General features: G+C 37.4%; 1 protein-coding gene across 1 annotated transcript; it reads right to left on the bottom strand.

The window, feature by feature from the left end:
• Positions 1–42,541: 42,541 nt before the first annotated feature.
• slc25a22a (solute carrier family 25 member 22a) lies at positions 42,542–69,774 on the bottom strand. Its single transcript, XM_056451761.1, has 10 exons — positions 69,607–69,774; positions 67,106–67,231; positions 66,963–67,018; positions 63,811–63,901; positions 62,062–62,119; positions 56,912–56,972; positions 54,167–54,314; positions 52,380–52,534; positions 49,801–49,876; positions 42,542–47,995 (listed from the first exon to the last, which is right to left on the bottom strand). The coding sequence occupies exons 1-10, from the start codon at positions 69,624–69,626 to the stop codon at positions 47,842–47,844; spliced, it is 945 nt and encodes a 314-aa protein (XP_056307736.1). The 5' UTR covers positions 69,627–69,774; the 3' UTR covers positions 42,542–47,841.
• Positions 69,775–72,089: the final 2,315 nt, after the last annotated feature.

The raw sequence follows: 72,089 nt of genomic DNA, 5'->3' as shown, positions 1-72,089 counted from the left end.
CGCTTCAAAAACTTCAAATTGTCCTAAAGTCTGAGGAGATTTCTGAGGAATGGGATGAGAAAAGGCATAAAGAGGACCGACTTGAGGTGAAGACATGAAATGAGGAGAAAGGGTTTGACAAAATTTGGCAAAAAGAAAAGTAACAGTAAAGAGGAGGTAAAAAAATGTGAGAATGTAAAAAACAACACTCAAAACGAGAAGATCAGAGAATACGTGTGTGAAATTTACATATATTCATTTAGCAGACGCTTTTATCCACAGCGACTTACAAATGCTGATAAAAGCAGCACTTTAAGAGATCAGAGAGCAGCTATAAATAGATATCATGACAAGCCCAAGTTATTTTTATTGTTAGTATCATTATTATTAAGTCCTTTGAATGAAGTGTAGATAGATAGATAGATAGATAGATAGATAGATAGATAGATAGATAGATAGATAGATAGATAGATAGATAGATAGATAGATAGATAGATAGATAGATAGATAGATAGATAGATAGATAGATAGATAGATAGATAGAGAGGAAAGGGTGTGTCTACTACAGGTGGTTTGTCAAGCCCACTCACCTGTGTGACACTCAGAAATGCTTAATGTTTTCCAAGAAATATGATACTGTTAATGGCAGCACGGTGGCTCAGTGGTTAGCACTGTTGCCTTACAGCAAGAAGGTCACTGGTTTGAGTCCGGGCTGGGCCAGTTGACATTTCAGTGTGGAATTTGCATGATCTCCCCGTGTTGGAGTGTGTTTCCTCCACAGTCCAAAGACATGTGCTATAGGTGAACTTAAACTAATTTGGCAATTGTGAGTGTGAGAATGTGAGTGTGTATGGGTGTTTCCCAGTACTGAGTTGCAGCTGGAAAGGCATCCGCTGAGTAAAACATATGCCGGAATGGTTGGTGGTTCATTTCACTTTGGCGACCCCTGAAATAGAGACTTAAGGCCGGCTCACACTGTGCGATTTTTTTTTTTTTTTTTAGAATCCTGAACGATTGTAGCATGGGAGCCCTGTTGGTGCAGTCTGACATGTCACACTGTAAGATCTCAGCTGTCATAATTTCAGACTGAACGACACTGGAGACGTGCCAAACATGGAAGAAAACGCCCCCAGAGTTTGACGCCATCCACCCGTGACACTTTCATTATGCCGCATTCTGATTCCTCACAGCAAATGTAAACCATATGTAGCGGCAATTTTGCACACAGCGTCTCAATAATAAAACCTGGAAGAAAAAAAAATGTTTTGGCATTTCCCCACGGTCATTTGAATTGTCGCATGGATTGTGTCATCAGATTCGGTGCTCCAATAAGTTCTTGGATGGACCCTCGTTGCAGCTGTTGTCACACTGCAGGACAGTGTCTGAAATCTTCCAACACTGCCAGAACTTCATCAGAGGAAAGATCTGATTGCAACGGGCATTAAGAGGCTGTGAACATGTCTGTGATTTAAGTGACTTCGAACGTGGAATGGTTGTTGGTGCCAGACGGGCTGGTCTGGGTATTTCAGAAACTGCTGACCTTCTGGGATTTTCACGCACAACTATCTCTAGGGTTTACAGAGAATGGTCAGAAAGAGAGAAAATATCCAGTGAGCGACAGTTCTGTGGGTGCAAATGCCTTGTTGATCCCAGAGGTCAGGGGAGAATGGCCAGACTGGTTCCAGCTGATAGAAAGGCAACAGTAACTCAAATAACCACTTGCCTGCAGAAGAGCATCTCTGAACACACAACATGTCCAACCTTCAGGCGGATGGGGTACAGCTGCAGAAGACCACACCGGGTGCCACTCCTGTCAGCTAAGAACAGGAAACTGAGGCTACAATTCACACAGGCTCACCAAAATTGAATATTGGAAAAACGTTGCCTGGTCTAATGAGTCTTGATTTCTGCTCTGACATTCGGAAGGTAGGGTCAGAATTTGGCATCAACAACATGAAAGCATGGATCCATCCTGCCTTGTGTATCAACCTTGTGTGGTTCCTTGAGCGGTTCAGGCTGGTGGTGGTGGTGTACTGGTGTGGGGGATATTTTCTTGGCACACTTTGGGCTCATTAGAACCAATTGAGCATCGTGTCAACGCCACAGCCTACCTGAGTATTGTTGCTGATAATGTCCATCCCAGTATGACCACAGTTTACCCATCTTCTGATGGCTACTAATAACGCGCCGTGTCAAAGCGTGAATCATCTCAGATTGGTTTCTTGAACATGACAATGAGTTCACTGCACTCAAATGGCCTTCACAGTCACCAGATTTTAATTCAATAGAGCACCTTTGGGTGGAACAGGAGACAGGAGATTCGCATCATGGATGTTCAGCCGTCTAATCTGCAGCATCTGCGTGATCTCTGAGGAATACTTCCAGTATCTTGTTGAATCTATGCCATGAAGGATTGAGGTAGTTCTGAAGGCAAAAGGAGGTCCAGACCGGCACTATTAAGGTGTACCTATTAAAGTGGCCTGTGAGTGTACCTTAGATGGATGGACTTGTTGCTACCTACTGGTGGTTTTGGTATCATTTACTTATCCATGACATGCTTAAACCAACCAAGAAAACAATCAGCAAAAAAAAAAACATTACACAAGCAGCAAAGAACAGCACAGAAAAGCACAAATGATAAAAGAAATGGTTATGAGGCAAAATGAGAATGAACTAAAGAAACAATAAAATACTAGTTTAAAATGAAATGATAAAATAAAAGAGACTTAAAAGGAAACCTCAAGCTGAGTCAAGAACAGAACAGAACAAACAACGCTGGCTAAAGCTTCTTTTGTCCCTCGTTCAATGACAAGTGAGTCTGGACCCAACTCAAGTCCACTCTGCCGGAGTGCCGCGATCCCTCTTTTAGACTGAATTACTACACACTCGCTCTTGTCAGATGGAGGACTGCAGCCAAAGCCATGCTTTTAGAGCTGGAATAATATCAAGAGGCTTTATCTCCATAACTCTGGCCAGAAAACTACACCTACACCACATCAGGACCTAAAGACAGACCATAGAGTGCCGCATGCATTCATTCGTCTACAGATTTCTGATTTGCTGTGAATGCTTCAGTTCAGACCGCCGACAAGAATATGACCTAAAATCTGCTCCGCCGTTTCCTTCTGATGCCACTGAGCCGAACGCGAGGCTATTTGGGGAGCACGACGACTCTATTTCAGGTGTCCTCACACAATGGATGTAATTAGCTCCTGTTGTAGTAGTGTGTGCGAGTGTGTGTGATCTCACCACCAGCACTTTACACTGTACAATGCCAGTCATGTAAACAACACAAAACACACAATCACTTTCATGTCCCATAATGCCCATTCTTCATGTCAGTTTACTGGGTTGTTTTTTTTCCCCTCGCTAATGAAAATGGAGTATGATCACACGCTCATTTCCCTCTTTCTCCTGGCTATCCTTTTAAATTCCACCCATCTAAACAGACTTCAGCATTAGTGTGGACTCGCAGGAGTCATTCTGTCTCCATCCTGCCAACTGCATCTCATCTAAACGCGAGCGGGACACACCCAAAGATGGCAAGACGGGGCACAAGCTGGCTGCAAGACTTAAAGTTACAGTCAAATATTGTGGAGAAATCCCACTAAAGCTTTGTAGAGGAGCATGACGCTGGAAGTTGCAAGATCGTGGGTTAAATTCCAAGGGTTTCCCATAAAAAAAAAAGAGGGTCGGAAAATACAAACATCTGAAAACGTTTTTGAAAATGACGCCATCTCAGAAACCTGATTTTTTGAAAACAATGACATCATCCTAGGCATGGGATGATAACCATTTAAGGTATACCCATAGACTGTAAAATATATGGACGGAGTATCCGTGACGTCACCCATAGGTTTCTGAACACTGCAAAAGAAGCTACAAGTAGGCGCGGCCAACCGTCGCCATTTTGTTCGCGCGTCATCGCACCCACGGCGGGATACCAAACAAGGGCAAAGAGGCGGAGAGTGAGCGGAGCTACAGACACCTGCTGGTACTTTGCTTAGACCTGGCAGACAGACTTTACTTTGGGAGAAACGCTTGATACTCTATTACCTGCGACTCGTTTGTGTTCTGACCACATGTGCTTGGCTGTACACTATATCAATAAAGTGTTTAGACTTTCAAAAACATTGTTGTAATACATTGAGCCACTAAACATTGCTCTTATGACGTTTTTCTACAGGAGGAAAACGCGAATTACTTCCAAACACTTCAATTATAGTGTGTGTTAGTAAATGCAGGACTATTGATGAACTCCAGCATAACACTGTATGACAACGCTTCAGATGACTGTTCTAGAGCCTACAGCTAATCAATCTGTCAGATTCTGGAGTGCTTTACGGGTCTAAAGAAAAATATTAATGATAAATGACCTTAAATAAAAAAAATGCATTTATAGAGATGCTGTATAAGTATATAACTTTACTCACATGGGAAACGGAGGCCACGTGAATGGTTTGTAAGCACAATTAAGTGCACACAGCATGCCATATCATCTGATAATTGTAAGAAATAAGTCCAAAAGGCAGCTGACTGTGTAAGGCCACATAAAACAACACAAAAATACGATGAATATGCCGAGATCAGTGGCTAATCTGCCGGATTCAGCTGAGGTGAAGTGACGGCGACCAGCGAGAACTAGCTGTCACTCAAGTGGCCACGCCCTTAATTATGGAAACTTAATATAACCTAATATAAAGGAAATTGATGAGTTATAAAAAAATTCACCCCCCTCACAGTTGTCATGAAGGGTAATAATAGCTATATGAACCAAAATCGTTCTTTGTACCAGGTGGTAAACACCTTTTTTTCTGCTGTAAAGTTGGCCATTCTAACAGTGGGCTCAATTGCAACTTGCTGAATTGCAGTTTCAGTTACTTCCGTATTGGCTTCCCGAGGGAGAGCGGGAGGAAAAGGCTTTAAAACTGCCAAAATTTCCTAAGGTTCACAAGTATATGTGTGATATTTTTTATTTTCTTTTTTTTTTAGGACAACAGTATCTCCAGCAGAAAAAAAAAATCCCCAAAGATGCCATTTTAAATTGTAAAGAAATCTGTGTTTTTGTAACAAATGAAGAAATATATAGTGTTCAAAAGGGGGAAAAAGTTTTATTTATGGAGAAAATCATAAAAAAAAAAAAAAAAAAAAAGCATCGGATGTTTGGGTGTCCTGTGTTTGTCTGAGGTAATTAATCTTCCGTGTATATTCCATACAAAGTATGAAGCTGATTGGTCAGTTCTTGTTAAGTCACTCGCGGTGCGACATTCTAAAAACTTGAGATCTGTTTAACAAGTTGCACCTGGAATACGCGCACGCAAGCCACACATCTCCCTTGGAAATACTGAACTTGATGAGAGATGCAATATCTGAAACTTTATTCACCTTATTCTCCGCGTACGAGCGGGCGCAGCCATTTGAATCATTTTGGCTCAAAACTTCCCGTCTCATTCACTTCCATTCATTTTTAAACGTTAAAAACAGCTCGTTTTGCTGCTTGGTGTTGCAAACTGATATTTTCTTATTATATTATTCTACTCTGTCTGTATTGTAATGCAAACACTTGTTTGTAGAGTAAGTAGTTTGACCGTTTTTTGCCGTTTATTATTCCTAGTCATTACTCCCATAGGCAACTGAATCGAAAGTTCTAAAACAAAAATCGCAAAAACGTGCGCACTTCCGCATTGAAGAATAAGGTCAATACTTGAGTTTGATGATGATGCGCACACACACACACACACAGTAGCCTGTTTATTTGTGCATCCTTTTGTTTTGTCATGGTTACTGTAAGAGCGCGTTTTAGTGGATCCATGTGACTGGAAATTATTTTAACAATGTCGTTGTCTCCATATAAAACTATTTCAAAACAGTGAGAGAAGTAGTAGAGGATAGGGCTTCACGATCAATTGAAATAAAAATCACAATCGTAATTAATCAAAATCTGCAATTATCATGCACATCTTGTCAGGGAAGAATGGTTGTATAAATCAATAATAAACGTTGTCCAAAGGCCAGAGGTTGCTCTGGCGAACAGAAATTCCAAAAAGCCATGAATAAAGCCAGGTTATCCCCATAGCGGATGTTTAATAAACTGAAGATTTCCCGCTTTAATTGATTCAGCATGACTAATAATTAAGCCCACATGGAATCTGCGCGCGCAGAATTATGCAGATTTTTAGCTAGTCACTGATTCTGTTTATTTACTTGCATTAATGTGTGAAAATTTATATTGTTTTTAAATTAATGTAATATTATTGACTAATATAAAAATATTCATATGAATTATTTACAGTACAGTTTGTAATGTAATATTTGTCTTTGGTCTTGTCTTTTAGTAGATGTATTATATGAGAGACTTGCTTTGTTTACCAAATAAAGTGGATCTAATTGGATTTGCATTGTAAACATCAAAAGTTAAAAAGGTATTTCTTCTTATTTAATAGATTTAGGTTTTAGTTATGATACTCCCAAAATAATTCCGCATAAATCCGCAGATTTTTAACACTATTCTGTGCAGAAACAGCAAAAAATGTCCGCAGATTCAGTCTGGGCCTACTAATAATCAAAGGACTACTTGATTGAACTTATGAAGTGAGTTTGGACTTAAAACATGTTATCAAATGAGGTATTTTCACATACTTTCAGATGTAGAAGCAACACAGAGCCTTACAGTTGTTCAATGGGGGAAAATGGTACTACTTTGTTATTGTATAAGCTCCACTAAATGGGATTGATGAATAAAACTCTGTAAAGAGAATGTGTTCTGATTCATAGTTCTCAGGTTAATCACAAACAAAATGTTTATAAAATAGGTTTTCTACCATTATAAAATTCATTCATGCTTATTTTTTGTGTGCATTTGCTCAATTTATATCATTTAAATTCATACGCAATTCATTTCCCTATGAGATTGAGTTTATTTATGCACCATATGGTAGCTTATATAGTACTGAAGTACTAAAACTAAAGGCCGTTTCTCATCTATGCAAAACAAAAGAAGCCAGTGTTTTCAATCGAAGTTTAGATTATTTACAACCAACCAAACGGCATTTAGCTTTCACAATGTTCCAGACTTTCATTTACCTCGCCAAGCACAGCTTTTAGTGCCCATCTATCGACAGCACTTGTGGTTTTATGTTGATTACTACAGAAAATAACTTCAATCTGTTTCTCAATTAAAAGCACAAGTCCCGATTAAAATTAAGCAATTAAAAACTCAAGTACACAGACTTTGATGGGCTAAACGTAGACCTGAGATGCTCATCATTTTTTTTAAGTCCTTGTATATTATTGTCTAAATCGTGCTTTCAGATGTCGTTCAAGGATGAATTTCTAGTAATCTAATTTGTTGGTTCATTACATAATATTGCATATAACTTTTAGACAACCTTAGAAAGATATACTCTCGTATTAGTCTCATGTTTACATGTATAATGCAAGTCTTATTGATCATTTCCATTGTGAGTGCTTTATTGTATAAAATCAAACCGAAGAACGATTATCAATCATAATCTGTGGTAAGCAACTGCAAATAGTTTGCAAAGTCAACAGTGCATACAAGAATCGTTGTTCGTATATAAAAATCTGACTGTATTATTACAATTAACAGCAAAAATAATCCAAACAGCGTTTGTTGTAAGTGAAAATACTAGTGGTCTGAGACTTTTTGCACACTGCTATCATACAACAATGATCTCAGTGTCTTGTTTTCTCTCTCGAGGACTCTTTTCCATTTCTAGATAATCACTTTGACGACTCTTACATCATAATCCGAATGCAAATTACATTTATGGGCACTAGTGTCACTGATTTCTGAAACGATAAATACTGCCTTAAGAGATAGGATTTCGCAGTTGTCCTGGAAAATATTTGTCATCGTGCACTTGGGGCGTTCGTTCGGGCCACTGTTTTGATTCAGTTCAACCTCGGGGTCGAAATTAGCATTAATCAATAAGACAGATGGACCTTTAATCGCTCATCAGAGAGCCAGATCTGATAGCGACGCTTTCCGGCATTTTAAAGGAGACAAATTATGAACAATTACTCTATTAAACCTGCACCTAAACGTCTCCGATTGAGAACTTTGGTGTCCTTCAACAGATTTGTGATGGTAAATGTTGTTTCCATCCCAAAAAAAAAAAGTTTGAAAGCTTAATCATTTGTTTTGTTAATCATTTTGTTTACTTCGTGTCGAGCATTTGTGCCAATAATTAAACTTTACAATTTAAGGATCACCCAAAAATGAAAATTACCTAACTTGCACTGCCTCAAGTGATTTTCAATGTTCTTTTTTATGTTGTACACTACCTGACAAAAGTCTTGTCGCCTATCCAAGTTTTAGGAGCAACAAATAATAACTGGACTTCTAGTTGATCATTTGGTATCAGAAGTGGTTTATATGAAAGGCAAAAGGCCTCTAGATTACACTTATTTACCACAATAAAATATGATCATGCCTTGATTTTTAATTATTTAATTAGGAAAGTAAGGTCTGACTTCGCTAAGACGAAAGTCTTGTCACTAACAGAAATAACATCCAGTATTGAATATAAAGTCATGGTGCAGTTGAAACAGAATGAATATTGTGTCTGACTCCATCATGAGCTTGGAGGACTGCATCCATACATCTCTGTAATGACTCAAATCACTGATTAATAAAGTCATCTGGAATGGCAAAGAAAGCGTTCTTGCAGGACTCCCAGAGTTCATCAAGATTCATCTTCAATGCCTCCTCCATCTTACCCCAGACATGCTCAATAATGTTCATATATGGTGACTGGGCTGGCCAACCCTGGAAAACCTTGACCTTCTTTGCTTTCGGGAACTTTGATAAGGAGGCTGAAGTGAAGGCTGCAGATAAACCATGCACGACGTATTGCACACCGCAACAACTTTCCGATATGCGCGCCACTGACGTCACCGTCAGTGCTTTCAGGTCAGAGAGCAACTGTCCATCAAAAGCTCATTAGCCAATCAGTGTAGATCGCTGTTAAGCCCGCCCCCACGAGAAGTTTGTGCCAAAACAGCAAACGAAAATTTACGAAACGCAAGCGAAAACTGTGGCAACGCATTTAAAATCCATGATTCGCGAAAACGATTCTTTGAAAATCATTAACAAAGAATGAAGCATATTTGAAGAGCATGTTAAATTAGTGCGACTGAGTTCATTTTTTTGTTTTCATTGTGTTTTTCTTCTTTTGCAGTGGCATATTTTTGATCGTTTCTTGGAAAGTTACGTTCAGTTTTATAAAGTTACGTTCATTCTTATTGGCACAAAAATTATTCCATAGCTTTTCAGAATATCTTGTATGTTCAACAGTAGAAAGAAAGTCAAATAGGTTTTGAAGAAGTGAAGAATGAGCTTTAATTTTTGGATGAACGATCCCTTTAAGCAGCATGAAAATTAACCAGGGGTCCTTCGCACTTCATTCAAGGTCACGTCCGCACTCCCGCACACACATTTGCCAATAAAATCAATCGCGTGACTGGCATGTGATAGAGAACACAACATCATATTCCAAAGAATCGTGAGCGGGCCACATTTAACTTTGATGCGCGCGGACATATTCATTAGCTGACAATTTTGGCATCTAATATTCATTATGATGAAGAGGCTCAAAATTCACAATCAATTTCCTGTTTCTCATAAGAGCAGAGTAAGATCCAACAGGGCTTAAAATCAATGCTCTTCCCTCTCACTTATCCTCTGTATAATAGCCTGATACTGGTTTCCAATTACTCTCCCTTGTCGTCCGAGCTCAGGTACTGTGAGTAATATTATAAGGAACGACAGGTCAGAGGAGCGACTCACAAAGGGTTTGGCGGCCATCTTTGACCTGGCTTCTCAAAGGTTTTTAAAAACTCTTGAAAGTGGAAGATATATTTCTAAAAGGGAACAATGACCGTGTAGCTTTCTGGACAGTGCTGAGATATAATTATGACCATCTAGTATAGACCCAGATCTATACTAAAAGATCTCCAGTCTCCAAAATAACACATTTACAAAATAAAATTCATACATGCACAGCACAATTCACATTTACAAAAAACCAAGGTTGAAGAATTCACAAGTAATAATCATAAATATTTTCACCAAATGAATTGGATTTATCTCTATTATGAATCGTGTTTTGAGTTTCCGAACTGGATTTGTGTATTTTTGAATTGTGTTTTGAATTTTTCCGAATTGGATTTGTGCATTTTTTAATCGTGTTTTGAATTTACAAATTGGATGTGCATTTTTGAATCGTGTTTGAATTTCCGAACTGGATTTGTGTATTTTTGAATCGTGTTTTGAATTTCCGAACTGGATTTGTGTATTTTTGAATTGTGTTTTGAATTTTTCCGAATTGGATTTGTGCATTTTTTAATCGTGTTTTGAATTTACAAATTGGATGTGCATTTTTGAATCGTGTTTTGAATTTCCGAACTGGATTTGTGTATTTTTGAATCGTGTTTTGAATTTCCGAACTGGATTTGTGTATTTTTGAATCGTGTTTTGAATTTCCGAACTGGATTTGTGTATTTTTGAATCGTGTTTTTAATTTCCGAACTGGATTTGTGTATTTTTGAATCGTTTTTTGAATTTCCGAACTGGATTTGTGTATTTTTGAATTGTGTTTTGAATTTCCGAACTGGATTTGTGTATTTTTGAATTGTGTTTTGAATTTCCAAACTGGATTTATGTATTTTTGAACTGTGTTTTGAATTTTTCCGAACTGGATTTGTGTATTTTTTAATCGTGTTTTGAATTTACAAATTGGATGTGTATTTATGAATTGTGTTTTATATTCACAAACTGGATTTGTGTATTTTTTTTATTGTGTTTTGAATTTACGAATTGGATTTTTGTATTTTTAAATCGTGTTTTGAATTTCTGAACTGGATTTGTCCATTTTTGAATCGTGTTTTGAATTTATAAATTGGATTCGTGTATTTACGAATTGTGTTTTGAATTTCCGAACTGGATTTGTGTATTTTTGAATTGTGTTTTGAATTTTTCCGAATTGGATTTGTGCATTTTTTAATCGTGTTTTGAATTTCCGAACTGGATTTGTGTATTTTTGAATCGTGTTTTGAATTTCCGAACTGGATTTGTGTTTTTTTGAATCGTGTTTTGAATTTCCGAACTGGATTTGTGTATTTTTGAATCGTGTTTTTAATTTCCGAACTGGATTTGTGTATTTTTGAATCGTTTTTTGAATTTCCGAACTGGATTTGTGTATTTTTGAATTGTGTTTTGAATTTCCAAACTGGATTTATGTATTTTTGAACTGTGTTTTGAATTTTTCCGAACTGGATTTGTGTATTTTTTAATCGTGTTTTGAATTTACAAATTGGATGTGTATTTATGAATTGTGTTTTATATTCACAAACTGGATTTGTGTATTTTTTTTATTGTGTTTTGAATTTACGAATTGGATTTTTGTATTTTTAAATCGTGTTTTGAATTTCTGAACTGGATTTGTCCATTTTTGAATCGTGTTTTGAATTTATAAATTGGATTCGTGTATTTACGAATTGTGTTTTGAATTTAGGAACTGGATTTGTGCATTTTTGAATCGTTTTTTGAATTTCCGAAATGGATTTGTGTATTTTTTAATCATGTTTTAAATTTACAAAATGGATTTGTGTATTTACGAATTGTGTTTTGAATTTAGGAACTAGATTTGTGCATTTTTGAATCGATAAATCAAAACTGAATAAATATGTATTTTGTTTGTGCACAAACTGAACACAACAAACAAAACTTTGCTGACAGAACTGAAGAGGGCGTCATTCATTCGGTCCACTGCACACGTTTCCTTGTGGTTCAAACTATTTATTAAAATGAGCTGAAACACAATTCTTGGTTATTTTTTTGGGACAACTTAATTGTTTTATATTCAGTCTACATAAATTAGTACAAATGAATAAGTTCATTTAATTCCTTCATATTGTCCCAACACAAATCAATTGTGTGGAACCCAGCTTTTTTTACAGTTTAACACCAAAGCTATTTCAACAGGTACAAGGAAAAGCAACTTCTGAATAAAACTGACTGACGAGCACACACACACACACACACACACACACACACACACACACACACACACACAATTAAAATGATGCTAATTGCCAGTAACCCATCGGGAATCTATTGCTTTTGTGCACAACGGTTGCCCAACAATGTTAAAGAACATTATAATACAATTATCATACAACTCATAATTCATTTAAGCTGTCCATTGTTGTCTTTTCTCAACACCTAGATAAAAGGCCAAGCTCAGCAGTCCTGAAGTGATTAAAACAATAATGAACTGACACTATTGGTCTTTGTAGACATGACAGTTTTGCTCACTTATATTATAATACGATGCTTCCTTTGGGAACAATTAGCTGTGCTTGAAGGTAGATGCTAGAACCATTAACCATCAGTCAAAAAGCATGTTTCTTCATTGGCAGCCATTCAACATTTGCAATGCACAAGTAATGTATACACCAGAAAAGATGTTTCATCAGTGATAGATCTTTTTGATTGGTTTCTTAACAGAATAAAATAGATTTTTCCATTTCTCTTCCATGACTTTTACAGCCTAGAATGATAGGCTTGAATTATATGTTCATTCATGAAGCATGGATGGCGGCATTCAAGTAAATCTGCGACTGAACTGAATGGGAACGCAAACTCATACATGAACAACTGGAATAAACAAAAAACACCAATGACTTAATCACCAACTCAATTAAATATGGAGAAATTATACAACTAGTAACGTTTCTAAATGAGCCTCAGATTCACTATACATTAACCGCTTGTTAAGAACTCAAATATTATCATCCGAAAACTTTACTGCATGCATTGAGTAAGTTTAACCCAAAAAAACTTGTTGATTTGACACTTGCAGCTGATCAAGAATTAAATACAGTCGTTGGAAATGAACAGTCTCCAACAGTCTATGGAGGCGAAGACAATTTGTCTCTCTTTATTTCTGTCTCTGTTTGTCTGTGTCTCTCCATCGCTCTCTCTCTCTTGCAGATCAACAGGATTGCATGAATAATACATGAACTGTCAATCATTTGGGCACATTATACCCCTCCTGTCATCTTCTGTGCCTCGGTGACACATCCATATTTACACACATACACTTTTTTTTCAGCATTTGGTCCATTCCCTCACTTATCATCCACAATCTGTCCACTTCTTCATCCAATATAATCACGCACACACATACTCAAAGCTATCCAGCATAAGGGCCGAGGCTGGAATTAACAAATGAAAACCAATTCCTGGATTTTCACACTCAGCCTTCCAATCTTCAATATTTGGTCCATTCCGGTGAGTGGATTCATCTATCAACGATACCAATCAATGAAACACACGCCCAGAGAAACAATAATCAATTATGGACTTGATGTTTCAATTCCCTAAACTTTATCAAAGCCCATGGAGATATACAGGCGCAATCCATGACTTCCTACAAGATAAAAGCTTAGTTAATTAAATCACATTTGGACTGTCATCTGTATTTATTAAAAACAAGTCATTAAAGGAAGAGTAACAAGCATGAAAGTTAAATATGTCTCACAGAAACAGTAGGAGAGGGGGTGAGGCTCCAGATTGTGTTTAATATCTACAGTCTGTTCCTGATTGGGTATTCGTTTGTCAAAACAAGAGATCTCATTAAACATTTTGAAGTTTTTAATCAAACACAATTAGTACCTAGGTCATCATAAACCCGCAGTTGTGAACATTTACGTAGCCTAATAGCATCTCCAAAAGCTTATAATCATTCAACTAATTAAAACTAATAAACTAACAACCAAAAAAAAGAGTGACTCATTAAGATAAACTCGGTCACGAATCTTCCCGCCTCCATGTTGAAATGCACGAAGAATTATCCTGAAACACTTCATGAGTTAACTTCATAAATCACTCCCCAGCCAATTAAACCATCAACAAACACACTCTCAAACACGTAAAGGCTTTCAGTTACCTGAGTAAATGTAAATCCTAACTGACTGAACGACTGTAGCCGATATTAGCATTGGTTTGTTTATAAAATACTGAATCATTCGGAACATCGTACAGCAGACGGCTTTCCTGTGGAATGAGCCAATAGAATTACAGATCATTCTCTGAGGAAGAATTCCATTGGTTGGTGCTAAAGGTATACGCCCCCTGCGCTGAGTCACAGTTTGAATCTGAACAAGATATTAAATTAGTGATGGTAAAATGAAGCTTTTTGAACCAGTGAAGTGCTCGACTCGGAAAAATTGTATCGGAAAAAGATTCGTTACTCGAAACTTTCTAAATCAGTGCTCGAGGAGGACCTCTTCTGGTTAGAGTGTGGGAACGCACTGTGTTGCAATAATGTCAAATGTTCACAACTGACCAACTCATTCATGTGGTAATACAACAACATATATATAATATAAACAAATTTCTCGAGTTTTTACACATAATGTTTGTTACATTACACGACCGATGACTGTAGTTAAATCCAAGGTATTCAAAAGTACTTACATTTATCATATTACAACCAGTCCCATTCCAAGCGGGGATCGAACCGGCAATTCCTGCATGGGAGGCGAATGCTCTAAGGAGGAGGCTATGTGAGCGATGCTTTCGGATTGCGCTCGCCAGCTGGCCTCTGTTAAACGTTATACTACGATATGCAGTGGTTTTCTTTAAAGATAGTTGTAAAAAAAATGCGCTAATACACTTTAGTATGCTTCAAAACCTTTTTACTATAAATTACTATTGTATTTTAGTTCAATTACTGGTGTATGGGACCGGTGCAGTGCTTTGAAACATTAGAAATGTATGCAATCGACGCCTAATCTCTCTATACACTTTACTAACCCATGGGGGTGTTTAAACCTTTGAAATCAAAATTCGAAGCAGTCACGTGGGTATAGGCGAAAATGAAGCTTCGGACGTCACTGATCATGTGATGATGGCAAAACGAATCAAGCTCCAGTACACTGCGGGATGTATCGTTTTTTTGATACATGCTTCAAAGCCTCGGCGCACAACGTCACATCACTATATTAAATGAATATTTAATATACTTTTTTTGATAGGCGAATGACTCAATAACTCGATCGTCGCCACCTGCAGGCGTAATAATGCAATCAGCAAAGTTTGATTCAAAGGAATCGAGTAGTTGAGATTAAATCCAGTGGGTGCAAATGGTGATAAGAAAGAAAAAGATTAGAAAATGCGAACAAAAATGACTGAGCATTCTCTTGGGATTGTTTGTAGATTGGTTAAATTGTATCGTAATTAGCAAGCAAAGCCTTAATTAGACTCATACATCAGCAATCATAGAATGTTTCCATTTACACTATAGGGTATATGCTGAAGCATGCTAATAGGACTTTTAATTTGCCAGTAACCTAGGTTAAGCGCCTCCGGTAAATTGTATGCAATTACAAAATCGCGTGTTTAAGGTCGCTTTTCTTTAAAAATAAGCGATCATCACTGGCTGAGTGATATCCGATATATAGTGGGTCTCAGATTGTACAAGAAGCACTGCATTAAATGACATTTTTCCCCGCCATGTCTTTATAATACGAGCATTTATTGTACCCCAGTATATTCAATGGAGCTTCTGCGCTAGCCTGCCGATTCTGACAGGCGCGTGCGAGTAAGCGGCTTTTTGTCTCATTTTCGCTTGAGCAACTGAATGAATGCCAAAGTCTGTTTAACAGATTGTATTTTAATTATATTACAACAGCGATGCTGTAAAAGGAATCGTATAAAATGGAGAACATAACTCTCAATAACCGGTCACCGGAAGTTTATCAGTATGGCAACAACACTAGCTCGGCATATACCCTAATGGATATTTTTGGAAACCACTTCAGAATCCTTCATCAGTTTTGATAATGGGAGTTCAACTGAACGTGCTGTCAGCACCTAAAAGAGCAGGGTTGAATCTAATTTAACACCTTTTTTAATTCCAATTTTGGTTTTGGTTGTCCTGTATTAGCCTGATATTTGAGGGCTCATCCTTGACCACCTTTCCTTTCCAAACCCCCAGTTTCATTCACGCTACGGTTATTATCTCCTCACGGCCATTACCGCATATCAAACGGCATCTTTTGATTTTGTGGCTCTCGGTGTAGCAGCATAAAAAAGAAAGACTGATATAAACTCTGTCACATATTTTTCCTGCCTCCACTTTGAAACACACAAAGAATTATCCTAAAATACTTTTAAGTTAACTTCATAAATCACTCCCCAGTCAATTAAAACATAAACAAACACATTCTCCAACACGTAAAGGCTTTCAGTTACCTGAGTGAATGTAAATCCCAACTGACTGAACTGATCTACTGATCGACTGTAGCCGATATTAGCATTGGTTTGTTTATAAAAGACGCAATGAATTTGAATTTGAACTTTCCTGTGGAACGAGCCAATGACATTCAAGATCATTCTCTGAAGAAGAATTTTATTGGTAGGTGCTAAAGGTATACGCCCCCTGCGCTAAACGAGTCACTGTTTGAATCTGAACAAGATTTTAAATGAACATGAACACGTACCATTTATTTGTGAGTGAACTGAATGTGATGTGACATGAACAAAATAAATCAACGGGCTTTTGAAATACATTTATAATTCTTGTTTGCTTAATTTTGAAGTAAATATTTTAAAATATATATACTTTTTTGATATGTGAATGACTCAGTGACTCGATGCTCGCCATCTGCAGGCGTGATAATGCAATCAGCAAAGTTTGATTCAAAGGAATCGAGTAGTTGAGATCAAATCCAGTGGGTGCAAACTGTGACAAGAAAGAAAAAGATTACAAAATAAGAACAAAAATGATTGAACATTCTCATTGGGATTGTTCGTAGATTGATTAAATTGTATCTTAATTAGTAAATAATGCCTTAATTACACTCTCACGCCAGTAATCATAGAATGTTTCCATTTACACTATTGGTTATTTTTGGAAACCACTTCAGAATCCTTCATCAGTTTTGATAATGGGAGTTAATCTGAATGTGCTGTCAACACCTAAAAGAGCAGGGTGGAATCTAATTTAACACCTTTTTTAATTCCAGTTTTGGTTGTCCTGTATTAGCCTGATATTTGAGGGCTCATCCTTGCCCACCTTTCCTTTCCAAACCCCCAGTTTCATTCACGCTACGGTTATTATCTCCTCCCGGCCATTACCGCATATCAAACGCCGTCTTTTGCTTTTGTGGCTCTCGGTGTAGCAGCAGGTGTTGCTGGCGGAGCCCGAACGCGCCTCCACTCTTAATTCCAGTCACCTCCGTTCCGGAGCCCCGAAGCGAATTCATTTACCGTGGGAGGGACACCGGGGAAAATTGTAGTGGACACCCAGTGAATTCACGGGGAATCACGCTTCGGAAACACGTGGGAGAGCTGACACAAATAACATCCCACGATACCCCAGCAAAACGCCCACGGAATCATCATAAAGATTGACAATAACACCAAGATTCGCGTAGGGTGATGCGCATAACAGAGGCACCGTCTGTAGCCAGCTTGGAGATGCTTTGACCTTGTGTTTTAGTCGCTTGTCCTTCTTCATGAGAGCATCTATCAAGGACGAACAAACAACAAGTAGCTCCGATCGATAAGAAGGCATGCACGTATCGTTATGCAACTGCAGCCTTCGCGGGACCCCGAATGAAAGTTATTTATCAAAAAACGACATGCAACAGCAACCGCTGTCAACGCATGAAGCGCGTGACAATGTCAAACAGTCATTAGTGCGCGCGCGCCAGTGCGTGCGCTCGGACAATGATGTAAAACAAGGGGGCAAAGAAGTGATGACCCCTTGACAGGTGCTGCTTACGATGCCCAGTTTACCAACCCGCTCGTGCACACAAATACAAATAAATAAATAAATGAATAAAAGACGCCACGGGCAGCACCGGTCCAAGGTGAGCAGGAGATACTCCTACAAGTTTAATGGCAACAGACATAAAAGCGCTTACCTTTGCTGTACTCCTCCTCCCTGTTGAGATACATGGCTGCAGATTGATGATGGACTCCTGGCTGGATGGATGGTGTGACGTGATTGAAGTGCTTATTGTTACTCCACCTGGGGAAACTCTTGCGGTTCCGTGAGTGTTTATTGTGTCGTTGCTCGGCGGAGAGTCCTCCCAGAATTACGCGCGAGCAGGTTGTCTGCACACATCTCTCTCTCTCTCTCTCTCTCTCTCGCTCTCTCTCTTATTCTCTCTCTTTCTCTCTCTCTCTCTCTCTCTCTCTCCTTCCTCACACACTCGCGGTGACGTGCTCTGAGACATTGCCCCGCGGGTGGGGTGGGTTTGGTGGGTTGGGGTAGAGGATGCTCCGGAGCTGTTATTGTGTCTATATGCATGCGCATATCTACATATACATCAATGTTTTGATTGTTTAACATGTTTTACAGTGCAAATGAATGCCGCATGTATAGTTTAAACATTTAAAAATCCTTGTGTTGGGCATATATTCAATAAATCCAGGAATAATGTATATTTTTTGCCATCAGAATGATCTTAGAAGATGTAAAAAACTAACCCTGTCATTTTTTTTTTCATGCCTTAATGCAATTAGTTGCTTGTGATTTTTTTTTTTTTTCAATGTAGAATTCTAGATATTTCTCTGTAGGCTACTGTAATTCATAAAAGTCTAAATATACAATAAAAATGGATGACAAGAATACTTATTAGATATCATGGTAAATATTCATAGGCCTTCTATGGTCCAATCAATAAGTCTGTAGTATTATTGATTACACAACAGCTTGTATTTCTCAGGCGCCTCTCACTATTACACTATTATTGCTCACATATTGACATTTTCTATGGTTTATATCAATCATTTACTCGTTATGTAACCAGTATGATGTATAGTAAATAGTTAATGATATCTAATAAAATATTTCTTCTATTGTACAGCACTAATTTACTCAAACTCAAGCTAGTTACTTGCAGCCTGTGTGTGTGTGTGCGTGCGTGTGCGCGTGTGTGTGTGTGTTTTCTTTTCTTCTTTGCACATCACTTTCCACATCATGTATTAGCCTACATTTGTTTCGCCTGCATTTGTTTTCCATTTAAAAGTGCTGATAGCCACTGATCTGGATTTGATTAATCACCAACAACAGTTTCTGCTAAAAATAAAAATGTTCCACTGAAGAAAACGTACCTCTATCTTGCAATGGCCTGAGGGTGAGTAAATTACCAGCACATTTTCTTTCTTTTAAAGTGCACTGTCCCTTTAAAAAGCTACAGTAACAAGTGTGAACTCACCATAATATCCAACACTATATCAGATTTGACACTAATTATATTACGTACAACTGAAAAGGGAAAAAATATGACAGAAAGCACACGCAATGAACATTAATATTTTTGTATCTCGCGTTTGGATGTGTGGTAAAACCCCTAATGCCACGTTTGTTTCTCTCCTCGGAGTGTTGAACATGCACCTGGTACCGTAGTAGTGAGTAAAACACCAAGGGAGGCAGTGCTTTATTAACCCGTTGTTGCATAACATCCAATTTATGCACGGGTGGCGCAGATGGGGCTCCGCAGGTGGGGCTGGTCGGTCACCATCCCGATTGGGGAACGAGTCCCCGTTCCCAGCGGCCTCCACCCGCCCCGACTCATCATCCCGGCTCGCACGCACACTCGACAGCCTCTACGGACCCGCGAGGAGGATCCAAGCGATAAAAGAGCGGATTCGGACTGGAGAGAGACTGTAAATCAGTCCCATCCCGCAGCTCCGTGCGTTCACTCATTGCGTACGCCATTCACGCCTCTCAGAGACGGAGGAGTTGCGTGTCAAAGTGGCGACTTCTAGCGGTCAGATTGGGCCATTACAAGAAGAACTAACCCAACAGTTAAAGGCCCAGTGAAATTTAAATAACTTTTTTTTTAGATGTCAGGCCAGAGGGGTGTTCAGGGGGTTCGAAAGACCGACTCCCCACTGACAAAGGTGCAGAATTTGTCCCATTCATGAGCTATTTGTCCTATTTTGACTGCTAAGCCATAATTCATTCATTTTCTTTTCGGCTTAGTCCCTTTATTAATCAGGGGTCGCCACAGCGGAATGAACCGCCAACTTATTCAGCATATGTTTTACACAGCGGATGCCCTTCCAGCCACAATCCAACACTGGGAAACACCCATACACACAAATACATTACGACCAATTTAACTAAATTCAACTCACCCATAGCGCAGCTTTGGACTGTGGCGGAAACCTGAGCACCCAGAGGAAACCCACGCCAACATGTGGAGAACATGCAAACTCCATACAGAAATGCCAACTGACACAGCCGAGGCTCAAACCAGTGACCTTCTTGCTGTGAGGCGATCGTGCTACCCACTGCGTCACCATGATGCCCTGCTAAGCCATAATAATTTGTGAAAATAACCCATGAAAGGCTTTAAGATCAATCTGACGTAAGTGAAGTCATCTTCACACATTTTACAAGGAACTTTTACTCTAAATCTTGCACTTTATTTTTAAAAAAGAAAAAAATGACCAATAAAAAGTGTGAAGCAACAAAACGGACCATATTTAAGTACATTTTTAATACTAATTAGGCTATTGTTGTTATCCATCTAAAATTCCAAATAAATAATCGTCAAGCTTTGCATTACTATTTTTATTTTTTACATTTAATTATTATTTATTGATTGATCAATATTCAAATGGCATGGATGACGCAGTGGCGCAGTAGGTAGTGATTTCGCCTCACAACAAGAAGGTCACTAATCCTCGGCTGGGTCAGTTGGCATTTCTGTGTGGAGTTTGCATGTTCTCCCTGCGTTCGTGTGGGTTTCCTCCGGGTGCTTCGATACAAGTCCAAAGACATGCGGTACAGGTGAATTGGGTAGGCTAAATTGTCCGTAGTGTGTGTGTGTGAATGAGTGTGTATGGATGTTTCCCAGTGATTGGTTGCAGCTGGAAGGGCATCCGCTGCATAAAACTTATGCTGGATAAGTTGGCGATTCATTCCGCTGTGGCGACCCTGGATTAATAAAGGGACTAAGCCGAAAAGAAAATGAATGAATGAATGAATGAATAATCAAATGGCCAAATTCTGACTGAGTGAAGCTGAATGTGCTGCTCAGTTTGTTATTTGCCTAATAAATGACAACAGGCTTCAGTTTTTAATTGAAAACTTTAACAGGTTTCATTTGTTTCCCCTAATGATATATGATGTAATAAAGTTGTATTTTAAAATCAATATTTTTTTCTTCATATTTCTTTATTCTAAATCTTTAGGAAATATTTTTAGTACATCAAAAAGTGTGGTTTAGATGACCATCCGACAAGATAATTCAGCTAAAAATAGTGATTAAAATGTCCCTAAATGCAGTATTAAAACCTCATAATTAAATAGAAAATAAAGTGAATAACTGCAAAAAGGGGTAAGTGAGAAGCTATTTTTTTTGCCCTCCAATTAATTTAAAATAATGTTTTCCAAGTGATCTTTAACAAACCGAGGACATTTTCTGGAGTCATAACAAGTCTTATTTCTTACAGTTTGTATTGAATAAAAGCAGTTTTTAAAAAAAAAAAATTAAGGTCAGTATTTTAGCCTCCTTAAGAAATATTTACTGTGTATTTTTGATTGTCTACATAATAAACCAGTTATACAATAACTTGACTAATTATTCAAACTTTCCTAGCTAACATAACCTAGTTAAGTCTTTAAACTACATTATTATCTTGCAAAATAACTAGTAAAATATCATGCACTGACTGTCACCATGGGAAAGACAAAAAGTAGCTATTAGTAAATAGTGAATCTATTATGCTTAAAAACGTGTTGTAAATAACCCATGTGTTTGAAGACTTGTGCTTTATGTCACTACTGAAAACAAAATCGAATGAAGGCAGAAGTAAACGAGTCGAATATTACTTTTACATGAGCGTGACTGAAAACTAAATTTGGTCAATGTGTTACATCTGTTCTCCGGTACTTGCCGACTGTTTGTAAATTCAAGACTGCATTTCCTAATGTAAAACTATGTACACTCAATTTCTGATTACTAATGGCCTCTGCATAGCCGAGGACTTCCTCTATTAAAAGTGTTACAATCGCTATTGAAAACAGAAGGGTAATATAATCAACAGTGGACATTTTAATAGTTTTTCACAACATGAACATGACTGAAATTGAATTTTTCTTATTACCTGTGTCAACGTGAGGCTTAACTTCTGACGAATGCGGGAAACTGATGCGTGCAGCACTGTCACTGACAAAAGTCAAGGCAAAGCAGAGAGAGGGACACAGAGAGCTTGCGAAGGAGGCCTCAGTCATATCTCTGTCTGCCACCGATGGCTGATCTTGCTTCCCCATGGCGTTTTAGTTATAAATATATTTATTATTAATAATATTATTATTATTATTATTATTTGATTTAATGTTTTTCATAAGTCGTGTGTTGCCGACCTCTTGGCCAGGTCACCCTTGTAAATGAGATCTTGATCTCAATGGGTTTTTTATCTGGTTAAATAAAGAAACATATAGTTGTAACACAAAAATAACCATCCAAATTTATGGAGGCCAAGCTTGTTGAGACGGGGGCACCGCCTTAGAACCGCCACTGCAAACACGGCAAGGCGCCCGCACCGTAATGTTACAGGGTTGATACCAAACAAAACTCAGCAATGTCTCAGTGCTGTTGATATAGTCTGTGTAAACAGTTCTTGAGCAGCTCCCAGCTGTGTATGTAATCAAAGGAGATCTGGAACAGGTGTGAGTGTGTGGTGCATGACAGGATTTGTAGTTCTCCAGTGATCTGTATGAACTAGATCACTGGTGTATGTCACATTCATTTGAAGTATTCATTCTAAATGAAGAAATATTTTGAACACTTTTAACAACGTCCGTCACTTTTGATCTGTTGTGTTTTTGCTGAGCAAGTATTTTTAATATGTTTAATTTAATATCTATAATTTTTTATATGTTTTAAATGAGCAAGTGACAGGTGCAATATTTTAAATGTCTACAAGTACATGTATTTGCATTGCTCTTTACACTTGTCAGGTTATTAAAAACAATCAAGCACAAGTGCATATTCCAACACAAATGTTACACTTCTGTCAATTTCCTAAACGTCAGTATACTGACACATCCGCTTGAGCATGTCATTTTTGATTTGCTGGCTGTAACCTTGAGGCCTGCAGTGTAATTAAGAGATCCGCACTAATCGTCTTGTACTAAAAGTCTTGTCCTTCCAAACGAGTGACTTCTGAAATAGAGATGCCACTTATTTTTCCTGCCTTTCTCTCAGTGTGCGGATCATTTACGCAGTACGCAGTGGAGAAAAACAGCAGGTGACCTTCTCCGAACATCACTGGTGGCGACAGAAATGAGTTTTTAGTCAATTCCAGACCTGCACACACCACAGGCCTCTCTGACATACAGCATCAGCTTCATTCATCTTTAATGCTGCTTTATTTTTTATCATAATGATTATAAGAGCTGCCCACCTACTGACTCCTGACACCTACTGAGTTCATTCGGAAAGTGGTTTTGTAGATGTTAAGACAGATGCTGGTTGATAATTGAAATAGTTAACCCTTGGTCATTTTAATCCCAGAGTAACATTACACTGAGGTTATCATTTATGATGCGTACACTCTAAAAAATGCTATCATAACCCAACATTGGGTCAAATATGTACAAACGCAAAAATTAATTTTCATTTTTACTCCATAGGTTGGGTTTGATCATATTTGACCCAACTTTGAATTAAGATTATGACAACCCAGCATTTTTAGTGTATATTTATAAACTGAATTGTCACACATTAAAAAGACTTTATGCCAAACATTCATTCATTCATTTTCTTTTCGGCTTAGTCCCTTTAATAATCTGGGGTTGCCACAGCGGAATGAACCGCCAACTTATCCAGCAACTTATAAGCCAACTTATGCAGCGATGCCCTTCCAGCTGCAACCCATCACTGGCAAACACACACACATACACTATGGACAATTTAGCCTACCCAATTCACCTGTCCCGCATGTCTTTGGACTGTGGGGGAAACCGGAGCACCCGGAGGAAACCCACACAAACGCAGGGAGAACATGCAAACTCCACACAGAAATGCCAATTGACCCAGCCAAGGCTCGAACCAGCAACCTTCTTGCTGTGAGGCGACAGCACTACCTACTGCGTCGCCTATGCCAAACATCACATGAAAAAACTACCAAAACAACTGCTCACATTGCATATCTGTCAAAAAATAGCTTTAAATGAGAGCAATATTGTTGGATTTTTAATGTAATCAATATGTCAAAAAAAACGCTGGGTTGTTTCAACCTAATTCAACTGTAGGCGGTAGATCTGTCTCATATCTGGCACCTAACCTCTGGAACAGCCTTCCTAGCACAGTTCGGGAAGCAGACACACTCTGTCAGTTTAAAACTAGATTAAACACACATCTCTTTGCATTAGCTTACACATAAAACACAAATGCTGTTGAAATCCAAATCCTCTAAGGGATTGTTAGTCTGTATTATTTAGGGCAATCAGAGCTGGGAACACTTCCCTAAAGACATTATAATTTGAACGGCATCTGCGCATATGTTAGTCTTTTTTTATTATTCCAGAGGTTTCCATAATCCTGGACCAGGCCGTATCCTGAGCAGATGCTGTGGTGGTCATGGAGGAGTGGAGAGCATGAGACTGATCCCTGTAAGACCCCAGAGACAGACGAGTCCTCGCATTGATCCTGAAGGGCCAGCCTGTACACCAGCCACTGACCACTCCCACCTGTAGCCTCTCCACGATGGATGTCCAGCGTTCACCAGCCTCCGGCGCCTAGACTGCAGCTCTGCACGAGACGTTTGGCCATAGGAGAAAGGGTCGTGCCCAACTGAGCCTGGTTTCTCTCCAGGTTTTTTAATCCTTCACTTTCGCCAATTGTTTTTTTCCTCACCGCTGTCACCACTGGCGATCTGTAGAGCTGCGCATCGATGGATTTACTCCTCAGTGTTTGGACTCGCAGCAGTGAATATTAAACCACACTGAACTGAACTAAACTGAACTTTAAAACTGAAAACTGGACTGACACGGTTTCAATTTACTATAATATTCTATGTGAAGCTGCTTTGACACAATCTACATTGTAAAAGCGCTATAGAAATAAGGATGAATTGAATTGAATTAATTCTGAGTAATATATGGAAATATACAATCGCCGGCCACTATATTAGGTACACCTGTCCAACTGCTCGTTAACGCAAATTTTAAATCAGCCAATCACATGGCAGCAACTCAATGCATTTAGGCATGTAGACATGGTCAAGACGATCTGCTGCAGTTCAAACCGAGCATCAGAATGGGAAAGAAGGGGATTTAAGTGACTTTGAACGTGGCATGGTTGTTGTAGCCAGACGGGCTGGTCTGAGTATTTCAGAAACTGCTGATCTACTGGGATTTTCACGCACAACCATCTCTAGGGTTTACAGAGAATGGTCAGAAAAAGAGAAAATATCCAGTGAGCGGCAGTTCTGTGAGCGCAAATGCCTTGTTGATGCCAGAGGTCAGAGGAGAATGGCCAGACTGGTTCCAGCTGGTAGAAAGGCAACAATAACTCAAATAACCACTCATTACAACCGAGATATGCAGAAGAGCATCTCTAAACACACAACACGTCCAACCTTGAAGCAGATGGGCTACAGCAGCAGAAGACCACACCGGGTGCCACTCCTGTCAGCTAAGAACAGGAAACCGAGGCTACAATTCACACAGGCTCACCAAAACTGGACAATAGAAGATTGGAGAAACGTTGCCTGGTCTGATGAGTCTCCATTTCTGCTGCAATATTCGGATTGTAGGGTCAGAATTTGGCATCAACAACATAAAAAGCATGGATCCATCCTACCTTGTATCAACGGTTCAGGCTGGTGGTGGTGGTGTAATGGTGTGGGGGATGTTTTCTTGGCACACTTTGGGCTCATTAGTATCAATTGAGCATCGTGTCAACACCACAGCCTACGTGAGTATTGTTGCTGACCATGTCCTTCCCTTTATGACCACAGTGTCTCCATCTTCTGATGGCTACTTCCAGCAGGATAATGCACCATGTCATAAAGCACGAATCAGCTCAGACTGGTTTCTTGAACATGACAATGAGTTCACTGTACTCAAATGGCCTCCACAGTCACCATATCTCAATCCAATAGAGCACCTTTAGGATGTGGTGGAACGGGAGATTCACATCATGGAAGCAACTGTGTGATCCTATCATGTCAATATGAAGCAAAATCTCTGAGGAATATTTCCAGTACCTTGTTGAATCTATGCCACGAAGGATTAAGACAGTTCTGAAGGCAAAAGGGGCTCTAACTCAGTACTAGTAACGTGCACCTAATAAAGTGGAGTGTATAAAATAGTGTATAATATAGCCTATATTATTACACCAAAAGCTGCTAACCTTTCTCCAAAGTAACCCAGAGTAAAAGCAAAGCTAACCTCCCTTAAATATCACAAATGTAGTCTACAACTGAGGGTTAAACACGACTGACTTAATTAACAGAGAATTTGAGACGACGCAAAATGAGGTAAGTTCAGAAAGTACGATGAAAGCGGTTTTGCCTGGCTCAGATAATCAACAAGCGTCGATTAGAGTTATTAAAAGCAAATGAGATTTATCTAACTGCACAGGACGACAAATAAATCTAGCAAATTTGCCCTCAGGGTCCTCGGTGAACAGAGCCCAGATAATAATGCTCTTATATAACCTTTATGGCCGTCTGTTACGTCTTTAATAAGACTGCCGTAAGGATGACTTGATGCTCAATGAAGTGTGTCCGGATGGCATGTGCTGCTCCATGGCGACCTTGTCATTTGAGCGTGTATATAGTGGAGGTGTATGTGTGTGTGTAACCTGAAGAAAAACCTCATGCTTTTTGTTCTTATTTCAGAAACCAAAGTGAGATTCATTTCAAAAACCTCATGTGGTGTAAATTATAAATGTATATAATTCAATAGTGTCTACCCATGTCTTAATAACACATTGTGTCAGCCATTTCACTTATTTTCTTGTCAGCATTAAATTGTACTTTTTTCAATAACAGATTTAAAGATGTTTATAGGTTATAGTGAGGTAACCCTGGGGGAAAAAACAATAGAAAGCATCAGAAGTTCTAATGGTTTGCAGAAATACAATTAAAAACGTTACAAATACTCTAATTCAATGCATCAGAATGCATCAGAAGCATTTAATGGGTTTTACTGTGTTTTTATTTATAAAGATTTATTTTTGGCCTTTATTAAGTGGATAGGACAGTATTTCAGACAGGAAGTGAGAGAGATGGTAGGTCCAGGAAATGTCCTTAAGCCAGGATTCAAACTCAGGAAGCCCTGAATTGCTACTGCACCCTATGTTAGTGAGCTAACCACTAGGCTATTGCGCCAACGTTTTATGACATTTTCTATTAGCATTTACGGGTTTTAGCATGCCAACAATAGAACGCAAAGAAATTACCAGTAGAGACCCAAAGAACCAATTAAGCAAGTGCAATTTGCAATGTATCCATTCAAATAATTACAAAGTCTGTGATGGTTTCTTTTATTCCCCAGCAGGCACCGGACGACACACAGATGTAAAACTGACGTTGTACTCAAAATTTGAATTTTGGTTGAAAATGAAAATCGCAACCCAGGCTCATTCTGAAAACGTATCGCTAATTACATTTCTGGAAAGCGGCAAATACATCGCAGGAGCTACGTTTTTTTGCAGTTTATGTTTTCACGAATCAACCAGAGGCCACTGTGTATGCTTTATCAGATCTCAAATTTCTTGCGAGTGCCATTCGCGCCGGCTGTTCTCGCATAAATCCAGTAGAGGCCACTCCGCCAGCCGAAATCATGTCACGCGCACCCAAAGCGAACCTCTGAAAACACCGCGATGACGCCATATTCGCCGCATCGAGTATAAACCAGGCTTTAGATGTCAGCTGACGTCGGTATTAGACAGCAAATTGACATTAAATTTTGGTCACCTGACGTCGCAACCAAAACAGAACTAAAACTTTGGAGAAGCTGCATTAAAATTTTCTTTGAGATAAACGGCTGCCATGCAAGTGTTCTCTAGATCAGTGTTTCCCAACCCTGTTCCTGAAGGCACACCAACAGTCCACATTTTCAACCTCTCCCTAATCAAACACACCTGAATCATCTTATCATAACATCAGAAGAGACTCCAAAACCTGAAATGAATGGGTGAGATAATGGAGACATCAAAAATATGTACTGTTGGTGTGCCTCCAGGAACAGGGTTGGGAAACACTGCTCTAGATAATGCACAACACGATTTCAGCATCTTCCTGCAGTCTTGTGTGTTGATCCAAAAAGCATTGACATGATACACCTCCCGTCCTGGTAATTATCTGTAATCCATTCTGCTCATTTCATGCAAAAGTCAGCATTTACATGAGGTCAATTAAGAACGTAACATCCACACACACACACACACACACACATTTTCAAGTCTTATGAAGATTAATGGTATATTGCACCTGCTGATGGAGCTGTCTGTGATATTTGAGTTTATTTTCCATAACCTCATTCAATAATGTGAAATGTCAGAACTTCACATGTATGTGCCGCCGGGCGAGCTGTTAATGACTGTGAGCGTGATGCATGAGGCTCATTACTATAATCTCTGTAAGGTGTCCGATGGCTTTGTGTCTTCGCTCTTTATCACGTTCTTAACAATGCAGCGTCGCACAATAACATAAGAGGCCAGATTGAGAAGAGAATATCAGAGGCGTCCATGGAGAAATCGCTGCTAGAGTGTTCTGGAAGGTTGCCATTAGCAGATTGGAGCCAAGTTTGACTTAAAGAGCAGGTCATATGGTATTTTAAAGCGTCCTAATATTGTGCTGGAGTCTCTAAAACTGCATGGAAGGTCAGAAAACTTTGTAATTTTGCTATAATAATCTTTTAAAATTAGAATAATTTTGCTGTGATTTCGTTTGAATCAACTGCTTAAGGTCTGTAAGCACCTCCCTCTTCCATTAAGCCAACTCTGCTCTGATTGGTCAGCTGGCCAAGTCTGTTTTGATTGGTTTTTCCGTATCAGAAGTTAAACATCATTTCGGAGTCTTCGAATGTCGTGTGACGCAGGAATTAGGGCTGCATGATATTGGAAAAAAAAACAGACATATTTTGTTTTACAGCAATATTGAGTATAATTTCACAAGATGACTTGAGTAGCTCTATTTGGAAAGAATTCATGATTTTACATTGATTTGGATGATTTCGTAGGTGAGTGCATCTGCATAAAATATACAAAATTATACCAAAATATACCATATGAAGTCTAACAGCACTGAGGTACAGAAATTGAATAATCAAATGTAAATTAAAGGTGCTGTATGTAAGTTTTTGATTCTTCTAAAGCATAAAAATACCATAATATGTTTGCAGATATTTAAGAAACATGCTAAGTGAACACTTGTTTATCTGAAAAACAATGTTGAAGTCAGATATTCTGCTTTGAAAATGTGCATTACGTGCTGGAACGCTGTCTTTGTTTTGGTCAGTTTAACCCGCCCACTTGCAGTTTAGCCAATTATATTTCAGCACCCCGGGTTGCCTTGGTGGAAAACTGTGTATTTCATTCATTCAGTCAGAAAGGCTCTCATAGTATGTTTTCGCGACTGAAATGCGACCTCCGGTGGACAGTAACAGCCCCGAAATGAGACGCAGATTTCACATGAGGTGGTTATTAATTAGCAAATAATATAAATATTATGAACATAAACATTAGGTGAGCAGGTTACACTGTAACCCCGTGTCATAACAACATGCTACAAGATTTGCAGTGATAAACAATTTGGCTGTTTGTGCCAGACGAAACACTACAGAAAATTAAACACAGCCATTCAGAAGCACAGAATAGTGCACTCACTGCACTCCAACGAAATGGTAAGGTTTATAATCTAATTAATACATATTAAACCTCTTTAACGTTATTAAATGTACATGCTGAATCACTCATATGTGTTGGTTTGCACAGAGTCACAGTTCTTTAGTTCAATTTCAAATGGTTAATTTTATTTGTTATGATTTGTATATTTGTTTGTTATTATTTGTATATTTGTTTGGTTATAATTTTATTTAGAACACAATTTAAATCAGCCTTAGGGACACTTCTGTTGATGTGGTTAATCTGGCAACCTGCCCTTGCGTGTGTTTTGAACCAAGCATGCAATACCTAGTTCAACCACTGGGTGTCAAACTTTAACACTGCATAGTCTTCACTGTGACGTAACATCAAGAGACTAACTGTATAATTTCTCGTGCCCAAATGGTTTAAGTTAGCTTGAAATTTAAGTCACACTATATGAACCAATTAAAATATGTCATGTTATATTAGTCCCAATATGACATTGCAGACCCTGTGTGATGTGACTATTGTAGATTCGCACATTGCGATATCGATGCTGAAAGATATATTGTGCAAACCGAGCGGGGATTATGCAGATGAGTTGCTTTGATAGTGTTGATGATGTAGTTCATTAGCAGGTACAAGATTCAAAAATATAATGACTCTTAAAGAAGATTCAGAGTCGACTCAGAGTATTTTTATTTATCATGCACTTCTTTTGATGAACAGCTTTGCAAACTGTTTACCTTGAAGGATAGCTACATTACAAACTGGTTCTTAATGGTGCGTTCACACCAGACGCTGATGAAGTGTCAAGTGATTTACAAAGACGCGAATAGACATCTTTCAGGGCAATACGCGCGAATTATGCGATTGGCGTGAATAACTCGCCGCCAGTTGAGCATTTTGTGCATTTGACTCACACAAATTGCTTGAGTTGGAAAATCTGAACTTCAGCGGACATTTGCGCCGCATTAACCAATCAGGAGCTTGCTCTTGTAGGGGCATGATTCTGATGTAATGCCTGTTGTTGAAGTCCCGAGGGGAAATCCTCCTGCCGACACGGAACAACAGCTCATCAAACTGGGCTTGGCTCAGTCAGAAACATTTCTGAAAGCCTCCATAATCCAGGTATAGTTTCTGGAGGAGTTGATGAATTGGGTGCACCTCTAAAAGGATCTAGTGGACTCAGACATAGCGCCGAATGAATCTACGCTGTTTTTCAGCCTTCCTAAAGCACATAAACACAGCTACAATCTCGTTACAATAAAAAAAGCTACAATAAAATCCATGTTAGCCATTTAGCAACGAAACTAGAGTCACCGGGCATGTAAATCTGCATCTATTTCACATGCGAATGAACCAAATTTGACGTGCGAATGAAGGAAGTAAACTTAAAATGTTCATGCGTCCAGGCAAGAAGTTTCTTTAATTTGCTTTGGTGTAGGCTGAAAATGGAAACATTTCTCAGAGATTTCACCGTATGTGGACATCATTTGTTGGCTGCGCATTCATGATGTGAATCTCCCACTCCCACAAATCCCAAAGGTGCTCTAATGGATTGAGATTTGGTGACTGTGGAGTCCATTTGAGTTGAGTGAACTCACCGTGGTGATCAGTAAAGCAGTTTAAGATGGTTTGACCTTTGAGATATGCTGTGTTTTCCTGCCAGAAGAATCCATCTCGAAATGGCTCCACTGTGGTCATAAAGTAAAGGACATGGTCAGAAACAATCTGCATTCCAATGATGCTCAATCGGTACTAATGGGCCCAAAGTGTGCCAAGAAAATCTCCCTGACACCATTAAAACCACCACCACTCGGAACCACTCATGCAAGGCAAGACAAATCCATGCTATTATGATGTTTACACCAAATTCTAAGTCGACCATCTAAATGTTGCAGCAGAAACCGAGACTCCTAAGTTCTCAGATCTTTTATTGTTACGTTTTGTTAGGCCTGCGAGAAATGTAGCCTTAAGTTGTATACTATACACTATCGACTTATACACCAAACTCTTTTAGTGTCATCCCAAATGGAACATTCATTCAATCATTTTCTTGTCAGCTTAGTCCCTTTATTAATCTGGGGTCGCCACAGCGGGATGAACCGCCAACTTATCCAGCATTTGTTTTACGTAGCAGATGCCCTTCCAGCCACAACCCATCTCTGGGAAACATCCACACACACTCATTCACACTCATACACTACGGACAATTTAGCCTACCTAATTCACCTGTACCACATGTCTTTGGACTGTTGGGGAAACCGGAGCACCCGGAGGAAACCCACACGAAAGCAGGGTGAACATGCAAACTCCACACAGAAACGCCAACTGACCCATGCGAGGCTCGAACCAGCGACCTTCTTGCTGTGAGGCGACAGCACTAGCTACTGCGCCACTGCGTCGCCCCAAATGAAACACTAATGTTAATTTTACTAAATGGAAATTCAAACCATTTCTCAATCAACGTTTAGAAGTTGCCAAATTATTCAAATAAATGACAAAACTACCAAATTGCACCTGTCAAGAGTACAACTGCATTCACCATCGGGAGGGAGCATAATCATAAATAAAGTAATCCAACCTCAGCGCCTGATAGCTCCTCGTGAGCAAAACTGCTAACGTTTTCCACACTTCTGTATATCAGCTGTACGAGGGCATCATCCAGATATTTAAAGTATCCTTATTCGATTAAGAACTCTCAGTCTGAATGCATTACTTATACTATTTATACTATAAAATAGCATAGAGTAGAGCAGAAGAATCTAATTTGGGTTTTCAGCTCTTCTGCTGTTGTAGCTCATCTGCTTCAAGGTTTGAGATGCTCTTCTGCAGACCTAGGTTATTTATTTGAGTTATAGCCTTTCTATCAGCTTGAGGTCATTCTGCTCTGTCATCTGGCATCAATAAGGCATTTTCGATAATTACTTCAGATCATTCTCTGCAGACCTTGGAGATGATCGAGTGTGAAAACCCCAGTAGATCATCAGCTTCTGAATTACTCAGAACAGCCCGTCTGACACCAACAAACATCTTTCATTCAAAATCAGCTGGATCACCTTTCTTAGCCATACTGGTGTTCATCAGATGCTTCAGCAGATCTACTTTATCATAATCACTACATGCCTAAGGCCATGTCCACACATACACAGATATTTTTATGAACAGTTTCCCCCGCCTTCATTTAAAAACAAATGTTTGTCCACAAGAAAATGCAAACATGAACCAACAGGTGATCCGTTTTGTGCTGTGTTTACATCAAACATGGAAATAAGTATTTGCTCAAGTACATTGTCTGTATTGCTGTTTGCAGTATATTACAGCACTTTAGAACAGGTTTTTACAAAAATGTATTGTGTACAAGTGTATTTTGATACTAAAATATCCCAAGTGTATTGTGAATCTGCTCTTTTTGTAAAATAAAATTTTGACATTTAAGATCTGTATAATGTCATCACTTGTAAGTTGAACTACATATTTTATGTTCAGTTTAATTGAAGAAAATGTGGAAACCGATTGCACGTAGTTTCTTTAGTTGACATTACTTAAAATGGTGGATTAAAACAATGTTGAGACTACTAGCATTTAAGATGTTAACTGAACATGGTATAGCAGTATTAGTTAAATAGAGTTAATAAAGTAATCTTACTATAAAACCCTAAGTAAGGTTACTAAATATTCAAGAGTATGTTCACTAGATTTTTCTATTAAACTAACTTGATTTTTACCAGTTAGTTTACTTTATAAGTTTTAGGTTTCTTACTTTAAGGCAATAACTAACTTAACGTAGGATTACCTTGTAAGTTTATGTTGCAAAAATAAGGCAATCGGTTTCCAAACTTTTTTTAAGTAAACTGGACATGTTAGAATTTACAGTGTACCAGTCAATGCAAACAAGTGGAAACAGGCGGATTTCTGTCCTGTGGTGTGAACAACACGAAATTTGTGAAGTGTTTGCTGTAAACGTTTGTAATTTGCCTCTTGTCTTCTGCATTTGAGGTGAACCCAGCTGTGTCAGCCAATCAGAAAGGAGAAAACAGCATGCATGCTGATGTCGTGGACAAAACACAGTGAGTACAGTGTGGTCATGAGGGCCCTAGTTACAAAAATCTTTACCCCGGCCAGAGTTTTCAGAAAGTTTGTCACCTGATACTGCGTTTTCAACAAGGTTTTCAAGTGGACAAACAGCCAAACTGCGTAGGAAGAACTGCGGTATTGAAAATACCTGTTTTTATGTGGACAGGGCCTGAATGTGTCGAGTTGCTGCCATGTGATTAACCGATTATTCATTCATTCATTCATTTTCCTTCAGCTTAGTTCCTGATTTATCAAGGCTCGCCACAGCGGAATGAACCACCAACTATTCCAGCATAATCTATACACAGCGGATGCCCTTTCAGCCGCAACCCAGCACTGGAAAACACACATACACACTCACAGATTCACACACACACACACACACACACACTCATACACTACAGCCAATTTAGCTCACCAATTGCCCTATAGGGCATGTGTTTGGACTTTGGGGGAAAGTGGAGCACCCTGAGGAAACCCACGCCAACATGGGGAGAACATCCAAACCCCACACAGAAATGCCAACTGACCCAGCCGGGACTCAAACCAGCGACCTTCTTGGTAACCACTGAGCCACCATGCTGCCATTGGCTGATTATTATGTATATTTGTGTTATCAAGCAGTTCAACAGGTGTACCTAATAAAGTGGCCGGTGAACGTATATATACTGTATAATTGCATAAACACTGGGCTCTGATACTGTAGCACAGGCCGAAACTGTGTGTGTGTGTGTGTGTGTGTGTGTGTGTGTGTGTGTATGTGTATTGGATTTTCCAGTGATCTCTTCACTCAGAACAGATACATCTGCTTCAGCTCTCCCTCCCTCTCTCTCTCTCTCTCTCTATAAATATCCCTGTCTTCTCCTCTCAGAAAACCTGATTCCAATTGATTTAGTGGCCTATATACACATTACCAGTCTCTCACTCCCTCTCTCTCTCTCTTCCACATCCCCCATTTGCTTCAGTGGTCATTCTTCTGTCTCTTCATACAGTAGCTCTTTTTTCTTCTGCCCTCACTTATGCTAACTGCTCGCTCTCTTACTCTCTCTCTCTCTCTCTCTCTCTCGGAGTGTGTGGTCGAGTAAGAGAAGGGCTAATAATAGATCAGAGGAGATGCTCAGAGAATATATGTTTAATACAAGCTTGCAGTCCATCTGTATGTTATTTTGTGAATGTTTAATGGAACCAAATGAAAGCAAAAATAGACTAAAAACAGTAAAACTGTGATCCCGCTTTATATGGCTGCACAATATATAGTTTCAGCATTAATACCAGTTTGAGCATTTCTATAGACACATCACAGGATCTGAAATGACTTGAGTCAGGATTATAGTCACAGGAGACACAGTTAAAAAACAAACAAACATGTGAATCATTGTTCCACTATGCAGTAGCTCCACAAATGTACCAAAAATTGCATCATTTGCATATATTTTAAGGTCTGGGAGTGTGTAAACATTCCAAGCCAGTTTTAAGCAATGGACCCTTTTCACAAGCCTGCTCTGAAGCGTTTAACAGTCATCAGCATCTTAAATCCTTGAAAGTTTTTAATATTTAGATTTTTTAAAACGTATGAACATTCATATGTATTTATGTCTGTACTGTATCAACTTTGCTTCAAATTAAAAAAAACTAATTACCGTTTGTGCGAGGCGTTTCTATACGCGTCTATGCGCTAATTTCACGCTGCCGCCATTTTAAAGAAGCAAAGCGAGGCTGCGGTGGGAAGAAACCCGGAAGTATAGGATCAGCACTGTAAACATTGCAGTAACATGCTGTGGACTACACACCTTTAAGGGATATTTTAATTTCACCAAAGTGTTTGGAAACATTAAAGGAGACACTTGCATTTATTACACAATTCCCAGCACACACATTCCCTTAATGTTTGTTTTTGGTTTCCATTCTCTTTTTTTGTTTTGTTTTTGAGAAATACATTAATGCATACACTCTAAACATGCTGAATAAAATTTTATATAATAATTTTTTCGGGGTTTTTCACCTCTATTGTATAGGACAGCAGAGAGCACCAACAGGAAAGCATGGGGAGCAGAGAGAGAGGGAAGGATGGGCACAGGACCGCGAGGCGGAATCGAACTTGGGTTGCCGTTAGCACCGGAGAGCATGCGCCGACGCACCAACCACTACACCACCGGCACCGACAGCTGAATAAAATTTTAATTAATACAATAAGTTGGTGCCAGTGGTGTAGTGGTTAGTGCATCGACACATGCGCTCACAGCGACCAGAGTTCGATTCCGCCTTGCGGTCCTATGCCGATCCTTCCCCTCTCTCTGCTCCCCATGCTTTCCTGTCAATACTCTCTTCTGTCCTGTCAAATTAAGGTGAAAAACCCTGAAATAATTATTAAGTTTTCAAAATTTAATTTAATTTACACTACCTGACAAAAGAATTGTCACTTGTATAAGTTTTAGGAGCAACAAATAATAGCTTGACTTTTAGTTGATCATTAGGTATCAGAAGTGGCTGAAATGAAAGCCAAAAGGCCTATAGATTACGCTTATTTTACCACAATAAAATATGATCATGCCTTGATTTTGAATTATTTATTTAGGACAGTAAGGTCTGACTTTGCTTACACAAAAGTCTTGTCACTTTACAGAAATAATGTCCAGTGTAGAGTATAAAGTCATGCTGCAATGGAAAAAGGACTGCATCCATACATCTCTGCACTGACTCAAATCACTGATTAATAAAGTCATCTGGAATGGCAAAGAAAGCGTTCTTGCAGGACTCCCAGAGTTCATCAAGATTCTTTGGATTCATCTTCAATGCCTCCTTCTTCTTATCCCAGACATGCTCAATAATGTTCATGTCTGGTGACTGGGCTGGCCAATCCTGGAGCACCTTGACCTTCTTTGCTTTCAGGAGCTTTGCTGTGGAGGCTGAAGTATGAGAAGGAGCGCTATCCTGCTGAAGAATTTGCCCTCTCCTGTGGTTTGTAATGGAATGGGCAGCACAAATGTCTTGACACCTCAGGCTGTTGATGTTGCCATCCACTCTGCAGATCTTTCGCACGCCCCCATACTGAATGTAACACCAAACCATGATTTTTCCTTCACAAAACTTGACTGATTTCTATGAGAATCTTGGCTCCATGTGGGTTCCAGTAGGTCTTCTGCAATATTTATGATGATTGAGATGTGGTTCAACAGATGATTCATCAGAAAAATCCACCTTCTGCCACTTTTCCAAATTATCAACTAGAAGTCAAGTTATTATTTGTTGCTCTTACAACTGGGATCGACGACATGTCTTTTGTCAGGTAGTGTACATCTTTTTTTTTTATCCAACTATATATATTTGAGCAATCTGTTAATACAACCCAGCATTTTTAAAGCGCTCTTTATAGGTTTTATTTTTCACAAGCACAAAATATTGTTTAGCTATATAATAATAATGTAGATATAATAATGATAACCAAAAATGATTAGCTGGGTATCCTTTCAAATGTATAAAAATCACTTCTGTAAATCTATACAGTAACAAAATTACTGTACTCACCTGTTGTGTGCTAAAATTATTGGTCACCCTTTATTTTAAAGTACAATTCACTCTATTAAACCACCATTAACTGAGACTATTCGCTTAATAAACTACTATTTTGCTCTTTATTAATGGTTAGCAAGGTAGTCGTTATTAGGTAGGAAGTAGAATAAGATCATACTTTATAAGTGCTAATAAACAGGTAATATCTTAATAAAAGGCTAAACACTAAAGTTGTTACTCTAAACACTTTAGTACAACAACATTTAAAGCGTAACACAAATGTTCCTTTTAGCTGCACTGTCCCTTTAAGAGCTGTAACTGGCGGGTTGTGTAATATTATTTCATACTTCAGGCTCTGGTATTGAATCCGCTCCCCCTCAAGCACTACGCGCTTTAACTCCACAGTGTGTTCTGGTTCTCGTCTTTACCCAGAACACACTTATTGTGGATGTGCAGTGACTCAGGCATACAGTGACCCGCACAGCCAGCAGACAGTGAATGAGATCTGTAGTAAACAATGGAGCATCATTCACCGCGCTCGATAAGAAACACAACCCGACGAGCACATTGAGTTTCACTACAGTCTCGCAGACTGCTTTGGGGGTTTGTGTGTTGTTACTGTACATTTCCAGAGGAAAAAGTCAAATGGAAATGTATAAAATGCATTAAGGAGACATTTAAACAAGTAAAACTCACCCTGAGCTTGTTTCAGACATGTTTGAGTTCTTATTGCTGATGAACACAGTAGATGGTATTTGGAAGTAGTGCTGATTCGTGATTAATCATTTACTGTATACAATATTGAAATAGTATGAAAGCTTGTATTTGCATAATATAGAGTGCTCAGCATATATATAAGTACACCCCTCACAAATCTCTCTTTTAGATGTATATTTTTAATAGGAAGCTATATAATATTATATTTATGCATACATTAGATTAGTCAGTACTAAAGCCAAGTCTGGAGCTTATCTAACAAAATAACTTACCAAAAACTAGTCCACCCAAATATTTATGTTATAGAAAAATAATAAATACAAATAAAATAAAAAAAAAGGAAAAATCAAGAGAAGCAAAAAAATAAACAATTTGCTTAAATTTTGTAGGTTGTAATTTTTTTTTTTGCAATATTTTGCTTGAATTTAATTGTATAATCTTTGTATTTCTAAATATGTTTGGTGACTAAAATATTATTTTAATAAATATATCATTTAATAAATCTGTTTTGCTTAAATGCACCAAAATACATCGCCTATATTCACTGAGAAATGGAGAAAAGAATTCATTTGTAAAACAGGTACTCAATTATGCTGAGCACTGAGGATGGGTGTGTGTGTTTCTGATGTGTATGTGTTTGTGATGTGTGTGTTGCTGATGTGTGTGTGTGTGTGTGTGTGTGTGTGTGTTTCTGATGTGTATGTGTTTGTGATGTGTGTGTTGCTGATGTGTGTGTGTGTGTGTGTGTGTGTGTGTGTGTGCGTGTGTGTGTGTGTGTGTGTGTGTGTGTTTCTGATGTGTTGGTTTCTGATGAGTATGTTTCTGATGTGTGTGTTGCTGATGTGTGCATTGTATATATAATGTTTATATTATAATATAAATATTATGTATATATAAATCCACACAAATACGTCTGTTTCATATGTTTACATATATATTTATATATTTATTATTGCTGTAAAGCGATTAATCACGATTAATCACATCCAAAATAAAAGTTTCTGTTTACATAATATGTGTGTACTTACTATGTATAAATACAGTGTGTGTGTGAGTATATATATATATATATATATATATATATATATATATATATATATATATATATATATATAAGCTTTTATTTTGGATGTGATTAATCACAGTTAATATTTTGACAAAAATAATATTTATATATACACATAAATTTGCTATGCATATACATATTTACATGGAGATATATACACGCATTTTTATATACATAATTAGTGTTGGGTATAAAGTTACTTTTAAGTAACTAAATGTTTTATTTTTACTTTTTATGGAACATAATGTGAAAGGATGTGTATATTTTAGATTAAGATAGGCTTAAGATTAAGGCTTACTTTTTAACCCAACCCTGTACATAATAAATATACACAGTACACCAGTGTTTCCCAACCCTGTTCCTGGAGGCACACCAACAGTACATATTTTGGATGTCTCCCTTTTCTGACCCATTAACTTCAGGTGTTGGAGTCTCTTCTGATGTTATAAGTTGATTCAGGTGTGTTTGATTAGGAAGAGTTTGAAAATGTGTACTGTTGGTGTGCCTTCAGGAACAGGGTTGGGAAACACTGCAGTACACAAATGCAAACACGTTATTTCATGTGCAATTAGTCATGATTAATAACTTAACATTCTACTATAGATATCAATGGCCACCAGTTTTCAACATTCTTCAAAATATCTTCTTTTCATTTTAGTGTGTACTGTCCCTTTAAATGTTTTTCCACTCACTGCTATTGAACGAGTAGAGAAATAATCTCTGGGGAGTTTCTTGAAAAATTAATGTATGTTTTGAAGGAGTGACCCTCAGTCATGTTGATGTATAATGAATGAATGGCTCATATTAAGAGCTACAGTGCTACAGTGTCTCACAGAATAGCGTAGTTCATATTTCATCTCAGTGGCGTTTCCGCAGAAATCAATGATTTAGTTTAGCGCCACAGCGACATCCGGCGGCCACTGAGAGAACTGCAATCACCACACGCGGGAAAACGGGTTGTGAACACTGTAAGGATAGTTATAAGGAAAGTTCACTCAAAAATGAACATTTACTCAGTTTTTACTCTCCTTCAAGCGGTTCCAAAACGTTTTGACTTTATTTCTTCGGAAGGTATTTTGTATTTTGGGGATGATAAATAATGATTACATTTTCATTTAAGGGTTTACTATCCCTAGTTTCCTGAAAAATTGCTTGCTGAGGCAAAACAAATGATATAAAACAATCAGTCTTTGTATGAAACTGAATATTATTTACAATATTACCTTACTAACTACTAACACGCTTCATAAAGCCTCAGTGTATTGTCAGGAGCCACTGGTGGTATTCATTTTGTTTTGCCTGCATGTGTGTTGATGTTTTTTAACTCACAAAGTGCTAGCAGCTATTGACTAGCATTTTGTGTATTGTGTATCACCAAGAACCACATTAGCAAAAAAACCTTGATACTAAAATAATGACTGTTAACAGACACCCGAACTGGTGATGTGGTGAAGCGGACTGGCTGTTATACATCAGGTGTACACTATTTTCTAATAATTCCACACACTGGAGTGAATTATACTACTGTTCCCACAGCTAAAGCTAATGTTCAGATCTTGTGTTTCAGGCAATTGCCAGGCTGTTGTCCTCAAACTTCTCCTGTGTGTAGCACTAGCTTCTCACACACGTCATTTAAAGCCTTCAGTTGTGTGTGTGTGTGTGTGTGTGTTTTTTAAGATTTATTTTTGGCCTTTATTAGATAGGAGAGTATTGAGACAGGAAGCAAAGTTGGAGAGAGAGAGGGGGGCAGGGAAATGTCCTCGAGCCGAGATACGAACTCGGGGCGCCCTGATATGCCACTGCATGATATGTCGGTGCGCTAACCACCAGGCTATTGCGCCGACTTTTTATGTGATTTTTGACTGTTGTGTTGCGATATGAAGCTGTAATGTGCTTAAAACCTGCCGGATCTACTTTAACTGTGCATTTATCTGAAAATAACGCCTCAAAATGCTTATTAGCCAATCAGAAACAAGCATTCAACGGCCATATTGTATAAAATATCATATTGTTAAGTCGTTTAATAATAGCACAACAATAAAAGCTTATTTTGAACAAATTTGTTTTATTGAACAACAATCTGTGACAAGGAATTGAATACGATCCGCGTGTCTTCGGTTTCTGCAACGACGATTAAAACAACTGCCATATTTCAGTATCACTCATGTGACTGTTTGTGTATTGACGACACACACACAAGCTTTCAACAACACACACATACGCACACACACAGACTGGCGTTGTTTTCCAGAAGGGCCTTGTTGTGCATTTTGCGTGTTTGTGTATGTAGTTAAAGTGCGTTATTGCACTGTTCCTCTCCGCGGAGGAAAACAAAGGCGTTGTGGAGGGACAAGGTTCAATATATTAGTCTACAGGTCCACAGCAGCAGGATTGAACCACATGGAGAATATGAGTGAAACTCAGGAAAACATGTCAAGAAAGAGCATGTTCAGGCCATATTTCATACCCCTAAAAATAGTATTATAATAAATGATAATATAATGAACCTATTTTAGGGTGTTTTATCCACCTAAAAATAACAAATAAAAGCATAAAAATTATAATAAATAAACCTATTTTTAGGGTATTTAATTTCCCTAAAATAGTTATTAAAAGCATAAGAATTAAAATAAATAAACATATTTTAGGGTATTTTATTACACTAAAAATATACAAAATAAAAACATAATATGTAAACCCGTTTTAACGTATTTCAACCCCCCCCCCCCAAAAAAAAAAAAACATAAAAATTATAATAAATATTTTTAGGGGTTATTTCATTCCTCTAAAAGTTAAAATAACAGCATAAAGATTATAATAAATAAACATATTTTAGGGTATTTTATTCCACTAAAAATAAAAGCATAAAATTAAAACTAATAAACATATTTTAGGGTATTTTGTTCCTATAAAAGTTCAAATAAAACCATAAAAATGATAATAAATACATTTTTTAGGATATTTCTTTCTTCTAAAAGTTCAAATAAAAGCATAAAAATGATAATAAATACATTTTTTAGGATATTTCTTTCTTCTAAAAGTTCAAATAAAAGCATAAAAAATGTAATAAACGTATTTTATTCCGTTCAAAATAAAAGCATAAACAATTATGATAAATAAACATATTTTAGGGTATTTTAACCCACTAAAAATAAAAAAACTAAAAGCATAAAAATTATAATAAATAAATGTATTTTTAGGGTATTTTTAATAAAAATTCTAGAATATTTTAGTGACAAAAATCAACAAAAAATGTATTATAAACATCTTTGTTGATTAATTGAGTAAAATATTTATTAAAACAAAACTAAAAATGATTGTATAATATAAATCTATGTTGTGTTGTCTTTTAGCAATTTAATATGACAATAAATCTAAAAATACTGTATTACAGTATCAGTCATAATGTGAAGGTATTCAATAGCAAATGTAAATATTAATGAATAATAACCACATATTTAGGGTTTATTATTCAGGACAATTTAGCTACATTTTGTATTACAGTAGCTGAAAATAGTCATGAAAATAGTAATAAGCAAATATTAATCATATTTAACAGTAATACATTTATTTAGTCGATTTTTTTAAGGACTGAAATATGGCATGGGCATGATTTCATGAGGTTCAGCCTTTTTATTCAGATTATTTCTAAATTATTGCATAAATATGTGCTGGTCCTTCTATATATATTAGTCTTCATTGCATGAAAAGTAAAATCACAAATACCTAACATCTAATTTACTACTAAATAAGACTGAATACTATCATTTTACATCGATTATACGATTCAAAGATACATTCTCAGGTTTGCCGAAACAAACAAGCAATATGTTGCTCATAATAAGTGTTGTATATTGAATATTATACGATATCAAAGGGGCGTGTGTGTGTATTGCGCTTGTGCCAGATCTGTTTTTGTGCTTGGATTGTAAAAATCATCATCTATTTTTGGTGTGTGTGTGTGTGTTTTTATTTTTTTAATGCCACCTGCAGTCTAATTCCTTAAAGTACAGCGAAGGGAAGAAGGACAGATGGTGGAGAGAGTGAAAAACACACTTTAGTGTTACATAAACGACGAAAAACGAACGCGCTTACAGCCGTGCGCACAATTGACCCCTCACACACACACGATACGCAAACACAACAAGTTCACAGCTGAGAAAACATGACGCAAATCAGAGGTACGATTGAAAACAATCACCTAAATAAGACTAAATCATCACAAATTAAAGCAAAACAACATAAAATTGTCATCACAATCATGAAAATAATCACAGATCTTAAGATATGTCGCAGCATTTGGAATGTTTAGGTAAAAACGAACACAAAAAAGGCAAAACAAGGTCATTAAGGTCCGATTTAAAGCAGGCATGAAACGCACTTCCATTTTAACACCGTTTGCATTCATTTAGACAGTTAATAATAATAATAATAATATGTGAGGTAACCGGTCAGAAGGGTTATACACTGGTGAAGTCCTACCTTTGACCTTAAAAAATAATAAATAAGAGCATCTGAACAGTTTTTATATGGCGTAAAGCTCTTGAGATGTTAGACAGCACCATAAAACCCTCTGGACATCAAGATAATGGTCATTAGCGTCATTGTTGTATTGATTAGTGACTTGTGACTGTACACAGATCAAATGTTTGAGGCTAGTATGATTTTTTTTGGTAATGTTTTTAAATGTTCTCTGTTTTTTATTATTGAACATGTCTAAAAATGTAATTTATTCTTGTGATGCATAGTTAAATGTGTTTTTTTATTTATTTTTTTATTAATTAATGCTTCATTTATTAATTTCAACACTTTAAGATTACTTTTAGATTACTTTTGACTGATAAAGTATATTTTATACCGCTAGGCGATATTGCCGAAGGTATTATTACAATCAAAATTATGTTTTCCATTTTCTTTTTTCTACTGTTGATTTCATCATAAACTAACCAAAACTAAAAATAAGAAAGTAATCTAAAAGTAATCCGATTAGTAATCCATAATCTAGCTTTCAATATTAACTACAAATTTTATCCAGAAATTTGTAATCTTTAATCTACTCATCATTGTGAAATCTTTCTACTCTTTTTAAAAGTCCTTTTGGTGACTTTTAGATTACTTTTTTACTAATAAAGTACATTATAGGACTAGGAAATATTTCAGAAGGTGTTATTTCAATCAAAATTATGTTTTCTTTTTGTAATTTTGGTTTTATAATTTAAATTATAATCAAATTCAGATCATAAACCAAAGCTAGAAATTAGTTAAGTGAAAAGTAATCTAAAAGTAATCCAATTAGTAATCCATAATCTAGACCTAATATAAACTACAAATTTTAGCATGACATTTGTCAACTTTAATCTACCCATCACTGTGAAATCTTTCTATTCTTTTTAAAAGTCACTTTTAGATTATTTTTGACTGATAAAGTACATTATAAGAATAGGCGATATTGCAGAAGGTATTATTATAGTCAAAATTATGTTTTCCAATTTCTTTTTTCTACTGTTGGTTTTATAATTTAAACTACCATCAAAATCAAATCATAAAACCAAAAATAGAAATGGAAAAAGTAATCTAAAAGTAATCCAATAAGTAATCCATAATCTGTTAAATCAACTTCAAATACCTTTTTTTGGTCACTTTTAGAATACTTTTAGATTACTTTTGACTGATAAAGTACATTATAGGGCTAGGCGATATTCCCAAAGGTATTATTACAATCAAAATGTTGTTTTCCATTTTCTTTTTCGATGTATAACTTTAATTAAATTCAAATCTTAAAACCCATACTAGAAATGAGTTAAATCAAAAGTAATCTAAAAGTAATCCGGTTAGTAATCCATAATCTAGATTGCAATATTAACTACACATTATATCATGAAATCTGCAATATTTAATCTGCTCATCACTGTGAAATCTTTCTATTCTTTTGAAAAGTCCTTTTTTGGTCACATTCAGATTACTCTTAGATTACTTTTGACTAATAAAGTACATTGTGGGGCTTGGCGATATTGCGTAAGGTATCATTACAATCAAAATTATGTTTTCTATTTACTTTTTCTACTTTCGGTTTAATAATTTAAATATAATCAAACTCAAATCATAAAACCAAACCTAGAAATCAAGTTCAAACTAGTTAAATCAAAAGTAATCTAAAAGTAATCCAATTAGTAATCCAAAATCTAGATTGCAATACTAACTACACATTTTATTTTATTCATGAAATCTGTAATCTTTAACAATTTCTTTCAAATTAAATAAACATGCTAACCTCAAACACTCGATTGGTTGTGTACATTCAGCTGCAGGTTAATATTAACCGGACGAGTTTATAAAAGTCAGTGTACTGAGGCTAAAACTGGGAAAGGGGACAGAGGTATTATAGGCAAGGATTTTGGTCAGGAATCGTTTGGCAGTATGAAACAGACTCGAATGTTTGTCAGCATGGGCCAAAAACACTCTTGATTGCACACACAGACCAGCTTATCTCACTCCAGCCGACCACACCTATTGTGAGTGAGAACATTGTCTTTGACTCTACACAACAGCCTGAAAATCGATCCGAACGCCTCTGCGAGAAGCAAAACACAAAAAGTAAACGAGAACTAAGACCTGAGAGCGTTCGGGAGTTTTTGTTCGTTTCGTTTGGTAGTGCACAAAAAAATCAAGCTCACGATTCCAACACTGATCCATTACAGGTTCGGCTCAAATGGTGTGTAAACTGGCATATTAACTCTTCCAGATGCCAACAACATAACGGGGAGGTGTGCAAATAAGCCATCGTATAACAAAACGTAAAGAAAAAAAACAATCGCTTCATAATATCATCTGCATATATACAGTACACAGTAATCAACAAAGATCACACAAACAATCAGACACTGATAAAACTATTCATACAAATATATAGTGAGATATACGTCGATATAATCAGGATTATCAATACATTTTCAGACTTCGGCCCAAAATCTGGAACGTGTGCTTATTAGCTTCTTGATAAAACTGGAATGACTATTAGAAGCTGTCAGATAAAATGATACAGCCAATGCATTAATATTCATAATCTGTAGCATAGCCCATCGCAGATTTACAGGACAGGCATTACAATCGATATGCGTGTTACTTTGGCGTTTATCTGACGGATGTGAAACTACAAACTGCTTGAGGGGGTGAAAACTTTTTCAAGCTAGCATCTTAACTGGAATATTTAACTAGCCGAGTCGGGTTTTCAGTGGGTGGGACACAATATGAACTTATTTGATATGCTCATGAGTATTTATTACGTGACGTGATATTTGGTTAAGCATCTAAGATACAGAGTTATTGTTTTGCTATATTTTAAATGAGCTTTTATTTAATTTTCGATAAGTTTTTATTTCGTTTTGAATATTTTGAAAAACAAATGTATTTGTTTAAATTTGCATATTCATTTTACAGTCATGACAGTTATAAATATTCATGTACTTTCTATTAATTTGCTATTTAATTATATAAATAAAATGTTTAAATAGACAATGTTTTAGATTAGATCTATTTAAAGATAACAACCACTTGCACGTTAGATTTTTCATTAGAAACTAAAGCATACTTTCCATGGCATTACATACGTGTCCCGGCCTAAATAAGGAACAAAAAAAATCTACTTTGCATATCTAATTTTTTAATTAAACTTCAAACCACCCTATTAAAGTGGTTTAAATGAGGTTTTATCTCATATTTAATGCTATTTTTCTATTCAGATTGAAACAGATTTGAGCCAAAAAATGTACTGTGGACATGCAGAACCAATCTCTTAATCCAAACCGATTATCTCCCAGAGTGAGGGAACTTTCCGGATGTTTTAATGGCCACTTCTTGCAGGCATTTCCATTTGGATTCAGTCAATTTGAGAAACGCTTTCAAGTCTAATTCACATTTTTCGTTCACTGATACGTCTCCCCTCAGCTCTTCAAAGAAATTAATCAAATTAACCTCTGAAGCCGACGTGTCATTTTGAAACACAAGCCTCGATAAGGCGTAAAGATATGCTGTTCTCAGGTCAGAAACTTTGGACTTTATAGTACACTCAAGGATGTGTGTCTTTTCCACACTTTTTCTCAAAGTCATTCGACGCCCAGAGGAAAGGCGTTCGGAGCTGGCCGTAATAAAGACAAAAACGACGCCTTACAGAGGGCAAGCTAATCAACATTACATGCCCTGTTCTTCCAGGAAATTAGCAATTAAAAAAGAGCTTGATATTTTAGTACATAATTAACCAGAGCACGAGTTACGATTGATCGCTGATTTTACGCTTTAAATGTCATGAGATGCCCAATGATCGGACAATGGCTCGAGATTAAACACTCATAAAAGGATATAACTTCGCCTCAGCGTGAGACGGGACGAGACAAAAATAAAACAGGCAGCTTGGCAAACACAATCTCACTTTACGCTCAGTATTAAAACCACCACATTCAGATAAAAAATACACGGCGCTTTGAACAAAAACGGCACGACAACAACGATTAAAATCAGTCTGACTGGTCCACGCTTTGATCCTTCTGCGAGATGGGGGAGGGGCGGGACACTGACTGGTGCAATGCGTGATGGGAGGCAGTGGGGGTGGTTGGTTAGTTGTTTCGTTTGGGTAGATAACTCAAGATGAATTCACCCACGCCGAGGAAATAGACCACCTGAGCGATGCCGAAGAGCGGCGCGATGACCAGAGCTCGACAGTACGCCCCCTTCAGGAACGCAGCGGGACCTTCGTTGCGTAAAATTTTCCTGCAATCAGATAGAAGAAAAAGAAATTAACATTTGACCTAAACTACAGCTGGAGGATATGACGAAAATCTCACATCATGCTATAAGATCTAAAATCTAAAATCTTATATCTTGATAATAATAGTTGAACTCAGAATTATTCCCCCTCCTGTAAATTATTTTTTCTTTATCAAATATTCTCAAATGATGTTTAACAGAGCAAGGAAATTTTCACAGTATTTCCTATAATATTTTTTCTTATTTGTTTTATTTCGGCTAGAATAAAAGCAGTTCCTAATTTTTTAAACACTATTTTAAGGTCAATATTATTAGCCCCTTTAAGCAATATTTTTTCAATTGTCTACAGAACAAACAATCATTAATAAAAATGAGATATTAAAACTATTATGTTGAGAACTGTGTTTAAAAAATTATGTTAAACAGAAATTGGGGGGGCTAATAATTCTGACTTCAACTGCATATCATCTTTTCTGTAAATTCGATCAATCAATCGTTTATATATGTCGACCACATGGAAAACACTATTTATTTGTCTTTTCCATTGTTATACTGATAAATCGACTCATCTTATGTGATTATTTTCCACCTTTATTTAGAACTTGATTTTTGTAGCAAATAAGCTAATTTTATAACTCTCTAGAACTCAACGGTCGAGTTTTATCATTTATGAATCCATTTAGCCTATCTGGCTGGAGCACTTTTAGCTTAGCTTAGCATAGATCATTGAATCGGATTAGACCATTAGCATCTCGCTCAAAAATTTCGAAAAAAGGGTTTTGATAATTTTCCTATTAAAAGCTTGACTCTTCTGTAGTTACATCCTGAATTAAGACTGACGGAAGATTAAAAGTTGCTATTTTCTAGGTCGATATGACTATTGACCTTATTCTACAATGCGGAAGTGCACTCATTTTCGCTCGACTTCCGATTCAGTTGCCTATATGGGAAATGACAAGAAATAATAAACGGCAGAAAACGGTCAAACTACTCGCTCTACAAACAAGTGTTTGCATGACTATACATAAAAAGTAGAATAATATAATAAGAAAAGATCAGTTTGCAACATAAAGCAGCATTACGAGCTGTTTTTAACCTCTAAAAATGAATGGACGTGAATGAGACCGGAAGTCTCGAGCCAAAAAGATTCAAATGGCTGCGCCAGCTAATACGCGGAGAATAAGGTGAATACTCTCATTCTAGTGTAATAATCAAGGAACTTTGCTGCTGGACCATGGCTGAAGCAGGTGCAAAGACATTACACAGCACTGTTACTCACGTATTTATTAGAGGTGCAACAGTTCTCTTTTAAAAAATCCTTTCAGATTGTCCTCCCATAGTTTGGTGTGATCTGTGAACCGCTTTTCAGATGCATTATTGATTAATGTGCATTATTAATATTGGTTTGGTGAGAAAAACAACTGTGACAAAGCAAAAAAGTTCTGCCTTTGTACTCTTCCGATTATTTTTTACATGCATTGCATGTGGGAAATCCTGTCCAATCACGTTTTAATACAGTATGTAAATCTGTTGTTGACATCACGTTTCCTCACATGTGCGGTGTGTGGTGTGTCTGAGTGTTCAGCGTGGCAAGTGAAGGAGACCAAAACACAGCACATCGCCGTCAGTGTTTACACTCGATGTAAATTCAGAAAGACAAAAATAAAATAAAAATAACGAATGACGATTTTCTTGAAGATTTTTTGTACTTTTTAAATGATATATTCAGCCAAATGATAGCATAATAGGGGCGGATTAATAAAACAAGGTCACCTGATGAACTCACCGGCCAATATAAATGATCTCACCTGATACAGTCCGTCACCCCACTGTAAGAGTCCTCTTCACTGCCTCGTGTTAGTGACTGCAGTCTGGTCTTGATCACTGAAACACACACAACGGTTCAACGTTCAGTTACAAAAGCGCAGAGATGTGGCTTTTTGCATTACACAACAGTTCTTGCTAACATATACTGTGGGCTACGTTCCAGAAGCTAGCGAGCTGCTTCACTGCATACTGCCTGCTTAGCATCCTGACAGAGGCCAAACGTGACTGTTTTGGCAACGTGCAATTGGCCTAAATAGAGTTTAAATAGTTAGTCGATTAAGAGAGATTAGCACATGTATCATACGTGGAAAGTACACAAAAAAAAACTTGAAAACAAATATTTATTGTGCAGTATTTCAATAAAAATACAAAATAATATTCAATATTCTGTACTTTCACGTTTAACTGATTAACGATATGACAAAATTATTATTCAGCACTTTTATTTAGTTAGTTAAACGAGAGATTAACATGTGTATCACACGTGGATATAAAGACATAATAAACTTGAAAACCAATATTTAATATGCAGTATTTAAATAAAAATGCTAAATAATATTCAGTATTTTGTACTTTTACAATTGATGTAATATACTATTGGCAAGCATTCAATGTGTAATATTTAGTGTTCAATATATTCAAATTATTACAATGTAAAATGTTCATTAATATTATTGGTATTGGTAATACTATTACACAAATATTCATAAATATAAAGAGACAAAAATGTAAACAGTCAACATTTAGTTTACAATTAATTATTGAAAACATGAATTATGAAATGTTATGTTAGTCAGTCAGTCAGTCAGTCAGTTAGATAGTTAGTTAGTTAGTCAGTCAGTCAGTCAGTCAGATAGTTAGTTAGTTAGTTAGTCAGTCAGTCAGTCAGTCAGTCAGTTAGATAGTTAGTCAGTCAGTCAGTCAGTCAGATAGTTAGTTAGTTAGTCAGTCAGTCAGTTAGTCAGTCAGTTAGATAGTTAGTCAGTCAGTCAGTCAGTCAGTCAGATAGTTAGTTAGTTAGTCAGTCAGTCAGTTAGATAGTTAGTTAGTTAGTCAGTCAGTCAGTTAGATAGTTAGTTAGTCAGTCAGTCAGTCAGTTAGATAGTTAGATAGTCAGTCAGTCAGTCAGTCAGTCAGATAGTTAGTTAGTTAGTCAGTCAGTCAGTCAGATAGTTAGTTAGTTAGTTAGTCAGTCAGTCAGTTAGTCAGTCAGTCAGTTAGATAGTTAGTTAGTTAGTCAGTCAGTCAGTCAGTTAGATAGTTAGTCAGTCAGTCAGATAGTTAGTTAGTCAGTCAGTCAGTTAGTCAGTCAGTTAGATAGTTAGTCAGTCAGTCAGTCAGTCAGTCAGATAGTTAGTTAGTTAGTCAGTCAGTCAGTTAGATAGTTAGTTAGTCAGTCAGTCAGTCAGTTAGATAGTTAGATAGTCAGTCAGTCAGTCAGTCAGTCAGTCAGTCAGTTAGTTAGTTAGTTAGTTAGTTAGTTAGTTAGTTAGTTAGTTAGTTAGTTGACTTTATTGGTACCCGTAGGTAGATTCTTGTTGCAGCAAAGTTTGGCATTTGATACAAACAATTAAATCCCACATATACATACCCACATAAACAGTACACATACAAAAGTACCTTATAAAATATTACAATTTATTCAGAGCGACAATAGATGACAAAGCTTTTCCTGTAATGTTTTGTCCTACTAAAAACCATCTGAAACCTTCGACCAGAAGGATCAGGATAAACTCCTCAGACAGAGGATGAGAGCTACTGTACAGCTACTAATATTCTGGGCAATACGTAAAAGCTGCCTACTATACAGGGATTCAATACTCCAGCTGTGATTTACCAATCGACCTGCTGGACCACCTAATAACCTAATAAAATATTCAGTAATACAAAATCAATATAAATATTCTTTCAAAAATCTAAACTTAATAATGTAGGGAAAACACTATATTAATATTCAGAATATTGACAGAAAAAGTGTTTGTTTATAAATTATATTGATATTTTCAATTAGGAGAGACGAGAACCGGTTTCAAGGTTTACCGCGGTTTAGAAAAGTCACGGTATTAAAATCGCTAAAACTCTACCGTTCCTGCAGTATATGTATGTACTTTTTTTATTTTCAGTATTGTCAAAGCCTACTTTATTTATTTATTAGGCCAATAAACCTGAACTGCAGTGGCTTACTTTATATCCAAAGAAAAGAAATATACCTAAAGATGCCTTTTCAAGTTGTAAAGAAGTCTGTGTTGACACTAATGAAGCTAGCAGAAGTTAATGATTTATTTGAATTATTTAGCCTGACATGTTTTAAAATGTCTTCAAATCAAATACTATATTGTGTTCAATGGGAAATTTGTTTTTGTATTAACCCAGACATATATTTTCAATATTAAAATGAAATGTGTCTGTAATTTCTCTTGTTTTTTTCTGATTTAGAGTGCAGTGTTCATTACTGGATTGACTTTACTAAAGCTGAAACAAACAAAACTGGTATAAATCTTCTAGTATCAGGACACCAGTTATATTACATTTACATTTACGTTATGGAGGAGTAACGCACCATCTACAGGGTTAACAGCGACTGCGGCTGTGCTTCCCGCAATGCAGCCCGAGATGAAGGAGACGTAAAAGGGTGCAGGACCATCTCCTCCTTTCTTCCCCAGATTATTCAGATTAGCAAACAGAGGGAAATAAATGATGGAAAACGGGACGTCCCTGAAAAGAGAGAAAACACAAACGTGAAAATGCTTATCCTGTCAGCATCAGTGATGGTTGTTTTGTGATACAGTGTCAACCACTAATGTTGGGAAATATGAGCAAAGAAGGCTGTGAAAATCATTTTATTGTTTTATGGGGTTTTTTTTGGGGGGGGGGGGGGGGGGGGGTAATTTTACAGATCCCATACAGATAAATAGTTGAGTTCCACCACTTTTGAATCCATTCAGCAGATCTCTGTGTCTGAAGGAAACACTTTTAGCTTAGCTTAGCATACTTCATTGAATGGGATTAGACCATTAGCATCATGCTCAAAAAATTAATGAAAAGATTAAATATGTAATATTCAGTAATTTACATTATATCAAACATCTAAACTAAACTTAATAATATACGGAAATCATATTCAGAATGTTTTATAAATGAAAGACAAAGTTTTGTTTATGAATTATAGTGATGCAGTGTCATCCACTAATGTTGGGAAATATGAGCAAAGAAGGCTGTGAAAATTATTTTTATTGTTTTATAGGGTTTTTTTTGGGGGGGGGGTGATTTTACAGATCCCATACAGTTAAGTGGTTGATTTCCACCATTCAATGTATCTGAAGGAAACACTTTTAGCTTAGCTTAGCATACATCATTGAATCAGATTAGACTATTAGCATCATGCACAAAAAATTCAAGAAAAGATCATTTTACAGCTTGACTCTTAAATTCGAAACTCTTTTTTTTTTTTTTTTAATATTGAGCAAGACGCTAATGTTCTAATCTATTTCAATTCCGATATATTGCAATGGGGAAAACATTTGGAAAACAATATGTGTAATATTAAGTGTTCAAAATATCACAATGTAACATTTTCATTAATTATTAATGTTATTTTTTAATACTATTATATAAATATTCAGAGATAAAAAGAGATAAAAATGTAACATATTGATATTTAGATTTTAAAAAGAGATTAAACAATTATTGAAAAGATTAAATATGTCAACTCTTCGAAAAAGAGTTTCAATCAATTTCCTATTTAAAAACTGACTCTAAAATGAAAACTTTTTGAGTGAGATGCTAATGGTCTAATCCGATTCAATGATGTATGCTAAGCTAAGCTAAAAAGGCTCCAGCCAGACCTAAAGATTGCCTAAATAAAATAAAAAATGTAAAAAAATGGTGAAACTTAACTACTTCCAAAAGAAAGTGAAGCATCCCTTTAAACATTCGATCCTTTTCCAAAGAGCTTTCCAAAACATTCAAGAGTTTGTTTTTGGATGCAAGTAGAGGATAAGTATAGTGAAAAGTGCTATACAAGTCAACATGAATTTAATTAAGTTATTTTATTTATTATTATCTTATTTTATTGTCACCCAGGTGTGCTAAAAATGTGAAATAGTTATGGCAATATACTTCAAAAATTATTTACCCTGTATGAATTCATAGCGGTGTCAATAACTGTGCGCACACACATTTAATAAAGATATTTGTTTTTATATATATAAAACTGCACTCTGTTTCTTAAAAAAAATTAAATTTAAGAAAAAACTGTGATAATAATATAAAAAGATCAAAAGGTTAAACAATAAAGACGCTTTGTTCTTTGCTCATACAGTATTTGACAGTGTGTGTTTAGCTGACCTGAGCAGTGTGGCCCCCAGGCCCTTGTAGAGCCCCGCGATGCCCTTCTCCTTCAGCAGTTGTCTGGTGAGTTGCATAGCAGTGGGGGACTTCATCTCCACGGGGCCCCCGGGGGTCACAGCCTGAGGCATGAGCTTCCTCTGAGCCGCTGCACACAAAACACAACACATCCACATCCGCCAGAGATATAGTGACACTCACGGTTAGACACATATAACAGACTAGTAACCACTGCTTTAAATAATATTCATTAATGCTGACAATGGCTTCAGAATTCAGAATAATAATATAAATAAATTATTTTTTTAAAATTACAAAAAAACGTATAATTAAAATTATAAATGAATGAATGCTTTAGAAAAAATAGATCAAATAAACACTTCCTCCCCTTCTTTAGTGTTTAGCACAGAAAGAGACTCATAAACAGACCCCCTAGTTTTTCGTAATTCCCGTGATCGCTGAATCCAACGCAAAATCAACAAAAAGTCAGGAATTTTTGCGATCCTGCAAAGTTTTTAATTAAACTGTTAAAAATTAATTAAATTAATTAAAATCAAAAATTTATTAAAGCATAAATAATCTCCTAAAACATCAAATTCTAAATCATAAAATCAAAATATATTTATTTCAGTTTGCAGTGAATTGTTTTACATGACTTATAGACGTGGGGGAATCACGGTGGCGCAGTGGGTAGCACAATCGCCTTGTCTGTGTGGAGTTTGCATGTTCTCTCAGTGTTTGCGTGGGTTTCCTCCGGGTGCTCCGGTTTCCCTCACATGTCCAAGGACCTGTGGTACAGGTGAATTGGGTACGCTAAATTGTCCGTGTGTGAATGAGTTTTTGTGGGTGTTTCCCAGTGATGGGTTGCAGCTGGAAGGGCATCCGCTGTGTAAAACATATGCTGGATAAGTTGGTGGTTCATTCCACTGTGGCGACCCAGGGTTATAAAGGGACTAAGCCGAAAAGAGAATGAATGAATGAAAGACTTATAGATGTTGCATTCGCAGAGCACATGATGTATTTGAGTGTCTCTCTCTCTCCTGTCCTGCGCCCTCACAATAATTACATGGAATGGATTGGGGGGTGGGGTTGGTTGGGGTTTGCAGCCTGTGCAGACCGCAGACGCGGATGAAGCGCGAGGGATTTACATGTGAAGCCAGTGTAAAGATGCGATTAGACATACTGTGACGCAAATTGTGCGTTTGACGTGCTTCAAACTGCAAAAAAAAAGTGAGCAATGGAACAGACAGAAAAGCAAGCGGCCTACAATGATGGAAATTGGTTCAAGGATGACGGCATGCTTTACATGTATGGCTGGTATTATGATGTTCATCATGAAATCGATAAATGATTTCGTTTAACTTTCCCTGCAGTTAACGAGAGAAATCGCTTCCCTGCGACGAGTTTTACGGCAGTCTGTGTATTAGGTGTTACAAAGATACAATATGAACAAGGAGACAAAGAGGGTTACATAGATACAATTCCAGCAAATTAAACAAATTTAAATGATTTACACCCAGAGAGAGAGTTTTACATGCAATATAAATGTTTGAGTCTTTTAAAGAGTTCACATATAAATCAAAGTCCTTTCTGAAAGTAAAAAAGTAAGGGTGTTTCTTTGAAAATGTACAGTTATGGATGTAAAATTCTGCCTAAAAAAGCAATAAATTAATAATAAATGTAAAATTGAGAAGGATCTACATTCAGCGAGTAACCACAGAATAAAATTTGGGGGGAAATACAGAAGTTTGGAAATAAGGATTTTTTGATGAAATTGGAAAAGTCAACCCAAAAAACTTTACAGTAAGTACACTCCTAAAATAAATGGTTTAGTGTTTAATCATATGGAGTACAGAATGAGCATTTAGGGGAAATTTGTTTTAGGTGCATTACGGTAGGGGGATGTCCTAGACAGGGTTGGGAAACACTGCCCTAACGCATGTCCTAAGTGAGGTACATGTAGGATGCTCTGGGGAGTGAAATCTGAGAGAGAGAGAAAACGTAGATTCGTGCATAAAAATTAAGAGTTATACAACCTTCCTTTGGATTAATCCTTACTGTTTTAGATCTTGTCTTGACAAGAGACCAAAATAAATAAGCTTTATTTTTTATGATTTGTGTCATTGTGTCAGCTTGCACACCTACTGTAACAAAGTAAGCTACCTAATATGATAAATAAGAATATATTTATTTATTTATTTTAATATTATTTTTTTAACCGCAAAATTGTCTGCAAATTTTTGGGAATTACCACCACAAAATCAGTCAATTTTATCGTAACAAATCACCAAAAAATCGTGAAAAATTAGGGGTTCTGCAAAAAAGTTTGAAACAAGGGTAGCTAAATGATGACAGAAGTTTTATTTTTGTGTGAACTATCCCTTTAAATAAGCTTTAATTTTCATGTTTTACAAAAATGTTTTTAAAAATATTCAAAAAACCTACATCGTATTTATTACACTGATCAAATTATACTCAAGCGTACTAAATAATATATATACTGACATAATATTCCTCACAGTGACTTATTTCACCTCAGTTCTGTACAAATATTTATTTATATTTATTTATAAATTGATATTTATTTAGCACACAGCCATGTCTATCAAAGAATTGTAATGTTCTACGTCTAAAAAAATGAAGTTGTCAAATGTGAACACAAGGTGGCAGTGCTTCATTTCTCTTCTCTGCCCTGATGTCTCACTTCTCCCTTCACTCCTTCCTCTTTTCTGGATATATTCTTACCGATTCTTCCGGCGTCTTGCAGCTGAATCTTCAGCATCTCCATCGGTGTCGTAACGATGACCTGCAACACAAACACAAGCTTAACCTCAAAAACCTGAAGAAACGAGAACAAGATCATTTAAAGGGCCACACGTGTATTTACATCAACCTAAAGCTGCTGTGAATGGTCAAACTGATTACAAACGCCCTTTATAAATGATTTTACACTGATGTTAATGCCTCTTTCCGTTATTAAACCTCAGAGCCTCGTCTGAAAGCCTGTAATTTATGCTACTACTATTTTAAAGGAACCACCACGTATAAAAACATACAATTAACACATCCTCCTACATGCTGCGGTTCAGATGGGTTCATAAAGCAGTTTATGATACATATTTTGCATCCTTAATGTGTCAAACTATGGTGTTTTTTGCACATTTCTAGATGGTTGCTAAGATATTTGAGTGTTTTAGCATATCTAAAATATGTTTGAGTGTTTTTGCTACATTCATTAGTTGTTGCGAAGTAATTGTGAGTGTTTTTACTACAGTAGTTCCTTTAGTGGTTACTAGGGTGTTGTTAATGTTTTTACAAGTTTTCTTAATGGTCGCTAAGGCATTGCTATGGTGTTATGAGTGTTTTGCTACTTTAATGGTTGCTAAGGTGTTTATATAGGGGTTGTGAGTCATTTTACTAGTTAACTTAGTGGTCGCTAATGCATTGCTATGGTGCTGTGAATGTTTTTACTACTTTAGTGGTTGCTAAGGTGTTGATATGATGTTGTTAGTCATTTTACTAGTTTCATTGGTGGTTGCTAAGGTGTTGCTATGGAGTTGTGAGTAGTTTAACTAGCTTCTTTAATGGCTGCTAAGGTGTTGATATGGTGTAGTGAGTGTTTACTAGTTTTTCCAGTGGTAGCTAAGGTGTTGATATGGTGATGTGAGTGTTTTTATTAGTTGTTTCAGTGGCTGCTAAGGTGTTGCTATGGCGCTGCGAGTGTTTTTACTTGTTTTTCAGTGGTTGCTAAGGCAACGCTATGGTGTTGTGAGTGTTTTTACTAGGATTTTTAGTGGTTGCTAAGGAATCGCTATGGTGTTGTGAGTGTTTTTACTAGTTTTTGAGTGTTGCTAAAGCATCGCTACGGTGTTGTGAGTGTTTTTACTAGTTTTTGAGTGGTTGCTAAAGCATCGCTACGGTTTTGTGAGTTTTTTTACTAGGTTTTTTAGTGGTTGCTAAAGCATCGCTACGGTGTTGTGAGTGTTTTTACTAGTTTTTGAGTGGTTGCTAAAGCATCGCTACGGTGTTGTGAGTGTTTTTACTAGTTTTTGAGTGGTTGCTAAAGCATCGCTACGGTTTTGTGAGTTTTTTTACTAGGTTTTTTAGTGGTTGCTAATTCATTGCTATGGTGTTGTGAGTGTTGTTATGGAGTTGTGAGTGTTTTTACTTGTTTATTGATTGCTAAGGTGTTGTTTTTGTGTTGTGACACTGCTGAAAAAACAGCTTTAACTAGCGTAGGCTGGTTGGTTGGTTTTAGCTGGTGGATCACCCTGGTTTTAGAGGGGTTTTGGCCATTTCCAGGCTGGTTTCCAGTCATTTCTAGCCTGGTCTTTCCAGATCAGGCTGAAAATGACCAGCTTTTGGTTTTGGCTGGGCTCCCAACCTGCCTAGGCTGGTCAAGCTGGTTTTAGCCGGTCATCTCCCAGTCTGATCAGCTAGGATCGGGCTGGAAATGACTGAAAAAAGCCTGGAAATGGCCAAAACCCTTCTGAAATCAGGCTAGTCGACCAGCTAAAACCAGCCAACCAGCTTAGGCTGGCTTCAGCTGGTTTTCTCAGGGGGAGGGTATTTTTGCTAGTTTCTTTAGTGGTTGCTAAGACATCATGAGTAATTTATTGATTGAATTTTATTGGTTCTCTGTTGTTTACTGAATGTAGTCTTATAGAGGCTCATGGAGGGGAGGGGAGTGAAGTGTAGTTTACATGAACATGAAGCAGCGTCAACAGCACAGTCGACACACAGGTACGCATTCGTGTGTGCTAGCTCTGATGCCACCGGAGACCCAATTACACATTTCATCAGATCTGAAGAGGTTTGTCCAGGTCTGCGGCTCATCTCCTCTGCTCTCCACACGCCTGACTCGGCACTAGTTGATGGGATTATTTGAGTGAGATGCCGGTTGTTAGAAAGAGCATGTCAATCTTAATCAAGAGTCTGCTGTAATCCCATCATTTAATCCAGCATGCCTGTAAAGCTGCTCATTGACAACAGTAAGACGATCACCTCAGAGAGGTCACATGACTGGATCACTACAACTCAATCAGCTAAAGAAAACTGTCAATAGCGGAAGTCATTTAAGTGGTTGAGCTGACATTCAACCATCCATCTGAAATAAATTTGAATTATAAATGTGTAAACGGAGAGATTTGAATAATAATAATAATTAACATTTAGTATATCTACACAAAAGATAAAATGCAAAGAAGCTGTATGATTTCTACAGATGCTTTCAGTATAAAATGACTATTTCTATGGTGTCTATGGAGTCAATTTCTATATTTATGAGTGTTTTTACAACGTTAGTGATTGCTAAGGTGTTGATATGGGGTTGTTAGTGTGTTTACAACGTTAGTGATTGCTAAGGTGTTGATATGGTGTTGTTAGTGTTTTAACAACTTTAGTGGTTGCTAAGGTTTTGATATGGTGTTGTTAGTGTTTTTACAACTTTAGTGGTTGCTAAGGTGTTGATATGGTGTTGTTAGTGTATTAACAACTTTAGTGGTTGCTAAGGTGTTGATATGGTGTTGTTAGTGTTTTTACAACTTTAGTGGTTGCTAAGGTTTTGATATGGTGTTGTTAGTGTTTTTACAACTTAGTGGTTGCTAAGGTGTTGATATGGTGTTGTTAGTGTTTTTACAACTTTAGTGGTTGCTAAGGTGTTGATATGATGTTGTTAGTGTTTTTACAACTTTAGTGGTTGCTAAGGTGTTGCTATGGTGTTGTTAGTGTTTTTACAACTTTAGTGGTTGCTAAGGTGTTGCTATGATGTTGTTAGTGTTTTTACAACTTTAGTGGTTGCTAAGGTGTTGCTATTATGTTGTTAGTGTTTTTACAACTTTAGTGGTTGCTAAGGTGTTGCTATGATGTTGTTAGTGTTTTTACAACTTTAGTGGTTGCTAAGGTGTTGCTATGATGTTGTTAGTGTTTTTACAACTTTAGTGGTTGCTAAGGTGTTGCTATGGTGTTGTTAGTGTTTTTACAACTTTAGTGGTTGCTAAGGTGTTGATATGGTGTTGTTAGTGTTTTTACAACTTTAGTGGTTGCTAAGGTGTTGATATGGTGTTGTTAGTGTTTTTACAACTTTAGTGGTTGCTAAGGTGTTGATATGGTGTTGTTAGTGTTTTTACAACTTTAGTGGTTGCTAAGGTGTTGCTATGATGTTGTTAGTGTTTTTACAACTTCAGTGGTTGCTAAGGTGTTGATATGGTGTTGTTAGTGTTTTTACAACTTTAGTGGTTGCTAAGGTGTTGATACGGTGTTGTGAGTGTTTTCACTACTTTAGTGGTTGCATAGGTGTTGGTATGGTGTTGTGAGTCATTTTACTAGTTTTCTTAGTGGTCGCTAAGGCGTTGCTATGGTGCTGTGAATGTTTTTTTCTACTTTAATGGTCGCTAAGGCGTTGCTATGGTGCTGTGAATGTTTTTACTACTTTAGTGGTTGCTAAGGTGTTGATATAGTGTTGTGAGTCGTTTCCCTAGTTTACTTAGTGATTGCTAAGGCGTTGCTATGGTGCTGTGAATGTTTTTACTACTTTAGTGGTTGCTAAGGTGTTGATATGGTGTTGTTAGTTTTTTTACAACTTTAGTGGTTGCTAAGGTGTTGCTATGATGTTGTTAGTGTTTTTACAACTTTAGTGGTTGCTAAGGTGTTGATACGGTGTTGTGAGTGTTTTCACTACTTTAGTGGTTGCATAGGTGTTGGTATGGTGTTGTGAGTCATTTTACTAGTTTTCTTAGTGGTCGCTAAGGCGTTGCTATGGTGCTGTGAATGTTTTTTTCTACTTTAATGGTCGCTAAGGCGTTGCTATGGTGCTGTGAATGTTTTTACTACTTTAGTGGTTGCTAAGGTGTTGATATAGTGTTGTGAGTCATTTCCCTAGTTTACTTAGTGGTTGCTAAGGCGTTGCTATGGTGCTGTGAATGTTTTTACTACTTTAGTGGTTGCTAAGGTGTTGATATAGTGTTGTGAGTCATTTCCCTAGTTTTCTTAGTGGTTGCTAAGGCGTTGCTATGGTGCTGTGAATGTTTTTACTACTTTAGTGGTTGCTAAAGTGTTGCTTTGGTGTTGTGAGTCATTTTACTAGTTTCATTGGTGGTTGCTAAGGTGTCGCTATGGAGTTGTGAGTAGTTTAACTAGCTTCTTTAGTGGCTGCTATGGTGTTGTGAGTGTTTTTACAACTTTAGTGGTTGCTTAGGTGTTGATATGGTGGTGTGAATCATTTAACTAGTGTTCTTAGTGGTTGCTGAGGCGTTGCAATGGTGTTATGCGAGTGTGTTTACTACTTTAGGGGCTGTTTTAAGGAGTTTTTTTAATACTTAAGTTATTGCTGAGGTGAGTAGTTTCTTTAGTTGTTGCTAAGGTGTTACTATGATGTTGTTAGTGTTTTTACTAATTTAATAGTTGCTAAGGTGTTTGTGTATTTAGCTGACATTCAACCATCCTTCTGAAATAAAATGATTGTAATTAGATTTTAATAATAATAATAGTAATAATTATTATACAGTACATCTACACAATTTCCAAAGTTCGAAGAAGCTGTATGATTTCTCCAGATGCTTTGAGTCTAAAAGGGCTGTTTATCTGAGTGTGGTATTGTGGAAGAACACACACATTAAGCAGGCGAGCATCATTAAATCGCTCAGCTCCTGTATAATGCGAGAGCTGATGTGTATGAGCACCTGCTTCAGGTGAAAGGCTGTTAATGGAGGATCAGGCCACGTGTGGATAATGTGAATGTGTTTATAGCACTAATGCATCTGTGTTTTGTCTCTTCAGCCATTACACACACAATGATCTGTATGCTGCTGAATCGTCTGTTAGCAGAGGCTCAAGCGTCACGTGTGTGTGTATGTATGTGTGTGTGTGTGCGTGTGTGTGTGTGTGTGTGTACTGACTTGACAGGTTCCTGCACCGCAGCCAGCCAGCATCTCTTTCAGGAGAGTGAGTTTCTGCCTGAGGAAGAACAGAAGAGTGTAAGCTTTCTTATTATCAACACACAAACACACACACACAAACACACACAAACAGAAGCACAGATACATATCAGAAACCCCCATACACATCAGAAACACACACACACACACACACACACACACATCAGAAACACACATGTACATCAGAAGCACGTATCAGAAACGCACATGCACATACACAACAGAAACACACACATCAGAAACAAGCACACATTAGAAACACATATACATCAGAAACACACACACATCAGAAACATACACACACACACACATCAGAAACATATATCAAAAACACACACACATCAGAAACACACACACACACACATCCGAAACATATATCAGAAACACACACACACACACACACATCAGAAACATATATCAAAAACACACACACATCAGAAACACACACACACACACACATCCGAAACATATATCAGAAACACACACACACACAAACACACACACACACATCAGAAACATATATCAGAAGCAGACACACACACACACACACACACACACATCAGAAACACACACATCAGAAACACCCACACACACACACACACATCAGAAACACACACATCAGAAACACACACACACACATCAGAAACACACATACACATCAGAAACATATATCAGAAACACATACACATCAGAAACACACACATCAGAAACACACATACACACACACACACACACACACATATCAGAAACACACACATCAGAAACATCCACACACACACACACACACACACACACACACACACACGCACACACACACATATCAGAAACACACACATCAGAAACACCCCCACACACACACACACACACACATCAGAAACACACACACACACACACACACACACACACACACATCAGAAACACACATACACATCAGAAACACACACACATCAGAAACACACACACATCAGAAACACACACACACACATCAGAAACACACAAACACATCATAAACTAACACACACACACATACATCAGACAAACACATACACATCAGAAACACACATCAGAAACACACACACATCAGAAACACACGCATACACACACACACACACACACCATGGACACCAATACACATTAGAAACACACACAAACACATCATAAACACAAACTAACACATCAGAAACACCACACACACACACACACACACACAGTTATTAGACACACAAACATATATACACACACACACACACACACACACACACTAGGGCTTGTTAATAATTCACACTTTGTCTTGGCGATGCCGGTCAATAATTCACCGGTGCCGTTTGTGGTCGCCATGGAGACCCAGCCGAGCAGGGCATTGTGGGTATTGTCTGTGTGCTTCAGCCCTTCTGTAATATTAATGTGCTCTGGTAATGTAATACTGTGAGCTGAATTGATTGAGACGTTCAACAGCATCGGTATGTCGCACACCCGTGTCAGATGGTGATATCCCGGTATTTTCATGTGTTTCGAGGTCGCCATATTGAGAGAAGAGGGAAACGATGAGCTGTGTGTGTGTTTTTGTGGACGTGTTCAAGGCCGGTAATGAAAGCAAGCAGTGTGTCGGAGCAGATGATGTGTGAGTGTGTGTGTGAATGAGCTCAGTCATCGTGTTTATACTGATTAGTGCATGTACTGTACATGTGTGTGTGTGTGTTTATGTCTCACCCGTCTTTAGAGAGGTGATGCCTGAAGAAATCATTTGCCGCCAGCTTGATGGCTTTTTCTGGGGTGACCAGAGTCAAGTTCACTGCAGCACCTGAGAGATAGAAAATGTAGATTATTAACATTTTTCCTGTGGTGTTCATTTTTAAAATGATCTCTAAATTGTCAATTAACTTTAAAGGCCCTATCATACACCCGGCGCAATAAGGTGCAAGACGTGTTTGGCGCGATTTGTTGCTATTTTCAGACCAGCGCGACCCTAATTTTCACGTGTTGCGCCATCGTTGTTTAAATAGTAAATCCATTTGCACCACTTTGTGGACTCATGGGTGTGCCGGTCTATAAAAGAGGTGTGTTAAGGTGCATTGTTGGTGAGTTGCTGTTTTGAGGAACTGAAATGGACCGCGCCATTGACCAATTAAAAGCTGGTATAACATCCAGCGCAGAGCACATTAGTAATGCGCTGGTAATGCGCCTATGCAGGTCTATCTAAACGCTTACACACTGCTTAATACACACAGGATGTACAGCAATACACAAATATCTTCACAGATGAAAAAATAAAGGATTAAAATCTTACAAAAATATTATGTACTACATAAATATATCCATGCCTTCTTCATGTCGAGTTTTTAAAAAAAAAATTATTCGTGACAATTTGCATTTGTATAATGCTAATTATATTGCAAAATAATTTGTATTATCATTAACAGTTTTATTTATTATATGCATATTTACATTAGTTTCAATAAAAACAAGTTTCGATTTGTCCACCTGTCGGCACCATATGAGGCATAAGGACAGGATGTGTGTTTGGATGTAATGTGTTTTTGACCACACTTCGTTATTATTGTTCATTTATTCCTTTGCTGGAAATTAGAACTGAATTTAGAAATAGTTTTGAAACAAATCTTTGCGCTTAACAAACTAAATTAAATATGTAGGCTACTGGCCGTCTACAGTGGAGTGAGTTTCCACCATTTCCTTATTCACGAAAGTAAAGGAGTAAAGTAAAGAGTAAAAGGAAAAAGAAAGTAAAGAGACTGAATGGGAGAGACTCGTTCTTTATCCTCACGCTGCACTGTTTTCTTGCTAGTGAAGCGTTCAGTTTCACTTACAAAGTACGCCAAATAAATAGCAAATGCGGGAATGGGAGATGAGACTCTGATTGGTTTAATACACAGTATGGTCAAAACACACCCAAAACTCATTAAAAGAATAAGCACAACCCTGTTAGACCATGCGCCACTGCGCATAGTATTATTATCCGTCTTAAAATAGCAAAAGTGGATTCGGACATGCCCTTAATGCGTTTGCACCCTGCACTTAAAGCTGCAGTCACACTGAACTTTTCTCCCCATACACTTCCATTCATACGCATGTGAATGCCTCAGACCGGAAACGCAAGGTCATACATCATGTTTTGCAAGGTTGCTGCGGTGCAAAGTTCAAGCTTGGTGAACTCTGACCTGCGAAATCGAATCACTTGACTGCGTGAGACCAATCAAAGATCAAAACATGACCTCTCTGGACAGAAATTTAAAACATGGAGCAATCACTCGCTTTTTTTAATGTCTAATCATCTTGTTTAATCCTGCCTCTTTTCGCAGCGCCGCACGACAGGATTTCGCATTATCAAACTGCAGCTTTAGACTTTGCGCCTAAATCGTTAGAGCCCAAAGTCTTAAAGGTGAAGTGCATTTTTGTTCAGTGTGTGACATAATCTAAGCTGAAACTTAAAGAGAGGGCGGGACAGGGGCGCCGCTAGGGTGGTGGGGAGCCCATACTTAGCCCATATATTTAGGAGGCCCCCAGAGACATTATCAAGTGCCCACGTAACCCCCCCCCACTCTTAACTTTCATCCGCAATCCCCAACACCCCCCTCCTCTTCACTGTCATCCGCAATCACTCCCCCCCCTCCCCCGCTCCTCAATTTTATCCGCGACAACCCCCACCACCCCCCCCTTCACCCCCCGCTCTTCACTTTCATCAGCGATCACTTGTCAGAGGGCCCGTGGTGGCCAGCGGCGCCCCTGGGGTAGGACATGGAGTAGCTCCTTCCCCGTTTTACAAAACTGCCAATAGCATTTCGTTTTATCACAGCTCTACTACCAGAGTACTTAAGCTCAAGTGCATAGCATTAGCATCTTAAAGGGGGTGGAACATGTCAGACACTAGAGAGCATTTGATTGGTCAGAAGATTTTATGAGAAACTGGAGCTAATGTCAAAAATCATTGATCCATTTAAACTGTGAGCTTTGAATGTTTGTATCCTATTAATGTGGATTTTGTCACTGTTTTGGAGCACTAAGACTAACTAAGACTATTACTAAGACTAACATACTGATATTAGTATCTAAAAATGTTTACTATGATCTCACCAACCCAGGCTCATTCTAAAAACGTAGCTATATATACATTTCTGGAGAGCGCCAAATATGTTCCAGGAGCTACATTTTTTTGCAGTTTTTGTTTTCTTAAATCCACTAGAGGCCGCTGTGTACACTTTTTGAGATCTCAAATTTCTCTCACGAGTGCCATTTGCGCTGCCTGTTCTCGTGGAAATTCGCCAAAAGCCAATGTCGACTGCATGACCGACCGACCAAACAACCCCCCCACCTACCCCCTTCCCAAAACCCAACCGATTGTGTTTTCAAAAGCACCAATTGGCCCATCCACCGCCTTCTCTAAACCCAACCGGTAGTGTTTTCAAAAGCACCAATTGCACTGCCTTCCCTAAACCCAAGCAACTGTGTTTTCAAAAGAAATTCAGAGAAAGAACAGAAATGTTATTTACTTGTTTCTTTCATTTTTTTGCTTTTTTCTTACCCGCTTTCTGCAACCGTTCTTCACCAAATTCGAACCTCATCATCGCAGTCAACTTCACTCCACGTCACAAGTCTGCCAACATACACAGCGAGCCACTGTACAGACTGGAAACAGCGGAAATGCCGTCCATTTGGAGGTAAGTGGTCAGCTGGTAAGCGCGAAAAGTAACGACGTCATACCGCCCTGTAGCGTTTGTTTTAAAGACGAAATGCAGCCATACGTTCTTCTGACTACATAATTTGCTGTCTCCAGAAACGTATATAGGGCTACGTTTTCAGAATGAGCCTATGTTGGATCTCACGGGCACTTTAACACATGCACTTACCTCTGTACATGCCGAAGTATCCCTCTGACCGTATGGTCTTAATAAGGCAGTCGGACCTGCAGAACGCAACATATATAATGTACATGTGAATCAGTCGAACTGAATCTTTCTCCGTGATTCGAATCGTGTGTTTGAACACTCACATGCTGGTGTAGAGGCGGGATCCATTCTGCTGGTTCTGAAGGCGAGTCTTGGCCAGATCAATGGGGAACACACACGTAACGCCGATCAGTCCAGCAACACCGCCGTTTATTAGCTTGGCAGGCAAACTGAAGCGAAAAATAAAAGAGACAAACAATTGTGCAATTAGGTTTAAGGAGGTTGCTAAGGAGTTACTATTCCGTTTGTAAGATGTTCTGAGTGTTTTTTAGGTTGTGCCTATAAGGTTATTTGGTTGCCAGGGCATTACTATGCAGTTGCTTTGGTTTGGTGCTTGCATACCTCTCACTAACTATGTTTCTATCCAAGGATGTGAATTAGATTTATGTGTAAAACTGAAGTATCGCATTAAAAATTTGCGAATAAAGCAGCGTTTCATTCAATGAGAGTCAAAAAGAACAAATCGTCACTTCCTGATAAACTGGCGTCAAATATATAAGTGTGTGTGTGTGTGTGTGTGTGTGTGTGTGTATGTATGTGTATATATATATATATATATATATATATATATATATATATATATATATATATATATATATATATATATATATATATATATATATATACTGGGTGGGCCATTTATATGGATACACCTTAATAAAATGGGAATGGTTGGTGATATTAACGTCCTGTTTGTGGCACATTAGTATATGTGAGGGGGCTTCAAAATGGGTGGCGACCATGGTGGCCATTTTGAAGTCACCATCTTGGATCTAACTTTTGTTTTTTCAATAGGAAGAGGGTCATGTGACACATCAAACTTACTGGGAATTTCACAAGAAAAACAATGGTGTGCTTGGTTTTAATGTAACTTCATTTTTTCATGAGCCCCCTCACATATACTAATGTGCCACAAACAGGACATTATTATCACCTCACCAACCATTCCCATTTTATTAAGGTGTATATAAATGGCCCACCCTGTGTGTATATATATATGGGATATGTCCCCCTCACTTTTAGAGACAGACTATTTAGGAACAGGTAATTAAGAATGTGAACTTTTGGATTTCATACAGCTGTCCCCCCCCAACTTTTAAAATGTCCACTACGCCCCTGATATATATATATATATATATATATATATATATATATATATATAATATGGAATTTGCTGCGGTAGGTGAAGCTGCTGTCGGCTTTTTTTACCTACTGTATATAATAATGACTTATAATAATATAGTATATAATAAATGACTGATGAAACGCAGTAGTCTTATAAATAAGAGTATTTTCAATCAATACGTGAGCATGTAGTAGGCCAGATAATTGTGAAAATGTTTATCTTTGAGGTATTAATCTAGTAAATTAAGTCTCCAAGAATTTGTCACTGTTATGAACGAATCCTTATTAGTCTAAAAAAGTACTGAAAAATTTTAATAATAAATAACTATTCGTGGTATTCTCCACCATATCAATATTGTGCACGTTGATTATCATGATTTATTACATGGCTGTCTGGAATACTCTCTTCTAAATGGTATGCCGTAACATTCCAAGGTATGTTATTCCAAGATAACAACCGGTAAATAACACAGGCTCATCCTGGAACTTCGAACCACCTTAACGTCAGTGAATACGTTCACATCCATATATTTACATTTAAATTCATTTGGATCATTTACATCCGTTCAGTGCCATCTTGTGACTGAATAATGCGCAGGTTAGTGTATACTCCGATCAGCTGTTTTTGTTTCTGTCAGTTTTGCGTTTTTGACTGTTTGGCGCCATCTTGTGACTGAATAATGTGCAGGTTAGTGTATACTCCATCAGCTGTTATTGTTTCCGTCAGTTTTGCGTTTTTGACTGGCGCCATCTTGTGTCTGAATAATGCGCAGGTTAGTGTATACTCCATCAGCTGTTTTCAGTACTGTCAGCTTGGTGTTTCTGACTGTTTGGCGCCATCTTGTGTCTGAATAATGTGCAGATTAGTGTATACTCCATCAGCTGTTTTCAGTACTGTCAGCTTGGTGTTTCTGACTGTTTGGCGCCATCTTGTGTCTGAATAATGCGCAGGTTAGTGTATACTTTATCAGCTGTTTTCGTTTCTGTCAGCATTGTGTTTTTGACTGTTTGGCGCCATCTTGTGTCTGAATAATGTGCAGGTTAGTGTATACTCCATCAGCTGTTTTTGTTTCTGTCAGCATTGTGTTTTTGACTGGCGCCATCTTGTGTCTGAATAATGCAGTTTAGTGTATACTTTATCAGCTGTTTTCGTTTCTGTCAGCATTGTGTTTTTGACTGTTTGGCGCCATCTTGTGTCTGAATAATGTGCAGGTTAGTGTATACTCCATCAGCTGTTTTCGTTTCTGTCAGCATTGAGCTTTTGACAGTTTGGCGCCATCTTGTGTCTGAATAATGCGTCAGTCTTCGAGGCTGTCCTGTCAGGCTTTATTCTATGAAAACAACCTCCTGGATGTACTTTATCCCTAACATACTGAATATATCAGCATATGTCTAGTATTGTCTGACTTTTGAAACTCACCTGATCTGTTTGTCAGCCATTTATCTGGGTCCCTGTAGTTCTTCAGTGTGTGTGTGTGTGTGTTTGTTTGTGCGTGTGTATATGTGTGTTTAAGGCGACGGTCTTTGTAGGCTTCTCCAAGACTTTTTGGTTTTGGAATCTCAGTGCATTCACAATCCTCTGCCAGATATCTGAAACACACAGACACACACAGAAAGAGAGAGGGTTATTGAGAGTGTGTTTATAATACAGGTGTCATCTCTCGCTGTTTGACTCCAGAAATTCTTCCCACTGGACTCATCCTTCTGTTCCTCTCACCTCATCTCTCTATGTCTTATTTATATTCTCATCACACTTTGGCGTATGCAGAAGTTTAAAATAGTTCACTCTGTGAGATTCTCCAGCACACACATCGAGAGTCTTGTTGTATTTTGGGGTGAAATTGGGAACAAGTCTATTTTAAAGTCATGAAACAGCATATTTTTCTGTAATGTGAAAAATTGGCGACTGAAACTGGATTTTCGACAGAAATACTAAATGTAGAGCAGGGCTTGAGTTGACCCACTGGGTATTAATTTGATGGTGATAAATGGTTACTAAATAAAATGGGTAGAAAAAGGCCAGGCAAGAAAAAGTTAGTGTGATTTCAGTGTGAAGGCCATGATGTACTACAAGTGAATGGAGTAACAGTTAACCACTGCTGTTCAGGTTATTTCAGCTTCAACAAGAATTTGGCTGTAATCAAATCAGCGGATTAAATTAAGAGTTTGAGTACAAATATTTGTTTAATTTGGGATATTCACATGTATTTCCTGTCCTCAATAGCAGTTGTAAAAATAGGCAACGAGCCCATTCTGTTTCCATTCAGACTCAAGTCAAAATTTAATTACAAATAAAACTAAAGTCGTGATATGGCTCAGTGCAATCAAAATTTAAAGGCTCTAAATGATAATAATAGTAATATAATTTCATATTAATTATTGTTATGTAATGTTGACATACAGATGTGGACCAAATTATTAATACACTTCCATTACAGAAAGAAAAACACTGAAATAACGTAACAATGACTGAAATAAACTAACGAGAATCAGACACTGCATTCGAAGTGGGGTTCAATCGAAGCATTAAAAAAGGCAAACTAAAGAAAGTGGCATGGACAAAAATGAAAACTATACCAACAATTCTGACTATTCTCATTCATTCATTTTCCTTCGGCTTAGTCGAAGAACCGCCAACTTCTGCAGCATATGTTTTACACAGCGGATGGGAAACACCCATACATGCTCATTCATTCACACACACACACACACACACACACACACACACACACTCGCACACTATGGCCAATTTAGTTTATTCTATTCACCTACTGTATAGCGCCTATAGTGTTTGGACTGTGGGGGAAACCGGAGCACCCGGAGGAAACCCACGCCAACACAGGGAGAACATGCGAACTCCACACAGAAATGCCAACTGATCCTTCCGGGACTCGAACCAGCATCCTTCTTGTTGTGAGGCGACAGTGCTAACCACTGAGCCTCCGTGTCACCATTTTGACTATTCTGTATGTGTAAAAACCACTGCTAATTTGCTTAAAGCGTTTTTATCCAAAAAAAATGCTAGATTGTAGATTTTGTGGGTCAAATGTGGACAAACCATACAGTAAGGTTATAAAATGTCATTCAAATTTATATTCAATAAAATAACCCAACACTGGACTTGTTTTGCTTTTTATATATTGTAATTCTGTTGTATTGTTTGTCATGTTTTTGTGTGTTTTTTTGACCTGTTGTGTTGCTTGCTCATAAAGCACTTTGAGAAAGCGACTTTTAAATATTTAATGTACTTTATATATAAATATATTATTATTATTATTATTATTATATTAAAGTTATAAAAAACGGTTCTTGTTGGTGCTCTTCTTGGTGGAAGTATATTTAAAAGCTTGCTTAACTTTAATCACAATGATTACATTACCGAAACGTTCTTTAAATGCTGTTGAAATGTTTCTGATAAGAAAACCTATTTGGAGCTCGACCACCAACCCAAACCAGGGGTTTGTTCTTCGTACGGGGATTACTCAGTTAGCTGGATTTGGTTATTTACCATTTGACACGATCCAAGATCATTTCGTTCTTCAAAACTGATCCGAGAGTTGTTGTCATAGCAACAGTTCTGGTGGCTCAAACCTGCTAGGGAGCAGGCTCATTTCATATAAACAGGATTAGATCGGGTCAGTTCAAGCAAAGATAATACTGAAAGTATGTACCAAATGCTGATATTTTTTTACAGTAGTAGCTATATACACTTGGGAAAATAGTAAATATATACTTTAATTATATATATATATATATATATATATATATATATATATATATATATATATATATATATATATATAATTATATATATATATATATATATATATATATATATATATATATATATATATATATATATATATATATATATATAATTATATAAGACTTATGCAATCTGCA

Source organism: Danio aesculapii, chromosome 25 (assembly GCF_903798145.1).
Source record: "Danio aesculapii chromosome 25, fDanAes4.1, whole genome shotgun sequence".
NCBI lineage: Eukaryota > Metazoa > Chordata > Actinopteri > Cypriniformes > Danionidae > Danio > Danio aesculapii.
This window is presented reverse-complemented; position numbering and strand designations above follow the sequence as displayed.

What these genes read in the sequence shown, in the direction of transcription:
- slc25a22a (XM_056451761.1), bottom strand. Translation starts at nt 69,626, where the DNA reads ATGGCTGACAAACAGATCAG. An exon ending in ATGGCTGACAAACAGATCAG is followed by an intron (nt 67,232 to 69,606) that starts GTGAGTTTCAAA and finishes TTTTCGCTTCAG; the next exon opens with TTTGCCTGCCAAGCTAATAA. An exon ending in TCCCGCCTCTACACCAGCAT is followed by an intron (nt 67,019 to 67,105) that starts GTGAGTGTTCAA and finishes TGCGTTCTGCAG; the next exon opens with GTCCGACTGCCTTATTAAGA.